The 72,089-nt window shown below is 31.6% G+C and overlaps 2 protein-coding genes across 5 annotated transcripts; both read left to right on the top strand.

Moving 5' to 3' along the window:
- The first annotated feature begins 27,709 nt into the window (after window positions 1-27,709).
- LOC112748989 (uncharacterized protein At4g15970) lies at window positions 27,710-36,610 on the top strand. Of its 4 annotated transcripts, none has more exons than XM_029292832.2 (6): window positions 27,710-27,850; window positions 29,739-29,969; window positions 31,435-31,803; window positions 33,365-33,846; window positions 34,288-34,369; window positions 36,361-36,610. In XM_029292832.2, the coding sequence occupies exons 2-5, from the start codon at window positions 29,772-29,774 to the stop codon at window positions 34,328-34,330; spliced, it is 1,092 nt and encodes a 363-aa protein (XP_029148665.2). In that variant the 5' UTR covers window positions 27,710-27,850; window positions 29,739-29,771; the 3' UTR covers window positions 34,331-34,369; window positions 36,361-36,610. The 4 variants fall into 4 exon arrangements, with proteins under 4 accessions (XP_029148665.2, XP_072072944.1, XP_072072946.1 ...); XM_072216843.1 differs by having other exon boundaries at window positions 34,250-34,369; XM_072216844.1 differs by having other exon boundaries at window positions 27,728-27,850; window positions 29,742-29,969; window positions 34,250-34,369.
- Window positions 36,611-50,993: 14,383 nt separating this feature from the next.
- LOC112748988 (uncharacterized protein At4g15970-like) lies at window positions 50,994-55,526 on the top strand. Its single transcript, XM_072218112.1, has 4 exons — window positions 50,994-51,039; window positions 52,851-52,864; window positions 53,511-53,879; window positions 55,014-55,526. The coding sequence occupies exons 1-4, from the start codon at window positions 50,994-50,996 to the stop codon at window positions 55,524-55,526; spliced, it is 942 nt and encodes a 313-aa protein (XP_072074213.1).
- The last annotated feature ends 16,563 nt before the right edge of the window (window positions 55,527-72,089 follow it).

Genomic DNA, 72,089 nt, shown 5'->3' with positions numbered 1-72,089 from the left:
ATAATAAAACAGAACTTTCACCATTCAAAATCATCAAATTCATAAAATCGGCATTTACGCCATAAATCACTTTCTCAAATCATTTCACTTTGAAATCAAGTTTCAACTCTTTTCAGCCTTGGCTTTAAAGATCTTATTTCTCAAATTATCTCAGGCTCATAAGCCACTTTTACTCAAGGAAAATTCCCTTTTTAAAACAAGCCACTCTCGGCTTCCTCTTTCCAAAACTTCCAAAACCATGGAAAGTTAAAGATCCCTTTTGAAACATTCAAAATCACCCATCCAACAATGGAATTTTTGTAACAAAAGTTTCTCGGCAGAGTCCCAAGTCCTTAGGGGAGAATAGCATAACTCATTTCGCCAAATTTATTTAAAATTATTAAAACCTTGGCTTTCCGATTTGAGTAATAAAATAAGATCTAAGCCAAACCGAGTCACGTAATCGTTTACTTCCTTCAAAGCCGTTTCCTTTACTTAGGCAAAACCAGCTTCAACCCCCATGACAAATTCTAAAGCGTTTCAACTGTTCAAAATTGTTTGTCTTGCAAAAGTTCAGAATTCAAAGAGTACTTAAAACCTTTCTCAAAACATTTCAAAATGAAACTTGTCAATAGACATTCAGGTTCTTTCAAAGTCATTGAAACTCCTCTAATTGAAACCCTCAAGTCAAATTCAAAGGCATTGCCCTTGTCACATTTAAAACAGCTTTAAAACATAAGTTTCATTCTAAATAACTTTCTCCTGAAAGAGATACAATGCCTTTCTTAAGAAGCAAGACTAAATCACAATTTTTCCTTTAATAATTCGTTTCAAAAGCATGAACCATCCTTTTTTTGATAATTCAAATAAAATAGTAGAAGTCTTTAACTCATCATTTTTCTAGACAACATTCAATAAAGACTCAGATTTTATAGAAATTTTGGCAGCACCTCCCCTAAAACTTGGACTTTGCCACCCGGTTCGGGTCCCAACTAAACCGTTCCAAAATCCTTTTCAACAGCCCAAAATCCAAAATCAGTTCAAGGCAAGCCAAATCCAACAGTTATCTCAATTCTATATTTCAAGGAAACCTTTTCAAGAATCAAATCTTTATCAGTCGAATAAACTCATTTCTAAAACTTCAAAGAAACGGTTCAGCAATAATCGTTTATCAAAAACCAGATCATTTAAAGCCAGCCAGGCTGAATTCAAGAGTGTATTCTATTTTACACATTCTCAAAAAAATCCATTCAACTCAAATCAAATTTCCAACGGATTAAACTCGATCTCAAAGCTTTTAAAGGAATCAATTTCAAAAGCATTTCGTTTCACAAAGCCACACAACTGTCGAGTCAAACAAACACCCATAATCATACAAAACAACCAAACAATACATAGGACTGATACAATCACCAAATACACATCCTCACATCAGTACCCATATGTAATAATTCCAATATACAAAAATATAGTTTTTGGAAAGCTCCCCTACCTCAAAACGCAATTCCATAACCCAAACGCCTCATCAAGTCCTTTCCGCCTCAACCCGAACTGACGGCAACCAAAACCTCAGCTCCCAGCCACTTTCGCAATAACCATGGCAACACTAATCGCAACATACAATAGTCAGGACTCGACCCCATGTTATCAAAACTCATATTCATTAACCGAACACAACAGAATACTAACGCGAGGCTTTCCGAAACATAAATACTTACTGAACTAGCAAAACGAAGTAGCTGCGATTCCGAGCAGGCCTGGCAACAGCTCCAGCGGCAGCCAGAAGCTCCGAAGGATCTACTATAAAAACCACGCAGCATTAAAACCCTCTCAAAATCCAAAAAGGTAAAAACCTGAATTCAAACCCTTACCGGCAGAGTGGAGCAGTAGCTCCGGCGGCGACCTCCCACAGCAACCACACCGTTTCCCGGCAACCAGAGGCACAGCGGGGTTTCTTGGCGGCAGAAACAGCGGTGGCTGGGCGTGATTATGCCTCCTCTCCTCTGTACGACCCGGCGGCTTCCCTCTCGCCGGCGCACAGCAGCGGCATTGCAACAAGGAGCACAGCGGTGGCACGTAGGCCAGCGACAACCCCCAGTAGTGACGCCGGTGGACCAATTACGACGGAGGCAGCAGCAACTCAAACCACGTCTCTCCAGTCTCCGATGTGAGCTCTCTCTCTTTCTTCCACCGATGGTGATGATGGCAAGGACAGAAGCGGCGGTGCGAACACCACAGCAGCGGCGGCGAGCTAGTCAGCGGCGCGAGAAGGACGGCGATGGCTGGACGGTGACGGATCTGACAAGGACGGAACCCTCGGCGGCGCAGGGAGCGACGGGGCTCGCGGCGGCAGAGCGCGATGGCTCCCTTTCTCCCTCGCGTCATCCCTGCTTCTTTCACCTGTGAGCTTGACAGTCGTGGCCATGGAAGCTCCTCGTGCGACGGTGGTGAGGGCAATGGTGGCGGGGATTAGGCAGCGGCCTCCTTCCCCATTCTGCTTCCATGGAACCCCTCCCCTCTACCCCTTTCTTTTTCTTCATTGGTTTCTCAAAGAACAATGTGTGTGAGGGTTCAGCATAGGGGCTGTGCAGCAAGGACAGTGAAGAAAGGGGTTTTGAGGCTGCGCAGCATGAAGGGGGATTGGGGGAAAGGGTATGCCAAAATTAGGGTAAGGGGCATTATAGTAACTTCACATAAAATTGGGAATAATATAGTAATTGAAACTCAAATTAAATCCAACACTAATTATATATAGAAAATACTATTTGCTCATCAATTTCACAAATTATTTTCAATAAATTGTTCAAATCAAATAATTATAAATCCTTTATTTTCTCAAAACAAGAGTATCAATATTCTAAAATATTAATTATTTAGTCAAAAATCATATAAAAATCCTTATTATTTCACAACTACCGACTTTATAATTCAAATATAGAAAATAATCCAATAATTGTAAAATTGGATAATAATCATAACTTATCTCAAATTCAATAAATCAAAACTTGCCTTAATTATCTTTAATAAAATAATTTCTGAAATTAAGGCTATAAATAATTATATGATTTGAAATTTGATCATAAAAAGACTTTTCAAAGGTTCTGGGTCTTACAGTTCAGTTCGATGATGTCCACAATTTTTCCATAATATGGAACACTACCAACAGCCACTCTGTTGTCACGCATGCTGGCATAACTTCTTGTATTGGATGAGACATAAACTCTACTATTTTGTGTTTTAGCCCGTCTTTCTTTGTGATAGTTCTAAATCTGTACCCATTGACGTTGTATGACCCAAACCATCTTGCCTGAAGCATGGGACCACATGCCAGCAACTTCATTTCTTTCGAATGTACGGTACTGTCCATTGGAACCTGGCACCATAAATTAGCGTTTGTTCGTATTAAAAATTGGAATTTACAAGAAATAATTCTAGGGCAGAAATAAGTTGGTCAGCTTAAAGTTCAACGAACTTCACGCTTGAACCGGCGAGGAAATTCTGCATGCACAACACGATCTATCTTAGAGTGCGACCTTGTTTGATCCCGTAATTTTCGCTTGGTTTCTGACCTAAATTTACTTTACGACATAACAAGAAATTATTCCAACGACTGAGTGTTTGAAATTGGTTATAGTCGTGCTTAATGATTACATGTGCATACTTAATAAATAGAGCGACGACCTCGCAATTGACTAGCACATGACGATGTGCCTGATCTCTTTCCATTGGGGTCAGTGCAAAATGTGAAACAGCTCCTGAAGTTTTTCCAATTTCAGGGAACATAGTACATCCTGTATTGTTTGTAACATCAACAGGTCGATCGTCAACTCGCGTTGGACGGTTGATTCTAGTCTCAGTATTATCCAAATATCTGGAGCAGAATGTCAAAATCTCCTCGGATAAATAGCCCTCCGCAATTGAGCCTTCAGCTTGTGCCCTGTTACGCACGTATTATTTCAATCGTCCCAAGTACCTTTTACATAAATACGACATAACGTTTAGTATATACGTAAGAAAATTGGAAAAAGAATTCTTAAATGCGTTTATTAGCACGCTAACCTTTCTATTGGATACATCCACCGATAATGTACCGAGCCACCAAGTTTTAGTTCATCAACGAGGTGCACCGTAAAATGAACCATGACAGTAAAGAAGGATGGAGGAAATATTATTTCCATCTGACACGGAGTTTGCACAACATGATTCTGAAGGGCACCAAGCTGCATAGGATTTATAGCTTTTCCACAGAGTTCTCGAAAAAATGAGGACAGATTCGCAATCACATTCGATACCGGACTTGGCAAAATCATTCTTCACCAAAATTGGAAGTAATTGTTCCATTAGAATGTGGCAGTCGTGACTCTTCAACCCATACAACTTGCGTTGCCGGATGTCAACACAACGAGCAATATTGCTCGAGTAACCATCTGGAAAGACCATGTTCTGTAGAGTCTTCAGAAGTACATCCTTCTGTGGATTCAACATTGTGAAGATTGCTGAAGGATATTTACCACCTTTGTCCGGCCACAATTCAGGCCTTATGCCCATGCTTTGTAAATCTTTGCGAGCTTTAAGAATATCTTTTGATTTGACGCTATCGTTTAAGATAGTGAAGACCACATTGTCACAAATGTTTTTCTCTATGTGCATCACGTCAAGGTTATGACGCAACATGTGATCCTTCCAGTACGGGAGATCAAAGAACACACTCCTCTTTTTCCAATACGAGTCATCTTGATCTGCATCTTCACCAATGCGTCTTCTTTTGGCTGTCAGAGTTGAGTTCTTCCCAAATGATACTTGCATGTTACACTGCTGCCTTAAGACATCTGTTCCAGAATACTTCTTCGGTAGATCCCTGCTTTCAGCTTGTCCGTCAAATCGACTACGGTCAAGTCTATACTTATGGCTCTGAGTCAAGAAGCGGCGATGTCCCATGTAACACCATTTTCGACTGAATGTTAGTCGCTGAGGCTTAGCGTCCACATTACAGTTCGGACATGCTAACCCACTGTACGTGTTCCATCCAGATAAATTTTCCAACCACGGAAAATCGCTAATAGTCCCACATTAGCGTCGCACGCATCTTGAAAGTGGTCCTCTTATTAGCATCATAAGTTTCAACACCATCCCACAATTGCTTCAACTCATCCACCAAGGGCTCCAAATATACATCTATGTCATTACCCGGCATTTTAGGACCGAAAATAATCATAGATAGGATAAAAGATGTTTGTTTCATGCAAAGCCATGGAGAAAGATTGTACGGAATAAGAATGACAGGCCAAATGGAATACTTCGTACTCATATTTCCGAAAGGATTAAATCTGTCACTAGCTAAAGCTAAACGAACATTGCGCGGATCATTGGAAAAACATGGATACTTTGCATCAAAATCTTTCCATGCTTCAGCGTCCCTTGGATGCCTCAAGTACCCATCATTATTATCAGACTCTTTATACCATACCATGTCAGTTGAGGTCTTGCTACACATGAATAACCGTTGCAGTCGTAGTATAAGAGGAAAGTAACGGAGAGTTTTTGCTGGGAGAGGCTTTCCGTTCTTCCTGACCGGTATTTTGAGTTTCGTAACGGAATCCTTTCGCGTTTTTTGCTTCCATCGTGAAGTCCCACACTGCTTGCATTTGGTCGCATCTTCATCATCACCTCGATACAACATGCAATCATTCGGGCATGCATCAACCTTTTTGCATTCAATCCCTAACTTTCGTATAGTTTTCTTCGCTTCATAGAAAGTGGATAGGAGTTTTGCTTGCTCAAATGCATCCCACAATAAGTCCAAGATCATCGACATAGCCTTGTCACTCACCCTGCACATACACTTAATGTGATAAAGTTTCACCAGAAAAGACAACTTTGAGTATTTCGAGCAGTCGGGATATAATTCCTCCACTCCATCCGCAAGAAGATCGGTAAAATTCTGTGCCTCGTGACTTGGACCATCGTACAAGTATGGCAACTCCAGATCATCGTCTTCTACAGGATCCCCTGTTGTGGTCTCCTCACCTCCAGGAGGCATTGTGAAGTTAAATGCCTCATTCACCATTTGAAGATATGGATTTTCCTCGGTTGTAACTTTCTCAAGTATCGGTGTGCAAGTAGATCTCTCCTCAGCTAGTTTTTCACCATGACGCAATCACAAAGTATATCCAGGGGGAAAAGGCTTTATCAACATGTGGTTGTACGCATCCTCTCTTGTTTGCATAAATTGAAACCTACATTGAGGGCATGGACACTTTATCATGTTATCCGAACGATGCATTCGCAAATGCAAAATCTAGGAACTTATTAAGTCCTCGTCTATATTCTATGCTATCTCGTGGCTTAAGAATCCAGGTTTTGTCCATATCTATTGTACACCAAAAAATGCACATAATTACAGGTATACAACGACAATGAAATATACGCCAATTTGGATATATTTTGTAGTACATTTTGAACTTATTCAAAATGTAAAAATGATATAATTTTAAACGATTTGGATAATATTGATTTGGTTTAAACTTTTCCACGTAATTTAATTTTATGCAAATGCTTGATTTTTACCAGTCTATTTTAAATTTATTTTTCAAATTATTTTGATCTAATATAATATAATTTTAATTAAATGGAATTTATATTCTAGTTAAACTTTAATTTTTTACTTTAATTAAGTCATTCGAATATTTAGTACATATATTTATATAATATTTTAAATTGCTAATACGTATATGTATATATATATTTATTTAAATTAGTCTCTCAAATTTTTATTAATAATAACATATTTTACTCAAGTTATGTAACATATAAATAATTATAATTTAAATGTTTAAAATTTAAATAAATATAATTTAAATTTTTTAAATTTTAAACCTAATTATTTGAATAATATATAATTTCATATATTTGTTAATAATTTTTTTTGGTGACTTAAGATGGATAAATTCAAAATAAAAGAAAAAAAAGCCTCAAGAGAAATTGCAAGCCGACAACATCATTAGAGACAATTATTTCGAAGTTTTGGCCATGTCAACAACCAATTAAGGTACTCAACTTTAATTTTAACTAAGTTCAAAAGTACTCCTTATCTTGGAGTATTATTTTAGAATCTTTTTAATATTTTAAGCATAAAACAAATAAAAGGGTAAATTACTGAAATAAAAATGACACACTATTACCACACCACTCATTCTGTGTTGGCATACATAGTAGAATTCGGTGCGTGCATAAATCGATGGTCTCTTTCAAAATGTTGATTAATAGAACTATTTTTGTTAAATACATTTTTAAAATATTTTAATAAAAGTTGATTACTAGTTTGTTCTTGAAAAAAAATTTCTTGAAAATTTTTTTCAATGAGATCGTATGTAAATTTTTCTCCTTTATGTGTTATATTCATTAGTTATATTAATCTTCTATTACAATACATTTTTTATTTATTTCACACAGTATTTATTTTACCTTATTTGACTTATCTTAATTCTTCTCTTTATTTTATTTTTTACTTAGACAATTATTTCTACTTTTCATATATAACTTTTTTATAATTCATCACATGCATGTTCCCCTTTAATTTAAGTAACTTTTATAGTTTATTTTACCATTGATGCTCTAGTTTGTGTTGTGTATTTATTTTTAATTTTTTAGTTATCTTTAAATATAATTATAAAAATATGATTTCATTTTGTCCAGTACTACCGCATTTAGTAGATAAATTACGAAATATTCGTATATTGTTACTTTGAATGTGTTTGAAGATTTTTATAATATTAATTATAATAATATTTTGTGTTTAAACTCTTTAAATAAAACAATTTTTTTTATTAATTATCCCGTACATTATACGGGAACATACACTAGTTTGGTACTAATATTAGGGTGATAGAAATTGATGTAAACAAACCATAAATTTTTTCAGGGATAAATTACAAATCATCAATACAATGACTACCAATTAGTACTCAGCGGAGAAACACATCAAAGACCTAAAAAGTTGAGCCAAAATATTTTAATTACGTCTTACAATTTTTATAATAAAGAATTAACAGGTATAATTAGAAACTGAATAAGCTGAACACTAATTTAATATGTCAAATAATATCGATATTCATTAATAAATGACAATTTCATAAAAATAAATAATTAGAACACACATCGAGAATAGTATTACGACAAACAAAAAAAGGAAAGTAATAACTCTAAAATACTCCAAATAATACAACAAGAACACATAAATAATTACGCACCATATGTTTATAGGTCAATGATGCCAAAAAAATAGTCTGAAATGTGTATCAAAAAGATGTAAACTAGTTAGTAAATATAAAATAATGTCCAAAAAATTTATAAAATTCATCAAAATTTTTCCAAACAGTTTTATCACAAAAATTAATTTAAGATGATTATATTATACACCAATAATATAAGATAATTAGGTGAATCGACTGAACCGGTCAGGTTTATCAAAAGACCGGTTCTCTAAAAAAAATAGAAAACCCCACCCCCCAAAACACCCAACTCTCTCTCCTATCTGTCTCACTCTCACATAGAAAACAAAATCCCTAGTTTGCTTAACCTAGGGGAGAAAAGACCGCCGCCAACATTAGCCCCCAGGCAACGCCCTACTAGCCACTGTCAGCTCCCCCAGTCGCCGTCACTCTTCTGTTCCTCACCGTATCTGCTCGTCGCGGGCCACTCACCGTCGCGGGCCACTCACCGTCGCGGGCACTCACCGTCGCTGCTCACTCACGTCGTGGGTCACTCAGCGGGTAAGTTCTGGGTTTCTACTTTCTGGCATTGTTTTCAACTTTTCATTTTTGGTTCTGGTCTTGTGTTCTTCAGACTTCATTTCTTCTATTCTTCTTGTTTTTTTAATTTTTTTAATTTTTTATTTTGTTTTTATATGATTAATCAAATGTGAATATATTTGTTATAGCTTGAATTTGAGAATAAATTTTATGTATGTTGAATTTGAGAATTCTACTTTCTTCAATTTTTTTATCTTTTGAATTCTGCAATGTTCAATTTTTTGATTCTGTCAGTACTACTGAGATTGAAATTTTAAATCATTAGTTAAATCTGCTCCTGTTGTGTATTATATTTTTTTTATTTTGGATTGATTCATTGTATGATTTATTGATTTTTATTAGTTAATCTAGTAAAAAATTACTGCTTTAGTTCATTGCTGAACCTTGTTAAGCTTGCTTTAGTTCTCAAGTTGCTTGTTGCTTAAATTTAAAGGGATTGTGAATTTGGATTTAAGCTGTTATTGAAGTTTCCTTCGTTTGGGTGTTCTTCAGTTTCCAAGTGAAACTTACCCTTTGGCAATTTAAGCATGGTCGTTCAATTTAGAGCACCCGAAAATGCTGATTGTTAGATATTTCTTTCTTTGTTGCTTTGTTTTCAATATTCCTATAAGTGTTGTGTTGTTGCTGTGTTTTAAATATTCTTTTGATTCTTTGTTGTGTTGTTGCTGTGTTATATTTTTTTTAATTGAATGTTTGTACTGATTAGCTCTTTGAGGACCTGCACACCGACTAGCATTATTGCAATAAAGCTTTCCATGTTAAAACTTTTTGGCAATAAAAACTTTGACACGATGCGATAAATTTAAATACATTTGGAGTTTTCTTATTGTGTAGGAGAGATTTTAGAAACCTATTTAAAAGATTAGGTGAAGCACTTAATAACTAACGAGTTTCGGGGGATAGAGTTTAAAGATTTAATTTGGAGCATAGCAATTACTCTTAAAGACGAAACCGGAGCTAATAGGATAAAACAAACAATATTGTCATATGAATGAAAAAAATTAGTTAAATAACTCTAGTACTAAGATTTTGAATTACTTGAAAAATTAAGTACAACAAAACCTTGATTTTAACAATTGGAAAGGAGATTAGTGTTTAACACTGAAAATGGTGGTACCTGGATGAATGTGTAGTTGAAAATTGATGAAACCCACAGACGACTGTTGTTGGCACCCAAAATTTAAAAAGAAGAAGAGTGGAGATAATGAGTTTACAATTATACTTAAGTGAAATCTGTTATTATATAGTCGACCAAACTCATTTAAAATATAAGATATTATCAAGTCTGTTTTGAAGATAAGTAAAAGAAAAAACGAATTTGCCTATATTCTCCGGATTTACAGTCTATTTTTGAACAGAAGGTTTTTTTTCAGTTACAAATAATTAAATAGAAGGATAAATTAATTAAATAAAAGGTTAAATTAAGTAGTAGGAGAAACGGGCTACTCAACTCAGATAACAAAAAAATTTAAATTTGAAATCAAATAAGCTAGTTAAGTAAAAGCCGAAAAATCTGATTGAGATGAAGTTGTTAGGATTTCAAAAAACCACCCAACGTTTTAGCAAAATTTGAAATCAAATAAGCTAGTTAAGTAAAAGCCGGAGATTCTGATTGAGATGAAGTTGTTAGGATTTCAAAATCCACCCAATATTTTAGCAGTCAGTGTCTCCCCTCTTTATAACCTACTCTGCGCCTCCTTCACCCCGAACCACTTTATAATTCTTATTTCAGATAGATTTTGCACGAATACTGAGCTTATTCCTCTGCACAATAATCATGTCCTTTTAATAATTGAGAAGAAGGCTCTTAAATTTAACCAAAGGGTTGAAGTGATTCTGAAACCGTGATTTTTGGTTCTATAATTTCTGCCCAGTCACTTAAGGTGAATAAATTTTCCATCATTGTTCCTTTTTCACTCTTATGTAATTAATTTATATTGTTTATATCTTTCTGCCATTCATGATTAGGTTGATGATGATTTCTCCCATGTAACAGATTTTCGTCTTTTGCATTAGCTCTTTTTCGTAATGTTTTTCTGTTGTTACTGCAACATAGTTCCAAACAACAAAGATAAGTACTGGGTCACGTTGTTATCATTTTTATACTCCAAATTGTGCCTTCAAAAATTTTTTATCTTCTTTTCACGGAGTTCCAGCACAAGCACTACAAGTAGGAGCCCTTGATTCTCTTCTTTCCACAGAGTTCCGACACAGTTCCAGCACACCGGCGCCTGCCGCCTGTATCAGCGTCCTCCATCCACCGCCGCTGCAGCACCCCTGTCCCCTTTCTTTTTGCCCTGTTCTAGTTCTATTCTTCCAGATTCTAGTCCATTTTCCTGTTTAATTTTACTAAGTTTGATTAATTTGGTTAATTATTTGATTTAGGAGCGAACATACTGGGCCCAACTTCTCAAAGTTCTTCATTCATCTTCGAATTAACTTGAGGCAAAAACTTCTATGGCCCAATTTCTCCTTCCCCATTTATTTATTTATTTATTTTTATCTATTAATGTCTTTTATCTATTTGTCTCTCTCTATTTTTTTGGTCTTACAGAACATACACACTCTCCCTCAGTCTAACCCAGAATTTGAACCCTTTTCAATTTTATATTGTATTGTTTGAACTCTGAATAAATGAGACCCAAAAAAAAATCTTATTATAAATGGACCAGTACTTTTCTATCTCTACTGAATAGGTTACATGAGAAGTTCATATTTTGGACCTATATATTGAAAATGGACTTATAGTTGTTGCTGTAATTAATGAGATTGTGTGATCCTATTTATCCACTATATGGTGTCTGATCTTGCTGCCACATGCTTACCGATTCAATTGGATTGTGCGTAAACATTGCTGTTTAGAATTATGTTCATCATAATATCATGCTATTCTTGAGTTTGAATTGCAGTTTGTTCGCTTATCTGATATATTGTTGACATATTGCTGCTGGGATTCTTGAGTTTGAGCTGCATTTTGATTAACTGATTTTGAAACTTAGTTCTTTCTCCAACCATTAATCTGCGTTGATTGTGATTGTATTTTTACCTTTAGGAACAAGATATGATTTTGTTATTGTTATTCATTCATCCATTGCCTCGAAGATTCTATTGTTCTTTGTGTTTCTTTTTTGCTCATTTTTTTTTGTTTACGTCCTTTGATGCTTTTTGTTTACCTCAAGATCTGAAATGTTGCTGTCCTTTTTTGTTTACGTTGATCTGATTTTTTTTTTAAATTCTATCCACATGAAAATTATAAGCTAATTAGAAGCTTTTTTGTTCTTTTTTTGGATTTGGTTGTTCCTTTGGTTTGGACAGGAGGGATAAAAAAATCAGACTTTGATTAAAACTGGATTTTTGGTTAAAAAATCTAGTTTTAAAATTGGATGTTAAAAATAAAACCAGATTTTAAATTTCAATATTTTAAAACCAGATTTAAATTCGGATTTTTAATTTAGATATTAAAAAATTGGATTTAACATCAGGTTAATAAATGACACCAAATTTAAATATTAAACCTGCTATGAAATAGGTTTTTGTTTCTTCAAACCCGTTTTAAACCGGTGTCTCTTTTTAATCCGGTTCCAGTTTGGTATCATGAACTATAAAATTGGTTCTAAAGTGGATCTTGTTTGGATTTTTGAAAATCCAAACCATGGCGACCCCTACCCAAATGTTATGATTCTGAATTTTTCTCCCTTTGGTTATTGATGATCTGCTTCTTTACATGCAAGATAGACCTGTTACGTACCATTCAGACGTTTGCAACATTTACAAAATTAATTAGTGATACCTGAAAAAGTTGTTGCTATAGAAAGGTTGAATAAGTATCATTTTTAATGAGTCTTACCCCCAATCTTTGGTTTACGGCCTCAACACTGGGCATGACTGGTTTAGGAAAAATTTAATACGATAGATATTTACATCTCAAATGTTTCTATTTAACAACTTCTCTAATGCTCGATTTGCTAAGGTTACATTAATTTCTCATTTTACTTAGACAAATGTTTGTTGGGGATGAAAAGTTGTTGCCATGTCATCTTTAACACCACAGAGTTTGTCTCCTTTATTAGCACCTTTGAAAGTTGATAACAGACTTTTCATGATTATTTAATTTCATTTATTTATTATTATTCAGCAACAAAATTGCTATATAATGTCTTAAATGTTGTTTGAAACTTGATTGATATAATTGGTATAGTCATTGTGCACTATTTGGTTTTCCATTGTCGTTCTATTGTTGGTTCTCTAATGACCTTGTGGTGTGTAAAGGAATAATCAAATGCCAAGGAAACCTTGGTACACCGTTAGTAATGCAGCCGGAATTGTAGCTGGCCCTAATAGTCAAACCCACGCTACTCCGGTGAGTTATTTAATGCACCAGTTATTTAAAATGTTCATTTGCCTTTTAGTGTATACACTTCTTCAATATAATTTGTGGGAAAATCGAATAAAATAAATTGATTTTCTAACTACTTTGTTTTTAGCAAACGGATGGAACGCATGATACGGAAGCAGATACTTCAAGTGCACAGCGACGTGCAAGAGCCCCTCCACCTCCGCATTCCGGCAACGGTGCTCGACAATCCCGTGTTAACGCGGTACCCTTTCGACCACCTCGCAATGAAACACGGCTGGCTTCGTCAAGTGACATTAGGGACGCTCGAGCTCCTGCGACAAATAGAAAGCATCCACCGGATTCACATGAAGGTGTAGATGACCATTCAGAAGATGAAGACTATGACCCGGAGACGGATGAGATCGAGTCATTCGATGACCATCTAGACAACATGTTTGCCGCACATGAAGTTGAACGTCAAGGCAATGCCAACAGCAAAAAAAGGACACTGATTATTGGGTTGTTGATGTCATAGGTATTCCTCCAGCGGGGAATTCTACAAAGAATAGGAAGTTGCTGGAGGAATTCAAGAAATCATTTGTTCCATAAGGTTTATGAGAAAGAACTAACTTTTGAGGAAAATATCAAGCGTAAGCCAGCAGGAATAGAGGTAAATCACTGGAAAAAGTTTCTTCAATATCGGTTGGACGATGACACGAAGGTAACAAATATGTAGTTGAAATTTCATTGTATGCGATTTTAAATGGTAATGAATTACTACTAAATATGCTGAATTTATTGTGATAGTGGAAAAACTACTACCCAAAAGTTCATCACCTTATCATTTTTTTTGTTTCCTGAAGTTGTACGCTCAAGGCTGATTTATAAAATCATTAACAGTGTAGTAATTTATCCCGATAACATTTATTTTTCTTCATTTTGTGTGTAGGAGAAGTGTAGAAAAAATGCCATTAATCGTTCAAAGCAACAATACACACATACCGGAGGTTCTAAAACGATGGCAAGAAAGAGACACGAAAAAGTAATTAATTTAACTTCAGTTCAAGAATATTTGGTGAGGTTTCTGGTAATACAGTGTTGTATTTAATACAAATGTGTGTTGATGATTGTTATAGGAGCAACGACAGGAAGGCCTATTGGGAGAGGAGAGGGATGGACCATGAGTCATAAAAAAAAGAATGGAAAGTATATGAATGAAGAAGCGCGTTTGGTTGGGGTAAATCATGTTCATTACTTTTTCAAATTTCCCTTTGCAATTACTATCATTAAATTTAGATTAGTGTAAATCCGGACCTCACATGTTTGCAGGAAGCAATTGAACTTATTGAGAGCCAAGACCCCTCTAGCAAGGAATTTTCACAGAATGATTCCCTTGCACAAGTGCTTGGAAAGGAGCACCCAGGAAGAGTTCGTGGACTCGGTATTGGTACATGTCCGAGTCGGTGTTTTCGTAACATTTCAGAGCAGTCGGACTACGGTGTACAGATTGAGGAGTATCAGATGGAGATTATGAAACTCAAGGCGAAGGCAGCAGAACTCAAGGCAGCAGCAGCAGAGGAAAAGGCTAAGAGACAGAGAATGGAGACAGAGGCAGCTGAAGGGAATGCAAAAATACAGACAATGAGAAATTTGTTGACATACGTAATCCAGCAACAAGGAGGTAATTTGCCACCTGAAATAGCTGCGGATTTGGATTCTTTGAGAAGTGCACCAACCTCATCCCATGCAAGATGATGTGTGGGCACTAATGATTTGACTTATCAGTGTTGGAATCGGAATACTCTTTTATTGTTTACTTTCATAAAGACTTTTGAGATATTTATTTGTAGTTTTTTATCTTGTTGACTTTATTTGTAGTTTACAGTAATGGATGCACTGGATGCAAATTATCATTATAATGATTCACCTTTGAAAAATTAATTATGTTTCGTTTCGTATGTTATTTTTGGATTGGCTGTTGGTTATTTTAATAAATTACCGCAATTGAGTGGATGAACATATAAAAAATAAAAGAGTTGTCATATTTTATTATAAATTCTGGGTTTTTTTTAAAAAAAAGTGTTACTCGACATGTGGCAGCGGTTTTAAATCCGCTGCTATATTCATAACATGATTAGTAAACATGATTAGTAAACGTATGCCATTTTGCAGTGGTTGACAACCGCTGCATTCTCCCTTAAATCATATTTTCACGATTTAGTAGTGGATGAAACCGCTGCAAAATAATGCCGCTGCAAAATACCATTTAGCAGCGGTTGTACCAGCGGTTACTAATAACCGCTTACTAATAACCGCTGCTAAGGGTTTAGCCGCACACTATCTTTCAGCGGATTTATCAACCGCTGTTATCCATTTGGCAGCGGTTAAAAATCACTGCTAATCCTGAATATAACCGCTGCTATTTGCCGGATTTGGTGTAGTGTTAGTTGCGTAAAAATTTAACACATCTAAAATAATACAGTCGCATACAAAATTCTTCTTGAAGACATCCGAAAATTAACCAAAAATAAAATTTATGATTCAAGAATGAAATGTCATATCTCATTTTATTATTAGTCGACATTTTTCATTATTTAGTTAAACATGTTTATTGTTTGGTATTTTAATATCTTATTTATTTCTAATTTTAGAAGAAGAGAGACTGTGAGAGAGAGCATTTATTCATTCTAATTTATTTAATTTTTTTATTGTTTGGTATTTTAATATCTTATTTATTAACACATCTAAAATTAAATGAACAACATAAATACATCCAAAATTAGATATTTGTACATTTAACTTATATTAACATTACGAACTCCAAATCAAATAGATGCGTGAAAAAAATAATCAACACACACACATCCATAAACTTAAAAAAAAAACATAAACACATCCAAAATTAAATGAATAACATAAATACATCTAAAATTAAATAAACAAAAAATCATAAACACATCTAAAATTAAATGAATAATATAAACACATTTAAAATTAAGTATTTGCACATCAAAAATACATTAATATTACAAACTAAATCCCTTTGTTACTTGCACCAACCTTCATCAAAGTTTCAATCTCTATGCTCTCAAATGGTTCAAGTTCATGCCTTTGATTCTTATTCATAATCTTCTCAAAGAAAAAAAATTCTAAGAATATTCACATTTTTATTTAAATTCACATTTGAACGTGAAAGGTGAGTGAGATTCATATTCTTTATCTTTGGTGTATATATATATACTAGCAAAAGATCCGTACAATGCACGGACAAAAAATATCTATTGCTAAAATTTATCTCTTCAAGCAACAACTCATAAAATAATATGGTATTATTTATTTAAAAAACCTTTATAATATATCATATATTAACAAATAATTAAATTACACATCCATCCTATTATATTTAATTAAAGAAATAGTAAAAAAATTTCAGTATCACTAAAATATGATAGCTTGAATACTTCTAAAAAAACAAACATTATTTCATCTATAAATAAAAATATTTTTTTAAGATGCACATATATTTTAATTTCAAGATGTACATGCAGTTTCATCCAAATTTCGTCACCCTATTACTAAAAGTATTTCTTCAACATGCACATCCATTTCGCTAATAGGGATCTGTGAGAGAGCATTGAATATATGAAGAAATGAGAAAATACATGATTTAAAAATATAACTATTTTGGCTTTTGATTTTATTTATCTGCTAATTAAATATAAAAAGAAAACGAACTAAAAATTTACAAAAATTTATTTTTTTTTCATCTACTACTACTTTTAATGTAAACCTTAACATAAAGGAAAAAGAAATAGATAAACGAAAGTATATTGCTTTACCCTTTTTTTCTTCTATGCTTTATTGAAAAATGCTATCAAAATTACATGTGGATGAATATTACATAGTTGTTCGAATGATTAAACTATAATATTTTTAGTATATACCACATAGAAAAAATAGATATTATTTAAAAATAGTTCCTAATATTCTTTTAAACCCAATATCGTCTGAATTTGTCCCAAAATATTAAATTCAACAAATCTGATGGCATTAAGTAAATAATACTATTGCACGATCACCACTACAACTAACAAAACCACCATGTTATCACGGTAAGTTTCTCTCTCTTCTAACCAATTGTATACTCTATTTATCCACCGTACCAATCTATACCCTTCCTTAATACTACAGATAATATTTTTCTTTCATGATCACACTCTAATATCCAACTATCAATACATTTAATGATCGAGAATTAATAAATCTTTGTTATTTATTCATCAAAACAACAACAATTGCAATATCAAGTGTTCAACCACAAAGAATTCAGAGGTAACAATGGTGGATCCACAGATATTTATGTTGGCCCAAAATAATCATTTCATCAAAAACAGCAAACTCGAATGCTATAGAACATGTAGAATTGTGAAGGTGGAAATGTTACACTTAACTTTGGTTTCATATGAAAAAGTAAAAAAATGAAAAACACAAAATTTGAGAAGTGTTATGTGTTTTAAAATCACAATATCATTGAACACCTTCAACCTAACTAACTTTTAGGAGAATGGTTAAACTGTTAGACCTCCTCCATCTGAATGTGGTGTAAAATCAATAACCCACTCTAATTAAGCATATAGAAGGTAATTATAATGATAGCTTTTCTTATCCAACCAAAGAACATGATGACGTTTTCTCAAATTAATTTCTTTTCAACCTAGTCTAGATTACCTAGCTATCTATTTAAAGTTTAGACAAGTAGCTAGTTATTACTTTAGGCTATCCTTTCAGTAACTCTGATATAACAAAGTCATTCCATGTCTTCTTTAAAAATTCTTTAAAATAATAACTCAAAATAACATTATTTGAACATCTTTCTCAATCTCTATAATTAATTCTTATATTTTTTGTGAGAAAATATTCAACACATACCATATAAATTCTTATCAATTATCATTTGCAACTGAATTCTTAACTTTCTCTTATCAATTATCATTTGCAACTGAATTCTCAACTTTCTCTTGAATAAGATTCGCAACACAGTATATATATAACTTTTCAAATATAAATCATTTGCCAAAACAAAATCTAACATATCACACTAAAGAGCTACTGTATTTTATTGATCTATATAGAGCTAAACTATAAAAATAAAGGGCTACATAATTAAATTTGAGACAACCAAAAACCTTCACATTACACACCAAAAAAGGGTGGATACTATTTACACTGCTCATATCTAATGCCCTATAAATTTTAATCAGTAGCTCTAGTTAAATGACATAAAAAATCATGTCACTTGACCCCTCACCAGATGCAAATTCATCCTCAAAAGCATCAACATCATCAGATTCATCAAATTCGAGCTTTAAGGACCTTGTCAACCTCTTCAAGGGAGGCTTTTCCTTTTTCTAATCTTGAGAACAACCTTGTGTAATGCCAACAACATATTCCTAATTTCAATAAATCTATTAAAATTTAAACCAAATTAAAAAAATTAATACAAATAGGTCTAAAAAATCAAATAATAAAAGTTAGCACATTGTATAAGCAAATAAACACATCATCAACTTGATCACACAAATTATCCGAGTGATCACTTTTATTTGACATCTCTCTCATGGCATTAGCAGATTTTCTTTAATGAGAATGACACTTTTATAACACGCACAATATAGTAACTTTAGTTAACACAAGATAAAAAAAATGAGGAGGGAGTAGTATATCTAGTAGTGTACAACCAAAAAACCTGAATCTTTGAAATAGTTAAAACTTTTTAATTTAGGTGGGAAAAGAAAGGAAATAACTAATAGATATTTAAAACTAAAACATTTAAAATACACAGTATACCCTAGATTAGTCTATACCTACTAACATCCAATATCTAATTCAAGATCTTTATAGCCACCACTATCAGATCAAAGAATACGAAGAACAAACTTGGAACTCTATACCCTACCTAATAGTAGGAGAAAAATATAGCAAAGAGATGTGAAAAATAGCACGTAAATCAAGATAGCTCCCTCTACACCCGAACCTAATAATGTCAGAAGGAAGAAGAAGAGCATGCAATGAACACATTTAGTATTAGTTTAAATATTATAATTTTAATAGGTGCATACAACATTTTTAATATTTAACGTAGGATAGAACGTAGACAATTTATAGAAAAGTAGATATAGACAATTTATTTAGAATATTATTACCCTAATACAGACTGATTTGTCAACTATTCTCTTCGATCTTTATAGCAGATTATTCTCATTAGCACATTCTAAACAATTATTCACTTAAGATCAGTAAAAAATATATTAGTAAACCTACTTAAAAGGAATTGGAGCAACCATAACAAAATCATAAAAGGCCAAACAATTATTTGTTTTCAATTATCATGAAAATGGTATATAGGTTAGAGAATCATTTAATGCTATTCATCTTTTAAAAACCAACTTAATGTTCAAAAATCAATTACTTAAACATATAATTTATTTTTTTACATCCTAAACCTCATTCAAATAATTAGTATATTAAGTGAGCAATCTTCTCTATAAATCCTAAGCTAGCAGCAATAGATATAAGCAATAAAGAGAATTGGAAGAGAAACAGCAATAGATATAAAGAAATAAAGAGAATTGGAAGAGAAGACAAAGAGAGAAAAGGAAAAAAGAGAACATAAAGCTAACAAAAATAACATGAGGTCAGTGTAAGAAAAAAAGTAAGAATCAAAACTAAAAAAGTCTATGCATAGATCTAGGGGATGGCAAGCTCAGGTAATCAGCATACGTTTTGTTTAAATATCATAATTTTAGTGGTCTTTCTATATAATTAGATTTTCAATGAAAAAATATATCATATTCTATTGAAGATACACACAAGCTAAAAAAATAGGGAAGGAAGGATATATCTAACAGTATACAACTAAGAAATTTGAATTTTTTAAATAGTTAAACTTTTTAATTTGGTAAGGAAAAGAAAGAAAGCAACTAATAGATATTTGAAACTAAACATTGAAAATACATCGTATAAACTCTAGAATAGTCTATACCTACTAACCTCCAATATCTAATCCAAGATCTTTATAGCCGCCACTATCAGATCGAAGAATGAGAAGAACAGACTTAGAACCTTATACCCTAACCTAATAGTAGGAGAGAAATATAGCAAAGAGGTGTGAAAAATAGCTCATAAATCAAGACAGCTCCCTCTAAATCCTAACCTAATAGTGTATACCTCAGAGAGATGTAACAAAAATTGCGCATGAGATAATAGAGAGTGAAGATGAAAAAAGATAGAAAAAAGAGAAGAGGAATATAAAAGGAAGAAAGAGAAATGAAAGACCAAAAGGAAGGAAGAGGAAGAGCATATAATGAGCACATCTAGTATTAGTTTAAATATTATAATTTTAATAGGCATATACAACATATTTTTAATATTTAATGCAGGATAGAGCATATTCCGAATGAAAAATATGTCAAGGTGATCTCTTTTAGAAAAGTAGATATAGATCATTTATTTATTACTCCAGTACAGACTGATTTGTCAACTATTCTCTTCTATCTTTATAGCAGATTATCCTTATTAGCACATTATAAACAATTAGAGAAATTATAGGGAGCCAATGGCCTAAGCGTACAATGTGTACAATGGAGATTTAGGAAGTATTAGAGATATGACCATTAGTGTTGCATTATCCTGTCAGGTTACGTTTTTAGGATGAGTGGTTTCATGATATGGTATTAAAGTTCTAGATCCAAAAGGTCAAGAGTTCGATCCTTGGTGAACCCCAAAATCAACTTAAGTTTTTGGGATGAGATGTTTATTATCCCTGGTATCGGGATGGTTATTCTGGATAGTATGGGTGATGTTCATTTTATTCATAGACCAAAGATTTAGTCCATTGTACACATTGTACGTTTAGGCCATTGGCTCCCTAGCAGTAGTCAAACAATTATTCACTTAAGATCAGTTAAAAATTATTAGTAAACCTACTTAAAAGGAATTGAAGCAACCGTAACAAAATCATGGAAGGTCAAAAAATAACACTAAATTCATATAGATCTAAAAGAAAAAGTAAAGCCACCTATAAAACAAATGAATAATAAGAATGACATGAACCCAAAATTACAGATTTAACACGTCACATATGACAAAATAGTAAATTTAATCCGAAATTTCTCATCAAATCAGTTTAGAATTCAAACAAATTAAACTTCTTTTTTTAACCCAAGCAGCAATATATTTTTATTTTTAAGAAAAAATTCTTAAGGAAACCAAAGTTAAAGTCAATTATACACAAGACAATGATACAGATCTGTCATAACATCAAATTTTTTTCTCAGGTTATGATAATGATACATATCCGAAAAGGTAAACTTACATTCAAATTTGTTAACACCTTTCAATCATCTCAATGAAGATTTCCTTGATATTTTCCTTCACAATCCTTCTATAAAGATACTGTTCTTGCAATCTTGCCCCGTCTTAAATCTGTCACTCCTCACCATCTGCGGCTAACAACAAACATTAAAAAAAATCATACGAACATCATGCTCAGAAATGAAAGAACAAACAGCAATAACAGATTCCAAAAAATCTCAAATTAAATAAACCCAAAACTCTTACATACCTACCCCATGATAGATGACAAAACAATAAATTTAATCCAAAATTTCTCATCAAATCAGTTCAGAATTCAAAAAAATTAAACTTCTTTTTTTTAAAAAAAAAAAATCAAGTAGCAATATATTTTTATTTTTAAGAAAAAAATTCCTAAGAAAACCAAAGCTAAAGTCAATTATACATAAGATAATAATACAGATTTGTCATGACATCAATTTTTTTTCTCAGGTTATGATAATAATACAGATCCAAAAAGATCACACAAAGTTAAAATCAAGACCTTTACCAAAGTAGAGGCCTTACCATCTCAGCCCTTCCAATCCTCGCAAAGAGTATCATCCAACAAACTAATGCATGAAACAAATAACAATTAAAAAAATCAAAAATAAAAAAAGAAACATTTCTATTAAACACCTAGCGAGTGCCATTATCAACATCTTTCAATCATCTCAATGAAGATTTCTGTGAGATATTCCTTCACAATCCTTCTATACAGATACTGTCCTTGCAATGTTGTCCGATCTTAAATTGGTCACTCCTCACCATCTGCAGCCAACAACAAACATTAAAAAAAATCATATGAACATCATGATTCCAAAAATACTTAACTTAAATGAACCCAAAACCCTTACATACCTACCCCAAGGCACAATCAGCCGCTCCTTGCACGGCACCTCCACTTCGAAGCCTGGAGCAATAGAAAAAACCCTAAAAAACACGATCTTGATTCATAATCTCCATGTACTAACAAATCAGACTTAAAAAAAATAGTTATTTCATAATTATTTGCAACAAAAAATCTGAGATCTTAATATGTGTTCAGGTGAGCAAGCATTTGCTCCAGGACTCACCGCAACCGAGAGCGTCAGAGACAGTCGGCAAGACAGAGAGAGAGAACACATCACTGAGAAGTCACTCTCACCGGCTCAAAGAGAGAAGCCACTACCCCTCGAGCCCTCTTCGTACCCATTATAATCCATATCCCCTGTTTGAGACCTCATTCTCCCACCATTTGACGTTGCGTCATTCCTGTTTGACTGTCGCTTGTCTACTCACTCCCTTATCACACGTCCCGTTGTCGTTCAGATCCACCGTTGCTTGTGCTCAATCGTGGGAAAGTGAATGCCGCCTCTCCAACATTTTTCGAAGAAGTTGGGTTTGGGTTGGGACAAAAGCAAAAAAGAGCAAGAGAGAGTCATGAAGATAGATTTTCAAACTTAGAGTTTGGAACAGAAATTGGGTTACATGGGATGATACGTTAGCATTTTAGGCTCTAAAGAGCTGAGGAGCCAACACGTGGATGAATAATATTAGTTTATACTATTAGAAGATATATATATATAGTGAACCTTTTAATATAGAACAAAAAGGTATCTGGGGATCCCTTCAAGCCGTTAAATTTCATTAGTTTTCACACAAAAAAAATCTTATACAAAATAATAAGAGAAAGAAGGTGGCACGGATGATGAAGCGATTACGAGGAGGAAGTCGGCACAGAGGACGAAGCGACAACAAGGAGGAGCGCGGGAACGAAGATGGGCGCGGCGCGGAAGAGGAAATGCACCGAGGATGATGTTACCTAAGCTGGAGTGCTAGTATCAATAGGTAATTAGATATTGGAGATTCTTCCCTACGAAAAGCATAGTCAAAGTCTGCACACCCTAAGTAAAAGAGAACGTTATCTTTTCACTTTTTATAATTGTCATCACTTAATAAATGAACTTCAGATATATTTTTAGATATTATTACTGTTGCAAATAATAAATCATGCCAACATTACTCAACTTTAAATAAACACATCAAAAATCATAATATATGATAATACATGTCAATACAAATCATATCAAAATAAATATGAATCATAGTGTTATTAAAATATATTTGTAGACAGATTTTAACACACATAATATTCACTATATATATTAACTAAAGAACTGAAACTAAAAAATAAGATACTATTTCTTAATACTTGTGGACTAATTAAAAAATAAAATATTATTTTTTATTTCAACTTAATTATATATAAATAATATAATTATTTTTTGTAAATAAATTTACTATATTATTCACAATAATTATAAATATATTATATTAATATTTATGTAATTTTTTAATATAATTATTATAAAAAATATTGTGGCTATTTTTTAATAAATTATCTATTAATCACAAATATAATAATATACAACGAAAAATTTTATATTACATATAAATATAATCATCATCACATAAATAAATATAGTGATATATAACATAATAAAATTGAATATGATAATATTTATTAATGAAAGAAAATTGATATATAACATAATACAATTTTCAAGAACATATAATAATATTTATTAATGAAAGAAAATTCAATGAAACCTAATTCATGTATAGCCGCTAACTTCGTGCTACTTCTTCCAGGTTCTTAAGGCTTCGTAAGTTTTTTTTTTTTCTTTTTTTTTTTTTAACGCTAGGGGTAAATATGAGTTGGGTGAAATTTAATTTGTCTTAATCTAAATCCAATTTTAAATATACATTAGATCTAACTCTAATTTGATTATATAGATCCGATAAAATTTAAATATTTTTAGGTCATAATTATATCGGATCTAAATAATCAAACTTTTAAAACTTTAATAATAATTTATAAAAAAAATTATTTATGATGTACTTATTTAATTTAAAAAAAAAAACTTGTTAACGAAAAGTAGTTGATATTTATATTTAAATTTAAATTTATCTATAAATTTTAATTTGATATTTTTTTATCTATTTTTTAATTCAATAAGTGTGAGTAAAAATAAAACAATAAATTTATAATTAATATAATATAATATTAGAATCAATTTAAAATATATATACTTTTTTTTAATTTTTTTAAGATGTACATGAGTCGGATGAAGTCGAATCACTTTGATCCGATCCGATCCTAAATAATCATCAGATCTATTTTTTAGATTTTTACCCGGTACTAAACTCAATAAAATTACATTGAATTAGCTCTTATAATATTCAAATTTAAATCGAAGCTTCGTATCAGACCGGGTCATATACACCGTTATTCAACGCAAAAAAAGATGAAGAACCAAAAGGAAGAATAAACACGCCAAGACCACAACCCCTCACCTTCTACCACAAAAACAAAGAGGCGATATTCAAGTCATAGTAGTATGAGAAAGTCCTTTAAAAATATTTACTTTTATTCTTTCTTCTCTTTATTTGAATTTTTTAATTAAATTTTAAAAACTATTCATATTAAATACTCACAATTCAAAAATAAGTATGAATATTCTCTGAATGATGTTAAGTAATTTTTAAAATTTAATAATAAACTTAAAATTTTCTTTTCGATTCAAAAACTGTTCATACTTCTTCAAATAATAACTAGGCCCGAGATAATTGTTTGTTCTGATATTACATGTTATCTATTTAGATTAATAGTTAAATTAGTTCTTAAAAAATAGATCATTCTTTTAATTTATTCTTAAAAAATTTTATCAATCAAATTCGTCCTTTAAATATTACAAATTAGTCATGTTTGTCTTTTCATCACTTCATTAATAATTTTCGCCAACAATTAATGATATGGAACGTTAATTGATAATAGCATACACGATATTTAGTATGTCCAATTGGACATTGATCATACATGGTTATGAAAATATATCATTTTTTTGTTGTGACTATGAAAATATATCAATTTAGTCTTACTTTTTAATTATATAAATCTTAATCCCAATATAATTTGAGACTAAATTGATAAATTTTCATAAATATATCTGATCAGCATTTAATTAGACATATTATGTATTAATTATGTTGTAAGTTAATGTCCTATATCATCAATCATTGATAAAAATTGTTGATGGAATAACAGAAAGACAAATATGATTAATTTGTAATATTTGAAGGACGAATTTCATTGATAAAATCTTTTAAGGACAAATTTTAAAGAGTGATCCATCTTTTATGGACTGATTTAACTATTAACCTTATCTATTTCATAAAACCAATAATCTACGTACTTTTTTCTAGTTATAGCCAATTATTCTTAATTCAAATTTAAAACTTCCTATTCTTGAACCATTAACTTAAAATAAAATCATTATATCTAATATGCTAGCCAGAATTAGTGACCCAAATTTTATTAATACTTGTATTTTTTCTATCAAAAAATTAATTAATTGTTAATACAGTTAACTAATATAAATTTTTTAATAATTATAATACCACGCACGTTAATTTTTATATTAATAAATTAGACTATAAATAAAATAAAAATTTTAACACGATATTGGCGTAGACAATCAAAATGAAGAACCTCAATGACGTTGGAAGGAGGTCAATTTCTAAGAAGGTACACACTTCTTTAAATTAAACCAAACCAGTACTTCTCACATTATCCTTCAAGGTTTCCAAGGTCCCCATGTTGAAAAGTAGTGATCAATAAAAATCAAACATAAAAAACAAATAGATTTGACTATTTTAGTTGCAACTGTGATTCCATGAAGAAGTGAAATGAATATAATTCATATAAATTTTAATTCAAATTTTAAAATACATTTAACTTATTAATTGATGAGTTTTAGTACGATGGATTTCACTGTGCGGCTATTTCTCAAATTCAACATTCATGAACAATAATATGCAATTAGATTTGTAAGGTTTTGTTTGTTTATACATATGAGATATTGAGATAGGAATATAAAAATATAAAATTGTGTTTAGTAGATGAATTATGAATAGAAATATTATGTTTAGAGATATTAAATTAATATATTTTATATTTATTTTGACAGAAAGAATATAAAGATATTAATAAAAAATAAACTTATTTTTTTATTTTTATTAATTTTTTATAATTATATTTTTTATTATATATTTTTTTAAATTTTTAAATAAAAAAATTTAATTAAATTTTTATAATTTATTTTAGTTTATCACTAAATAAAATACAAAAATAATAAATTTTGCATTTCTTATTCTCAATATCTTATTTTATCATATTTTTAGAACTAAACGCAGCCCAAACGAAGAATAATAATATTACGTCTTTGCTTTACCATGATAATAATTTCATTACCAATAATAGAAAAAAAAAGGTTTGGTTAACAAGGGCACCTATTAAGAAAATATAAAAGCAAAGTTTTTATTGATTTTTTTATATTTCAATATACTTTTAATGTGTATTAATTAAGTATTGAAAGTTAATATTCTAAATTAGGAGATTTTCATTAGATTTTGATTTATTTTATGTTTTATTCTTAATAAATTATTGTAACAATTTACAAAATATATAATTACCATAAATTGTTTTAATAAAAGAGAAGATTTAAAACATAGTAATATACATACAAAGGAAAAGTATAGTAATTCCCCTTATCTATTATTTTAAATTTGTAATTTTTAAAATTAAGTCTGCCATTCGCTTTCCTTTCTTTTATAACTCATTAGTCATGAACACATTCCTAGGTCGTAGCTTGAGCCTTAAAGTTTTATTTACAAAATGAGTGTAGTTGGAGTGCAATTAAGAAATATGAAAATATGATTTGATTAATTGAATTCATTAAATAATTTGATTTCATTTATAAGACAAGATTTAAATTGATATGACGATCGAGTATGTATTCTATTTGGAATATATCAAAGTTAAATTTAATTTGATTTAGCTTTAATATTTTACATATTTAAACCCCCTCCTATTTTTTGCATATTAATTGAAAATAGTAGTAATATGGATGGAAGGTTATTTATTTGATTCAAAAAATTATATAATTCCATCAATAATTTTTCAAACAAGAGGTGTTGGTCAAAAAAAAAAAAAAAAAAACAAAAAGAACGTGAGGCGCACAAATTAATAATATTAATTAATAGTATATACCACAGCTATACTACGTTCACTACACGCTAGGTGATTATTAATCTTGAAATCAAAAGATTAAACCCTCACGAAATGACAATTTATTCAGATCACATTTGCTTATAAGTAGGTTTCACTCTTACAAGGTTTTTTTATATCACACACCAAGAAAGTATGCCTTTCCACTACGAGTGACATTGGCAAAGGATCTAACAAAAACATACGTGGAAGTATCCATGTTCTCGTCTGCCAATTAGCGTTGTAAGCTCCTCTTTTTTTTTTTTTCTTTTCTTTTCTTTTTTTTCTGAATTTTTTTATAATAATTATTTTATGTGTTGTAATTTCCTTTTTTTTTTTTCTTTGGGATATCCCAAATACACTTTTGTAATCCGTTATAAACTTTTAGTCTAATCATAAGAGGGGAGAAAAACTTTGATAATGTCATAATGTCATGACAAAACCAATACAACCGAGCAAATAGAAAATAACTCAAAACACCTATCATAATTTCTTTAACTAATCTCTTCCATATATTGCTAAGATCAATAATATAACCTAACACCTATTACTATAATAACATTCTTTTTTTTACATTGAACTTATTCAAGAAGAACACCTCACCTAGCACAGGAAAATTTTCACCATATATTAAAATCCTTTTTCAATATTTTTTTTGTTGTTCACAGAATTTTTTAGTCAAGTCAAAAGGCCAATAAATTACTGTATGTACAAGACCAACATTTATTTAAACAGATGAGTAAACTGATCACTCGACCAACCCAAATTGTTTATCATTTTTCAATATTGATAACGAATAATTTGGTTTTTGATTCACCAAATGAGATCATATATGAACGTTACAATCTATAGGAGTACTGACAGATTCTTATATCAAACTCTATCTAACATTTCTTTTAATTTTAGCAGTTGGTCTAAAATAATTAATTGAGATTTTCATCGTATTAGACAGATATAATTTTAATTTATTTCCGAAATATAAGCATATCACACTTAAAAATTTTAATCAATTTCAAAATCATCAAATTTATAAAAATAAATTTGATCACTTTCTAAATATATTACAATACATTTCTAATGATATGGTGTGTATATAACTATATATAGATACCCCTTACTATCTCACCGTTACTCTACTACTTGGTTCAACCTTAATTATTATTTCCTCATTTAGTCATTTTTGGGACCGTATCCGATCTTTTCATTCCGTCAACTCTCCCAATTATTGCCACTATTTAATATATGTAAATCACCATTCAACGTGATTTTGATCCGTTCACTTTTCTGGCTTTTGTTTCTCCATTTTCCACCTTCCTATTTGTATTATAAACATGCATTATATATTCATATACTACTAATACTTAAGAGACAATCAATAACAGCGAAGATATAACTATTCCACCCTCATGTGAGATCTAACACTTTTTTCTTTTGATGTTTTTCAGCCCTCTTTATTCAAAATTCACGCGTCAACATACATACATACACGCATACATACATACATATATTTTTCTTTAAACAAAAAAAAACACACTGATCAATTTTAAAACTTTGCATTAATTTTTTTTGTTACCCACGGTATTTCTCAGACCGACAGGCCAAGGATTATTCCGTTGTGAATTTGAGCTCCATTTAAGGATTTATTACTGTCCAACTCATCATGTTAAAATTGAATAGAACTACTCGTTTAGACATGATTAATTGAAAATCGACTATCAAATTTATCCGATTTAAGATAAAAAAACATTTAGTAGCGAATTTGTCAAAAATCGAAAAAATTAGTCAAAAATCAATTAACCAATTGAAATTATATGTTTTTTCATTAGCAGTTAACTAATTTAAAATAATAAATAACAAAAAATTATTTTTTAAAAAAGTATATATATTATACATAAATATATTATTTTATTATATCCTATTTAACTTTAATTAAATTTTTAATTTTATTAATTCAATAACAGGTTCGGTTTTATTTCAAAACCTATTTTTAACTCTTCATTACTTCATCATGTTCATTATACACAAGCACGTGTGCATTTGGATTTCTATATTCTCAATATCAAATTAAATGGACTAATTAATTTCTACCTTTCTTCTTTTCTTTTCTTTTCTTTTCTTTTTATTTATTTAGCAGCCCACATTTTTGCTATCCAATAATTAAGAAATGGAGGTTTTTCACTCTATCAAAGACTTGGTTGCAACAAGAGGTAGTGGTTACAGTAATCTCCTAGTGCGAAGGCCCATGCAAATTACAGTGTTCTGTATTGGATTTGCTGTGTTGTTGATGTTCTTGATATGCAACTATCCTTCTCCCTTTAGAGTTTCTACTATCTCAAACTACTTCAACGGTGTCTCAACAAAGGCAAGTCTCTCTATGTCTCTATTTCTATCTCATTGTCTTTGAATTTATATTTGTATATTCGTTTTTATAAAAGTTTAACTCTTTTCAATATTTTTTTTTTTAAAAAAAAAAAACTAGGTTTACTTTTATTGGAAAGTCATTACTTTGATTTTCGTCCTTTAATTTGTTTTTTAGTGACAGCTTGAACGCAATTAGAAATGTAGTACACATAAAAGTTGTTTATAACAACATTGGAAGTCATTGACTTTTAGGTTTTCTAGGCATAGTTTCCAAATTGAAATCCAAATTGTGAATAAAAAATAAATCATATACTTTTTATTACTACTCATGAATAAAACAATAACGTGAATTATAATATTTTATTGATCAATTTCTAAAAAACATTTCAGTTTTTTTTTTTCAAGTATAGGAAATATTAAAAAACAACTATGTATCTAAGCAGCGGATATTATTACCTAAACCCTAAACCCTGAAATATGTATTTCATTTATTTGCTTTAAAATAAATCAGATTTTAGCTCATCTAGTTATAAATCACAATGACCACAAACAAGCTAAGTGAGACTGCACATATATTATTACGGTAAAAACTCAGGTGAAGTCAGACTTCACGTGAAGTTGATACCTGAGAGTCGTTAGATAAAAATTTAGTCAAATTAATCAAATAATTTAACGGTTTTCAAATATCAACTTCACTGAAGTCGACTGCACCTAAGTTTTCACCTATTATTACTTCTATATATTGCTTAACCCTTGTTATTACTTGTATTTCTAAGCTAGCTAAGGGTAACCCTAGTTCTTTCATTGACTATTTATACCTCCCACATGATTAAAGTTTTTTTCCCCAGAGATTATAGAATATCCAGATAAAAGTACTTTTTTTTTTTAATGTTTTTTAATATAAAATATTATTTTTGGCCCAAACGTATGGATTAAATATGAAAATTGTCTAGCTAATTTTTTTTGTTCATTTTTTCCTCGTGTTTGAAAATTAATTCAATGTTATCCTCACTTTTCTTCATTGAAAATACTAATAGATGATGTATATTTTCTCAAACTCTAATTCTTTCTGCAATTTAGTGTAGAAGAAAAACATGGTCTTATATGGTATAAGAACTTGATGTTGGTGTAGAGTGAAGTAGAAGAATATGCTATCCTAAAATTTTTAAATTTAATTTTTCTTTATTTATATATTTTTATTTTTTTAACTATATTTTAAATATATTCACAATAATAATATTATAAGATTTTGCCACTTGTAACAACATTTATTATATATTTCACCACCTTTATTAGTAATGTTTAATTGAGTTAATCGTAAATAGCATTGAATCACTTTTAAAATGTTCAAGATATAAATATATATGACGAAAAAAATATTAGAAAATGTTAATAGATTTGACTAATATTTTAGACAATATATAATATTGGGGTTTAATATTGTTGTCTCCTCTTTCATTTAGCAGGAGAAACATGAGTCGACGCTAGAGAGTATTCTAAGAAATGCATCGATGGAGAATAACACAGTTATCATCACAAATTTAAATGATGCATGGGCAGAACCGGGTTCAATATTTGATGTATTTCGAGAGAGTTTTCGAATTGGGAACGAGACACAACGTTTCTTAAATCATTTGGTGGTAATTAATTGGGACCAAAAGGCACAGGTACGTTGCCAAGCCGTACACCCACATTGTTATCAAATTGAATCAAAGAGCGAGAATGCCACATCAAAGGAAGCATTTTTTATGACCAAAGACTACCTCCACATTGTGTGGAAAAAAATTGAGTTTCTTGGCCTTGTTCTTGAACTGGGCTACAGCTTTATCTTCACGGTACATACACTTTTTTTTTTTTATCTCAAATCAATATCTTCTTCATTTGCAGTTGCACGCCACAATTATATTACTTTTTGTTTCTAATATTCTTAAAAAATTTTAAAAATATCCTTTAACGATTAATTCATTTTAATTTTATCCCTAAAATTTCTATAAATTTTAATTTTGACGGTGAACCATTAATCAATTTCTTTTTCAACTCTACCCATAAATATCAACAATCATTATCACTAGTTTTTCCCTCGATGATCACCATTGCCCCAATCCCGCCAGCTGTCATGAACACTGCCACGATTATCACCCTTCACACTTACCACTGCCCCAACTACCTTGCTACCATCACACCTCGTTCTCATACTCGTCGCAACACCATAAACCCTTTTCACTTCATCAGAAACTCAATCGATCACATCCACCACATTTCTGTTATCATTCCTTTTACTCACTGCCACCCCTTCCAAAATTTCTATCCATTCTTACAACCCACCATCACCAAGAACAACAACAACCACCACTCAACACAGATTTGAACAATAGAAACAAAAATCAACGACGACAAGCGAAATAGTGGAAAACATAAAGGTTGTTACTGCGAGTGATGAAGGAGGCAAAGGTGGTTGTGATAGCAACGAGGGTGGATATTGGTCATGACGAGAGAGGTAAAAAGGCCGAGGTGGTTGTAGCGACAGCGAATGATTGAGGAGGTAAATGCGATGGCAGGGCATGGTGTGAGGGAGAGGGGTTTGGAAAGAAGAAAGGAAGGGTTTTTCGAACAGAAATGATAATAATGAGGTGAGTGCTAGGTAAACAATGAAAATTTTGAACTAACATTAATAATTACTAATCAAATGAAAATACACTACATCTTAATTTAATGCTACTAATTAAATTTATTCTTTTAATCCTATTAAATCATATTGTTTATACATTGTTGAAAAATCTTGTTATCTATACTTTTTCTAATAATGAATATGTTTTAGGGATAAAATTGAAAGAAAGAGTTGATTAATTGTTGACTATCAAAAAATTATCTCTAAGGAATAAAATTCAAATTTACTAAAATTAAAATAAAAAATATAAATAAAATATGAGTATTTTTTAAAAATAATAATTTAATTAAAAATTAAAACAAAAAATAAAATATTTAAAAATAAAAATATGACATTTCAAATATTTTGGATAAAATTTTCTAAATATAACATTAAAAGACTAAATCAATACTTTACCTAAAGAACAATTGGAAGCAGCATTATAATGCTCGTGTTAAAAGAAAATATAATATTTATGGTTTTTTTTTTCTTTTCTACAAAAGAAAAAGGTTGTATGAAAATACCATCCTTATTTCCAAACTTGAGCATTGAATACACATACACCTTTACTAGGATTTAGACAGAGTCACTAAAAATTTGGAACAAAAGTTTTAACCGTGCTAAGAACTTCTAGTGACAAATTCGTTGGTTAATTTCCAATTGTTGGTAATTATTTTTATTGTCCCTAAAAAATGAACTAAATAAATGCCATGTATACTAAAACTGTTTTTTATTTGATTTATTTATAGGATACTGATGTAATGTGGCTAAGGAACCCCTTCAAACATTTTCAAGAAGATGCAGATTTCCAAACTTCTTGTGATTATTTCACTGGAAACTCGTCGGATCTGAATAATGCTCCAAACACAGGGTTCAGCTATGTAAAATCCAATGAAAAAACCATTTGGCTCTACAAGTTTTGGTTCAACTCTAGCAAACTTTACCCAAACTTGCATGATCAAGATGCGTTTAACATGATCAAGATTCACCCTAACATTTCCAGCATGAATTTGAAGATTAGGTTCTTAAGCACAACATATTTTGGTGGGTTTTGCCGGCCCAGTGACGACTTTAACCAAGTTTGTACAATGCATGCCAATTGTTGTGTTGGATTGGACAACAAAGTCAATGATCTTAAGATCTTGCTTCAGGATTGGAAAAATTACATGGCACTGCCTCAGATTGAGAAACAACAATCACATCGTTCTTGGACTGTTCCTCAACTTTGCAGGTAATGTAATTAACTTATGTTAACATCTGCCACAAAGATAGATAAGATTAATTCATGAATTTTTTTATAATACCATTAATTAAAGAAAAATATTATTTGCACACTACTAAAATCAATCACATTTAACTCATTTTTAATGTACATTTATATTAATAAATAATTTTAGTCTACATCTAACATAATTATTAATTAAGATATAAATAATTATTAATTAATTACATATATACTTATATACGTGATTAATTAGTCACCAAAATATACGTGATTCATTATATACTACTAATTAAGTTTAAAAAAAAGAATTTTTTTTTTGTAATTTTCTCAAAGAAAAATCGTTCCAAGGAGGATTTAATTTATTATGTTGTATTAATAGTCCTAATCCCCCATAATTTTATGCTTCCAGTTCTTGTCCACGTACTAACAATTTTGACATTATGAAAGGACTTCCTTCCAACGAATGCATCAGAGGCACAATAAACGTTGACCATGACGACTGACAACAATACATTATTTAACTATAAAGGTACGATAATAATCGTGCAATTACTTTTAATCTACATTTCTAAATGAATATTATTAGAGCCAAGTATTTAATAGCAAGGCAGAGAAGATAATAATTATTATAATAAAAATAAGTTAAGACCAAAGGTGTCTAAAGGATCGGAGGCTTAGTACTACTATTGTAGGAGCAATTTGTTTATATTTACTATTATTTGGTTAGATTTTTCAGAGGTTTTGAATTTCTATTAGGTTTCTGGCTTTCGTTGATGCATCTCTATGTAACCTCCCTCAACTCCCGTGGACGTGTTGTATTTAATTTAATAGCTAATTTTTAATATACATGTAACATGATACAATAAATGATTATAAAAATGATATTTTTCGTTAAAATTTATGATGTACAAAATTAAATTTATTATTTAAATATTCTTTTTTAATTTAAATAAAATATATTTTTTATTTCTGAAATTTGTTAAAAATTTTAAAAATATTTTTAAATTTTGATTTGTTTCAATTTTGTCCATCAAAAGATTTACATCAATTTTACTCTTATTCCTAATTTTTTGATAATTAATATATTTTTTTCAAATATACCCCTCCCTTATACTTATCATCATCATCATCACAATCTTCTGTCTCTCTTTTCATCCTCGCTGTCAGCTCCACCACCATCATCATTATTGAGCAATCACGATTAACCTCCTCCTTCATCGTCGCCGGCCAAACCCTTCATTCTCCTTCTTTCTCCTTTCTTCTCCGACTCTCCATCTCTACCACCACCATCTCCTTTGAGCCCCATTCTCGATGACCACTACCTTCTTTTTTCTTTTTCACGCAAACCCAGCACCATCGAAGCCATCGTTCTTCCTCCTTTTTTGTTAGTAAACTCAGCTTTCTATCTTTTTATTGCATGTGAGGTGGCCACATGAACAATGACAATTAGATTGGTCCCCTAAAAGAGCTTGTAGCTCCCTCATTATCCATGGCTCAATTCGTTGTAAAATGTCCCTTTTAACAGCATTTCTTGTTCCATTCTAAAAATTTACAGAGTGAAAGACTCATATTGAGTGTTTAAATAGAAATAGAATGATTGGCTACAAAATATTGTTGCAACTAAGTATTAAAAATGAAAAAGGAGAAAAAGAGAAGTATACCTCTATGAAAAGGAACATGTTGCATGGACCGCAGCCTTTGCATCCTCGCTCAAGACACCTTAGGGTTGCATAACCAGGATGCATCCTTTGATTGTATATGTTACAAAACCCAAATTCCCAAATCATATCAACCAATCTTCCAAAACACTCAATTGAATTGTTGTTTACATACCTAGCACGCCATTGAAGCTTCCTCTCAGCAATAACATCTGCATTCACAAGTCCAACACGCCCAAATGATCTTCTCCAGGGCAATGCCCTCCTTCGTCCATTATTCACCGCTACCCTCGTCCTACCAAACAAATAAGAAACTAAGTTTGCTAACAGAAAAGGAGGAAGAGCGATGACTTTGACAGTGCTGGGTTTGTGCGAAGAAGAAGAAAAAGGGTGGTGGTCATCGAGAATGGGGCTCAACGGAGATGGAGAGTCAGAGAAAAAAAGGAGAAAGAAGGAGAATGAGGGGTTTGCTCGGCGACGATGAAAAAGAAGGTTGACAGTGGTTGCTCAATAATGATGATGGTGGTGGAGATGACGGTGAGGATGAAAAGAGAGAAAGAAAGAGAGACAGAGAAGTGTGATGATGATGATGATGATGATGATAGGTATAAGGGAGGGGTATATTTGAAAAGAAAAATATTAGTTATCAAAAAATTAATAATAAAGATAAAATTGATGCAAATTAAAAATTTGAGGAACAAAATTGAAACAAATCAAAATTTAAGAATATTTTTAAAATTTTTAACAAACTTTAGAAATAAAAAGTATATTTTTCTTTTTTAATTTGTATAGGTTATGTATTTTTTGGAATGGTCATCAATTAACACCATTCAAGTGCTGATTTTGTTAACTCTATGAGTAGGTTTTGAAGGATGGAGCATTGTATCACTCAATCTTCAACTGATCACAGCAAAGGATTTAGGTTGTCATTCCAATCGTTTGGTTGAGTTTTTGAAGAAATTCCAAAAAACTAGAATCAGCGAAGATAGAAGAGAAAAAGGGAAGAGAGATGTTAGGAATTTGGAAGAAAGCAAAGACTTGACTTAATTTTATGAATATGGAATTATATGTATGGTTAGAGATTCAAAAGTTTAAAGATTAAATTTAGATAATTAGATATAATAAAATAATATTTTTTGTATTAAAATATATATTTTTTTAAAATTGATATCTTTTGTGATATTATTTTAGGACGATTATTCGATAAAAAATCAAATCAGTTCGATTGATTTACCTTTTTTGATTAACTGATGATTATCTAATCATTAGTTTTAACGTTTTATCATGTCTTCTAAATTAGTTTAGTTGCTGATTTTTCATTAACCTGGTTGTCCTAACCATGTCTGTTTATTCTCGAATTTAGAACTATGAATACAATGACAAATTGGCAAATATATACAGTGGTAAATAATTATTTTATTTATTTATTAAAAGAAATTCTTTAAAGAATATACAAAAAATTTATTTTGATGTCATTAAGTTATTAAAAAATATTTTTTTTACTAATTTTTTTATTTTTTAATGTACTTGATAAATTTTAATCATAAAAATAAAAAGTATTAAAAAAATAAAAGATATATGTTTTAAAAATTATAATTTACATCTTTTTAAAGATTTTTATTAATGAATAATTTAGATATACATAGAAATATTATATCAATAATATTTTTATAATTAAGTATAGATACAGAATTTAAAGAGTAATTTCGTGTATATTTATTATTAGGATAGAAAATTATGTCTTTTAATAATTTTTTTATTTTAAAAAAATATATTTTTAACAAAATAAATAAATAAATAAATAATAGATATTTTTATGTGAAATATTCAAAGATTAAAATACCTTTGCTTTTCTAAAAAATATTTTACAATTTTTTTTATTAGAAACTCATTGAAACAAATTCAAAAGTGATAATATAAAAAGTTATGACATACAATGAACTTTTCTAAATATAATAAATTGAAGAATTATTGACTTGATGTGCTGGAAAGGAAAAGAAAAAGAAAATTAAAGAAAAGAATCAAAAGATAATGTCAAAAGAAAATTGGGTCAAACCAATTTAATGATGATAATTAATAATCACATTAGGAAAATTTATCTTACCTTTTAATATAGTGAGAAGTAGACAGTTTTTATTTCATTATATACATACATACATTTTACAAATATATATGGAGAGAGAGAAACATACACACAACTGATGCTCCTTTGTTTGATCAATCTTTGGAACTGAGAACTACATACACATTTTGAGGCTTTTCCAGCGGTGTCTACACCAGGTTGTGAGAAAAGTTTCAATATCTTCCGCTTTAATTTCAGTTGTTGTTTTTGGGTACCTGTTACATCTCGTAGGCAGAAAAAAATAGAATTTTTTTACTTAATATTTGTAATTTTTTTAATAATAATATTTTTAGTATTTTACTTCGTATAAAATGTTAGGGACAAACCTCAAAATCTCCAGAGATAGTTTTAACATAAATTAATAATGTTAAAAATAAAATAAAATAAAATAAAACGTTAAAAATATTTAAAAAAAATCAACTATAAAAACAAAAAATATATTTTAAAAAAAATTATACCTCTCACTCTCCATTTTAATAAAAATGTTTATCTTTACTGATTTTTTTCTATTTATTTTTCTGGGTAATGCCTCTATTTTCCAGAAAAGTATTGATAATTTTTTGTTTCTTAAAATTTTCATATTACTTGAATTTCAGATTCAAGAGATGAAAATATCTGATAGTTTAATTTCGTATTTTTTTAATAAATTAAATAGGTAATAACATGAATTTATTGACCACTCCATGTTGACTATTCTTTTTTTATATACTAGTTGATTAATTAATGGGCACTTAATGTAAGATTAATCGAAATAATAAGTAATTTTTTAATTAGTAGTCTTGGTCTCTTGGGTTACATAAATAAAAAAAAAATTTATAATTTCTTCTTTTAATATTAAAAAAGTAGAAGAAAAAATATATTAAGTTGAATTATATAAGGGTGTATATTAGGTGTCTATGCTAAAAAATATTATCAAAATATAAAAAAACATCAACGTAAACATATATATAGTGGATATCCGGCCACTCCATTATCACTTCAATCCAAATTGTATTCTAAATCTTAATTCCAAACATAAATTCTAAATAAAAAAACAAAAGAGTTCACTTTAATCAATAATCGTGGGTCACCAAGACTGATCATATCTAAATTATTCTCCAAGCAAAATTAATTTGAATATTTCTTTGTATCAAAATTCATTGAAATTTGTACTTCTTAAAAGACCGAATGCACCATGTTAATACACACATAAGCAAATATGATATAATATTTTTCGTGAGCATACCATAGTATTCAACTTTTTTTTGGTTGGGTAAAGCGTGCAACTCTTAATTATGTCTAATTGAAAGTTCACAATGAGTCAATGACATTAATAAGGGCAAATGACCTTATTTATTTATTTATTTATTTTCAGCACCCAAGTTTTTGCTATCAAAGTAAGTAATGAAGAAGGCCTCTATTAACAACTTCACTGCAAGATATGGATACAACCACTTTCTTTGGCTAAGAAGATCCATGCACATGCTTTTTGTTGGATTGGTCTTGTTGTGGATGATTCTCTTATACTACTATGCTTCTACTCGTTACTTCATTCATGTGTCAACAAAGGTGTGCCTCTCTCGGTTATTTCGGTTATTCTGTTTTCTATATCTTGTTCTATATTCTAAGTCGCTTACTCTTAGTCATAAGTATACAAGCCTTGTTCTCTAATATATATTAGTGTCTTTCCATCTCCTCAAGATGTATAACCTTATTATCTCTTCATGGTATAAGAGCATTTTAGGTTATGTGAAGACTAGCCGAACAAATTTGAATAATGTAAGTTTAAAGTCTACAATTAACAGGCTCGTCAAGATCACTCAACATACAAAAATAACTTGCAATATTTTCTTTGGCATACTCAGATACACACATATGTTTGTAGCTTCATGACATTTTTAATGTATGAATAAGATAGTTATTTGTGTTGGGTATACGAAGATGGTAAGATGACAAAATCTTTTATTTGTGTAGTGGTTTCAAGGCACGATTAAATCGCTTTCTTTAGAGAGATATTTGTCCCCATACTTAGTTGCTATAGGGTTGATGACAATACTCTCCCATGATACAATGAAACCTAATAATTTCTTTATTAGCAATAGTTAGAAATTCTCAACTCTCTTGAACAAAGAAAATCTCTTAACAGTTGAGTAAATTGTACACTTAGTACTTATTTTTTTACTGAAATAGTGGACAAGGACTTATATTTATACATATTGCACGTAGCAATTATGATTATTTACGTCTACAAATAGTTGTGTCTTTTCTATTGTCAATAGATACAATGTTTTGAACATACACAATTCTTAAAGAGTTGTGTCCCTTTAGCCAATAGACACAATGTTTTGAACATATACAATCCTTAAAAGATTGTGTCCCTTCAACCAAATGGTACTAAACGGTTAATAACCGTTTATTAATATTAATAATATTAATAATAATATCAATAATATTAATAATACTAATTAATCAAATTTGTAAATACCCTTCAATCCCCCACTATTTACAAAACTTAAATGTCATACAAGTATATGCATAAAGAATGTGTCACTAAGATTAAACATTCTTTTAGTATAAATTTTAAAGTTCTAACGAAGTAATAGGTGTCTAATCGATTAAACCTATATTCCATATGCTAGTACCAAAAATCACACACATTACTTATACCCTCCAAGTTCAAGAGTTTATAATTTTAAGCATTTATATAGCCTTGTGCTCATCCTGGTTTCATGAATATTTACGAGAATAAAACCTCTAAAATTCTCGATTAGAGCGGTACCACTCTTATATTCATATAGGTGGAATCTTTTGATAGATAATATTATCATTTCATTAAGAGTTTAAAACTCACCCTCCTAATTTATTGTAAATAGCACTAAATCCTATACTTTAGTGCTCCAATTGCTAAATAACTTATTATTATCCATTAAATCTTGAAACTAGTGATCTACTAGAATAAGGTTGGGTTCCCATCATTCAGAAATAATAGGTTTTAATCTCATTTTAGCAGTAGTCTCTTTGATTTTATCCCTTGACAAACCTTTAGTCAAAGGGTCTGCTAAATTTTCTTGAGATCTTATATAAGTGATGGTAACTACACCATTATTTATTAGTTGCCTCACAAACTCATGTCTCAAACTTATATGTCTAGGCTTTCCATTATAAACCTTATTATATGCTCGAGACATGGTTGATTCACTATCACAGAAGATTGAAATGGCTGTCGTCTGCTATGGCCACAGCTTTATATCATATAACAAATTTCTTAACCATTATGCTTCTTTACCTGCTGCTGATAAAGCTACAAACTCAGCCTCCATAGTAGAATGTGTAATACATGTTTGTTTCTTTGAGACCCAACTTATTGCTCAACCACCTATGGTGAAAATTCATCCTGAAGTGGATTTGTTATCACTAAGATTTGTAATCCAACTTGCGTCGGAATAACCTTCTAAAACTGCGGGATAATCACTATAATGTAATCCAAAGTATATGGTTTTCTTGAGATAACCAAGAACTCTTGTTATAGATTTCCAATGTTGATTGCTAGGCTTTCCTGTAAACCTTGATAATTTGCACACCGCAAATGCTATATTAGGTCTAGTACAATGCATTGCATACATTAAACTTCCTATAGCACTAGCATATTCTAATTGTGCTATAGGTCTTCCTATGTTTTCTTCTAATTTAAAATTAGGATCATAGGGCGTATTGGATTCTTTAATTGTGAGATAATCAAACTTTTCTAATACCTTTTTGATATAATGAGATTGACTTAAAGTAAAGCCAACTTCATTCTTATGCACTTTTATGCCTAATATTGTATCAACTTCATTCAAATCCTTCATCTTGAATTTAGAAATTAGATACTCCTTCGTTATACGAATTCCTTCTAAATTTGTTCCGATGATTAACATATCATCAACATATAAACAAATAATTATTCCATAATTTTTAGTAAATTTTGAGTAAATATATTTATCCGCACTATTATATGAGAAGCCATTTTATAACACCACTGAATCAAACTTCTCATGCCATTGTTTAGGCGCTTGTTTTATCCCATACAAAGACTTAATTAATTTTCAAACTTTCTTTTCATTTCCGGGTAGCACATAGCCTTCCAGTTGCTCCATATAAATTTCTTCATTAAGATCTCCATTTAGAAAAGCTGTTTTAACATCAATTTGATGTATATGAAGCTTGTGAATGGATGCCAATGCTATAAGAGTCCTAATAGAAGTCATTCTTGCCACAGGTGCGTAGGTATTGAAATAGTCTAGACCTTCTTATTGTCTAAACCCCTTGGCCACTAACCTTGCTTTAAAGGTTTGTAATGAACCATCAGTATTATACTTTCTTCTAAATACCCACTTACATCCTATAAGCTTTGATTGTGGAGGCAAATCAACCAAGACCCAAGTATTGTTAGATAATATTGAGTCCATTTCATCATTTATTGCTTCTTTCCAAAAAGCAGAATCCCTTGAAGTCATAGCCTCTTTGAACGTTTGAGGATCACCCTCTATGTTCATCACAATAAGAATCTTGTTTGTTACAGAATTTCTAGTTCCTTCTACCAAAGAGGTGATAGCCTGAGAAGAAATAAAATCTGGACCCAAGTCCTTTTCTTTTCTTGCTCTCAAACTCTTCCTTGGTTCAATCAACTCTTTGTCGCTTAGACATTTATTGTTTTGATTATTTATTTTTTGTGAAATATTAGTATCATTTTGGGGATATTCTGAATTAGAAGTTGAATCATTGATAAATCTATTTTCAATAAATTCTACCTCTCTTGATTCAACAACTACATTAGACACTAAGTCTAATATTCTATATGCTTTAGAATTTTGAGCATATCCTATAAAAGTGCCTTTTGTGGCTCTTGGTCCTAATTTGGTTCTCTTTTGATCAGGAACTCGATAAAAGGCTAAACACCCCCACACCTTAAGATAATTTAAATTAGGTTTCCTTCCTTTCCAAATTTCATAAGAAGAAACCTTTCTATGTCTTGATGGTATTCTATTATGGATATGACATGATGTCAATAATGCTTCACCCCATAAATTATAAGGCAATTTTGCATTTAGTAACATTGAATTAACCATATTCACTAAGGTACGATTTTTCCTTTCCGCCAAACAATTTTGTTACGGAGTATATGGAGCGGAAGATTCATGCACAATACCATGTAATTCACAAAAGTTATCAAATTCATTAGAAAAATATTCTCCACCTCGATCACTACGAAGAACTTTTATTTTCTTATCATGCATATTTTCTACTTTCATTTTATATTTCTTAAATATTTCAAAAGCTTCATCTTTATTTCTAAGCAAATACACATAAGTAAATCTAGAACAATCATCAATAAAGGTTATAAAATATCTTTTTCCTCCTCTAGTAATATTGCCATTTAGTTCACAAATATCACTATGAATCAATTCTACTAAATGTGTATTTATTTCAACCTTAGGAAAAGGTTTCTTAGTAATTTTGGATTGTATGCAAATATCACATTTCTTATTAAAATCCTTGTTACTAAAATCAATATAGTTATTCTTTTGCATATATTCAATTGATTTGTAATTTAAGTGTGCTAATCTACTATGCCATAAATCACAAGAATCAACAACATACAAGAAAACATTCACTTTATTAATACTAAGTTTAAACATGTCTTCAGTACAATATCCTTTTCCTATGAATACATCATTCTTAAGTAAGATCACTTTATCGGATTCCATTAAAACTTTGAATCCTTTCTTACACAAGAGACTAACAGAAACTAAATTTTTTCTCAAATCTGGAACATGAAGTACATTTATTAAACTTAATTTCTTTCCAGATGTAAAATTCAATTCCACACTTTCTTGACCACAAACTTTAGCTGAGTTGTCATTTTCCATCAAGACTTCTCTATTGTTCACTTCTTCATATGCTTTGAATTGGTTGCGATCATTGCAAACGTGAATAGTAACCCCAGAATCTAACCACCACTCAAGTGATTTTTCTTGTGTTGCTATGTTGACTTCTGTAACCATGCCAATATGCATGTTTTGTACTTTTTCTGCAACCATAGAAATTAGATCCTTCTCTTCCACTAAGTTGGTCTTTGGTGCTTTTTTTTTTCAGAAGTCTACATTCTTTGATATAGTGTCCTTTCTTGTGACAATGATAACACTCTCTTTGTCTTTTCTTATCTTGCTTTGAATCTTTAGAGAACTTTCTTTTCTTCCTATTGGTGTAATTTTCACCAATATGATTCACTTTAAAACTTTGAGAAAGATACACAACATCACGTTTTCGAGTTTCCTCCTCTATACGTATATGCCTTAGTAATTTCTCAATTGTGAAGTCCTTAGTAGTTTCCAAGATGAAGGCAATTTTGAAATAATTGTTCCAACTTGTAATGATTCAGGAATCACCACTTGTAGATCACGAAGTCTACTTACAAGGATTTGTAATTCATGAATTTGATCCATGACAGGCATAGTATCATTCATAATAAATTCAAAATATTTCATCATGATAAACTTATATGTTCCTTGTCGTTCGGTATTGTACTTTTCTTCCAAAGACTTCCAAATCTCCAATGGTGATTGAATTGACATGTAGAGATCATAGAGTCGGTCGGATAAGGTGTTGAGGATATGACCTCGACATGCGAAAGTATCTTCATCACGTTTCTTCTTCAATTGAACGATCTTTTCTTTCTCTTCCGGTGTGACGTTTTCAGCGGCATCGGCAATTGGTGTAATCTTTGGATCAATCACATATGCAAGATTGAGAACCGAAAGAAGGAACATTATCTTATCCTTCCAACGGTTGAAGTTTGTTCCATCAAAGCGATCTAACTTGACAAACTCTTGATTCATGACCTTGAACGTGGTGTTTTGATCTTGTGCCATCTTCAACCAATATCTCTCTAAAATTATTGGGTATATGAATATGGTAAGATGACAAAGTCTTATATTTGTGTAGTGGTTTCAAGGCACGATTAGATCGCTTTCTTTAGAGAGATATTTGTCCCCACACTTAGTTGCTATAGGGTTGATGACAATATTCTCCCAAGATCAATGAAACCTAAGAATTTCTTAATTAGCAATAGTAAGAAATTCTCAACTCTCTTGAACAAAGAAAATCTCTTAATAGTTGAGTAAATTGTACACTTAGTACTTATTTTTTTTACTGAAATAGTGGACAAGAACTTATATTTATACATATTGCATGTATCAATTATGATTAGTTACGTATACAAATGGTTGTGTCTTTTCTATTGCCAATAGATACAATGTTTTGAATATACACAATTCTTAAAGAGTTGTGTCCCTTTAGCCAATAGACACAATATTTTGAACATACACAATTCTTAAAGAGTTGTGTCCCTTTAGCCAATAGACACAATGTTTTGAACATACACAATTCTTAAAAGATTGTGTCCATTTAACTAAATAGTACTAAACGGTTAATAATCATTTATTAATATTAATAATATTAATAATATTAATTAATTAAATTTGTAAATACCTTCCATTTGTTTGGTTCAAAGTAAACTCATATCTAACCTGGTCTCTTTTAAAACCAATCTTATAGATATTTTTGTTTGTTTGGAGCATCTTCTTGGTGAATTTGTAAAATAACTATATTTTTTATGTATTTGTAAGATATTTGATCCATGCTCTTTAGAAGAGCAATATTCTATCAATATTTTTTTCTCGTTTACTAAATCTCCAATATTTTAAAATAGAATATCAATATATTCTTATTTTTAATAAAATATTAAATTTTTTAAAAGTACAATGACTGATTTGTTATTATAAAATATTGGTGTGAGAGTATTTTGTTTCGTATTCAATTATGTAAGAAATTTTCTTAACCATATTTTAATAGGTATTGATCTTATTTGTGTTTTGATTTGAATTATAGTTAGAAATTTTTTGCCATTCCATAAGGACATGTTTACACTTTTTAAGTTTTTAGAACAGTTTAAACATTGGAGAACCCTCCATCTCTGTTCTCCATACCTTCCGAATTATATTTTCACTATTTTCTTATGACACAAAGATTTTTAAAAATGAAATCTGTGTTTTGCTTTGAAGGAACCAATATCTGAATTAAGTAGGAGAGGGCAATGATTAGAATCAGTATCACTCAAGTGAAAAATAAGTGCTCTAGAATAGTCTTCTCTTTATTGAACTAAAAGCCAACCTTCTATCTAGTTTCTATTGGGTTAGATTATTATTAAATTGTCTGTTACTTTAAGTAAATTTTCTTCCATCAACCCCAAATTTACTAGTCTTCCATTATTGATAAAATTAAAAAAATTCTGAATGAAAGTAGCAAATTTCATCCTTCCTCCTTTCTTATCATGGTAAGTAGTTACAGAGTTAAATCCACTAATAATTAAATAGTACTCACTTATATTAGTCATAATATTCAGAATTTGGTTAAATTGTGCTTCTTTTTGTCTCTCGTTAGTGTGCAAGTAGACGCTCATCAATCATCACATCCCATGTCTTTTGGCTTATAGAGTTCTACAATTTAAAATATACTAAATAGTCTTCATGTTACATAATCTATATTTTCTCCTCTTTTTTCCATACCATCATTAAACTTTCTGCCATCTCCCTTGAATCAACACAAGAAATTCTTAAAAACCTACACCTTCAAGCATCCTTCCATAGTCAAAACAGGTTTTTTTGTTTCACATAAAAATATTACCTCAAGAGAATGGGTCAAATACAACCCTTTAATATTGTAAACTGTCAGAAAATTTTCAAACTCTAACAGTTCTACATTATCTTCTTCATGGATCTTTCGATGCCATTTTTGGGTGGCACCCTTCCGTTTCTCATTCACCTAGGGGTGTCAAAAATTCTCAGGAGGTGGGGATCCCCGCGGGGACCGCCCCGAATAGGGCCCTAATGGTGAAAAATTTTTCTCGTGGGGATGGGGATGGGGAGCGAAATTTTCCTGAGATAGGCGCGGGGACCCGATCGGGGATCCCCGCCCATCCCCGATAATTCTCCGAATTTTTGACTTACTTAATAACCCTTACTTTATTTCTAATATAGGAGTTTTTTTAGTAATTTCACTCATTGAAAAACCCTAAATCTATTGTTCAAGATTTTATTTTATGGACTATGATTTGCTATGTTATATTTCTGGACTTATAATCTTGGATAAGACATGTTTGTGTGTTTGTAATAATATTTTGTAGTTTATTTTTTTATTTTTTTGATATTTTTTATTATAATTTCCATATGAATGTTAAACATAGGAAAATGGGGAATGGGGCCCGCGTCCCCACGGAGAACGCAGAGAACGGGAATGGGAACAATTATTCCCCCATGGCGGGGAACGTAGCGGGGACGGGAATTAATTTTGGGGGCGGGGACGGGGAGCAGGGAGGCATCCCCCGCCCCCGCCCCACCCCATTGACATCCCTACATTCACCATCATGTGATCATGGTAGTTTATTTTCGCCTTTGACTCCACTTTATTTCTTTCCAAACCTCGTTTAACCCCGATTAGTAGGCTGCTAGACTGAGATCTTCCATTTTTTTCAAATTCGATTTTTCTCATCATTCTTCTTATGATTCCAACTATTAAAACAGAGCCTCTTTTAGTACCCCTTTCTATCTGATTTTTTATATTTTATTAACTTCAATCTCTTTCAAAATAGCCACTGGTTCCTCTCTATCATACCTCATGGAACAACTTTAACCCTCCTTCTCCTTCATGCTCACCTGTTTCTTGTTCCTCAAACTGACAGATTTACAAAACCGTGTAAAAGCCAAGCGAGAGGTGGTTTTCTCATAGGTTGAGATGAGAAAAAATTTTGCTGGCTCATGTTAGCACTGTCACATCTATAGCCTTCCTCAATCATCCTACCTACTTGATCTGCTTTTAGTCAAGCACCAATTCAATCTTTCTTAATCTGATTTAATTTGCAGCAAAATTGTAACACGCTTACTTTTAACATCTCATGATCGTACTAAAAATTTAGGTATTACTTACTTCTAATCCTTTAATTTAATATTATAATTGTTTAATATTGAGTCTTCATAAATAAGAACCAAGTCTTTAATTATTAACGCAAAAAGTCTATATTTTAAAATCACAATCACATGTCATATTCACATAATAATAAATACATAGACTTATTTACAATTCTTCAGTCACAAATCCTACCCCTCTAATTACCAAACAATAAATGTCGAGGGAAAATTAAATTCTAGAACTAAACTAAATATAGAAATGAAAACACATATATACATTAAAGCTCTGTAGTCGGTCGTGGTTTCACGCTAAAGTTTCCTGAACCTGTCACTGAAAAAGAATTTCTGTAGGGGAGTAAGAACATCATCCTCGAAAAGATTCTCAGTAGAGGATTTAAGAATTGTTATAAGAGGATATTTAAAAGAAAACCGTTTTTCGATTGCACTGATTATCGCTCGTCTTATGAATCTTTTTAAAACCAATTGTTAATCATCCAAAATCTTTTCAAAGAAATAATATTTAATTTTTCAAAAATTCAAAACCCTTCTTTTCTTGCAAGAAAAATTCACAATTAGTTTTCTACCCTTCTTTTCTGTTATTAAGTCTATGCTGAACCAGCTTGATTTTTCATACTTTACTAACAACTCAATCAGAAACCAATCACAGTCTTCAGCCCATCTCATAATTAATCAACACAATCATCATCTCATTGCCAATAATCTCAAAAGTATCGCATCAGAACAAACATAGACAAAACAGACAAGGAAAGCACATGTATAGATGGCAGTTACAACATATAGCTTAGATAACAGTTAATAACAGTTTAACAATCAGGCAAACCAAAACAAATTCAAACTCAAGAAAAGCATACAAATGCATATGATGCATGCCTGTCATATGGCTTATAATATCATCTGTTGGTTATATAGTCAACCTCGACATGTCCTGGTAGCTAACCGTGCACAAAAACACCCTTCGCAGAGCAAGCACAGGGCTGAGCCACAACCCCCCCCTCTTTGCTACTACTACCCAGGTGGGTGTTTATAAGCTCAACCTGGAGCAAGCAGGACGAACCACAATCCTTGCTACTGTTCAGGTATCTCAAACATTGACCTGGAGTAAGTGGGACGAACAATAATCCTTGCTACTGCCCAAGTATCACAAACATACATTCATTCACAAATCATACTTTAAAATCAATCCCCGTCATCCTTTATTCAAATTCAATCATCATTATTATCAAATCTCAATCATATTTCTTTTCCCCAATAATTCAATTCAAAACATAATTCATTATTTCCTTAAAATAATTCAAGTAAAATAATATAATTCTTAAATACATAATTTTCTAAATACCATTTCAAATAAGTCCTAGATTTTATAGAAATTTTGACAGTACCTTTCCTAAAAATTGGACCTTGCCACCTTTTTCGGGTCCTATCCAAATATTCCTCAAATTCTTTTAAATCATTTCCAAATCATACCAATTCTAATATTTCAAATTAATTTCAATTCTCAGAAATCATTTTCGATAAATCAACAATCCAAATTCAATGTCTCAAACCCTTTTCAATAACTCGACTCATTTTCAATATCAAACTGTTTCCAAATCTCAAAAAGACAAATTCGACAACCGCCAATTTAATAAAAATCATTCAATAACCCAAAGTATTCAATCTTCTCAAATAACTAATAATTCAACAACAAACAATTAAAATCGTCCAAAGCAACTCAAATCAATCCATAAGACTTACGAAATCACAAATATATATATATATATATTGCATTAATATCGATTTATAACAATTCTCGAAAATAAAATGAGTTTAAAAAAAGTGCCCCTACCTCGTTCGCGACTCAATTACGCGACAAACTGCGTTTCTATTCTTATCTCGCAACAATGACATCAATACTGACCATCCCACAGCAGTCATAGCCTCGGACCACTAGGAAGAAAGAACAGGGACTGCAGCACCTCCAGCGGTGCTTCCTGATGACCATGCACGGCGGCTACAACCACGGCAACGGATGGAAGAACAGTGGCCATGGAAGCAGCAACAGCAGAGTCCCATCCCGTTTTCTCCCTCTCCGCGATCTCCTCTTCTCTCCTTGAAGCTCGACGGCGGCAACACCTTGAGGCTACGCCGACAGATCCGACGGCGGCAGAAGACACAGTGGCGGCGCGAAACAGCGATCCTTCCTGCGGCGGCTCTGGGAAAAACGGCGCGCCTTCCTTCTGTTCGTGAACCTCTATGGATGGCGGCTCGATGGCGACGTCTTCTTCTTGTCTCCATTGCAAGCTCTCCCGTTCATCTCTCACTCTCCCTCGGCTGGCCCATTCGACGGTGACGGCGACAATGACGTGGGTTCACAACGGCGACGCCTTTCCTTCTTCGATGCGGTTGGACGGCAACGCGACACGGCGCAGCAAGCGACGGCGAGGCAGAAGCCCCTCCACCTCCTCCTTTGCTCTCTCTCGGATTCCTCTCTCTATTTCCCTTTTCTCCTCTTCGCTCTCTCTCTCCCTTTGTTTCTTTCTTTCTTACTGTGTGCGTATGTTGGTGTTGTGTGTGTTTGGAGAAGAAAAGGAAAGGAGGCTGGCGGTGGTTAGGTTAGGATTTTGTGGGTGTGTTTTGAAATTAGGGTTAGGGTTATAGTAGGTTAGTAATTTCAAATAAAAATAGGGATAATAGAATAATTGAAAATCGATTTTAATTCAATAAAATTATATATAAAATATTATTTGTTCATCAATTATAAATTATTTTCGAATAAATACTCTAATCCAAGAATTAGAGATGAGATAATTGATTTTGTTTATTTATAAAAATTAAATGATTAAATTATTAAATTTTATAATTTAAATATATCTAATAATAAAATTAAATAAAAATTTTAGTTTAATTATCAAAATTTGATTTAATTAACTTTAATCAAATACTTTTTTAAAATTAATATCTTTAATGAATAAATAAATTAAAATTGACTCACAATAACAATTTAAAAAAATGATGGGTCTTACAAAAATCATCCATAAATTTCGTACAACTGTTCTAGTCATGTCCTTAGTGAGTGCAATAAGTGCAAAAAATTTCAACTCGTTTGTATCTCAAACTCACTTCTACAGATTTATTATTTAGAACATTCATTCACATGTGTTATCCCGCATTTTCCTCCCCCTTTTAATTAGAATTTTAAAACCTTTAATTCTTTTATCCTAACTCTAAAAAGGACAACATCAAGAATCCCACTGAACTTCTCACCCAGTTTCTTCTCTACCTCCAACGTTTTAAACTATTTTGGTCACAGAAAGTAATTTTAAAAGGCTTTTAAAACAAGCATCAAGTCCATGATTAGGTTGAGAATTTCTTTCTCCGCCCGAATTTACGATGGATGTTGAGAAGGGCTTCGTGAATAACAAGAGAAGAAATGAAGGTAAGCTTGAGAGAGAAGGAGAAAGAGATCGGTTTGAATAAAAGATTGCAGCACCCTAGAAATGCACGTAGTTAAGCCCTAGTAGAGCACATAGTAATAAAGTCCTAACCACTAATAGTTAATACCTTAAATAACATTAGCTCACAATATTTACTTTATTAATATTTTTATAATGAATACTATCATTTAAAATACCTTCAAATAACGACAAATCTTTTTTTTCTGTTTGGGTATGGTAGGAATAAGGCTCCTTTATAAATATGTTAAGTAATCCAACTACTAAGTGTATGTTTGGATTACAAAACTATAGTTTGTATAAAATTGATTTTGCAAACTTGATTTTGATGAAAAATAAGTTTGTGTTAAGTGATTTATGTTTGGCAATCTTTATATTAAAATAGATTATAGTAAAATAAATGTTGTTTGGATTATACTACTCAAAATCACTTTTAGATAAAAAATTACTAAAAGAGACATCAATTTAGATAATTTTTTTATATTATTCTATTATTTTACTTTAGATATTTGAATAGATCTTATTAAGAGACATGATAAAACACTAATAAAATACATAAAAAATAATAAAAAATATCATAAAAAATTTCATATATAAAAAAAATTCATATGAACTAGAAAACAATAAAAAATAATAATATACATAAAAAAGTAGAACACTAAAAAAATAATATAAAAAATATTTATCATATAAATAAAATAAATACAATAAAAAATAAAAATATGAAAGATAGTATTATACATTTTATAATGTTAAAAAAAGAAAATGTTTTATAATTTTTTTAGTACCGTTAGTACTCTTTAATTTAGTATCATTTTGTACTATAAACTTTTATTATTTATGACTATTTTGTTACTTATAATTAGTATATAATAAAGACGAAAATAAAGTACAGTCATAAGGACAATAAAAACGAAAAAAAATCATGCAAACATAGTATATAATAATTACGATCAACAACATATATTATATTAAAAAATTATAATAAAAAGTAAATAAAATTCATATGAATAAAATCAAATAAAAAAAATAAAAAAATTTATATACAACATAAATATAGTACAGTAAAAGATAGAAAAAATAATAAATTTTTTATTTGGGTGGTGATTGAAATAAATTTGTATGAAAAAAAAATTAGAACGAAAAACATACACAAAGAACTACAGTAAAAATTATATGGTTACTTGGATCTTTTTTATAAAAGAAAATAAAGGGTAAGATTGATAGAAAAGGAAAAAAATTCTCATCTAATTTCTTAATGGTAGCCAAACTTTCCCAATGTAAACGCAGAAACTAAAATTTTTTGCTTCAGGTAAACGTACGTTGAGATGTATAAGTACTTCTGGGTTGAGAGTTCCAAAAGATTGCCAAACATAAAAGTAGAACGTTCAAGACGCTCAAACGAGCTTCTCTGTTCCCTAACGTGAACCCCAAACACACCCTAACACAATATCTAGTCTAATTGTAGTTTATTATGAGATGCTTCTAATCAAACTCTTGTAATAAGTAGAATCTATCACTCTTTCTTTATCTTTTGTCAATAAGTTACATTTCTCTTCCATCAGAGTAGAAACTCATGATCATTTTGAATATTTCATTTGAAAATTTTTTAAAATGGTATTATTATATTTCTACTGATAAATAAAAAACTCTCCATCTTTTTGAATAATTTTAATACCGAAAAATTAAAATAAAATATCAATGTCATATCAGTCATTTTAAAATTATTATCATAGTTATTGAATTCTATAATTATCTTCAATTGTTACCCGTAAAGATCAAATCTTTAACATAGGCATAAATAATCAGGTATCATAGATCAATGAATGTGATGCAAAGAACATACTCAAATAGACATATTCTAAAACCATGCTCAATGAAATAAGAATAACCATACTTTTGATACTTGTTTTAACTCATAAAACTCTATTTAACCTGTATACTTTACTTCTTTTTCTTCAGAAATTTTATATCTTACAGGTTGCTTACCATGTATATACATCTTCTGTAAAATACTATTTAAAAATATTGACTTAACAATTAACATTCATTTGATGTGTTTTTATTTATTTTAAGTCAAAAATAAAATAATCACACAAATTTCTCAAATATCTCAGAGTAATCGATACCTTTTACTTACACTCCTTTGTCTTGAAACTATTGGGCTTGTACTTTTTCTTTACTCTAATCCATTTTACATCTGCAGGTAAATTTGTCATTTATCATGTGTCATTCTAATCGTTGCTACATCAACTTATGAGCTCTTACTCCTAATCCACCCTAATAACTATTATTCTTGTTTTTCTTTTATTCCTATTATACTAATGACTTACTTTTAATTTCTTTTATTCGTGTTTCTCACTTCCCATTTCATTTCGATACTATTGAGATGCTGATGAATTTCGATATTTGAACTCTTGATATTATTCTCCTCAAAATTTGAACTGTTTATCAGGAAAAGTATGAACCAAAGCTAGAAAGTATTCTAAGAAATGCATCCATGAAGGATAACACAGTTATCATCACAAGTTTGAATGAAGCATGGGCAAAACCAGGTTCAATATTTGATGTGTTTCGAGAGAGTTTTCGAGTTGGAAACGACACAAAAAATTTCTTAAATCATTTGGTGGTAATAAATTGGGATCAAAAGGCACAAGCACGTTGCCAAGCCATACACCCACATTGTTATCAGATTGAATCAAAGAACGAGAATGCCACATCAAAGGAAGCATTTTTTATGACCAAAGACTACCTCCACATTGTGTGGAGAAAAATTGAGTTTCTTGGCTTTGTTCTTCAAATGGGATACAACTTTGTCTTTACGGTACGTCAATTTTTGTTATCTCAAATAATCAATTTCTTTATCAAACATGACTTTGTACGTACTGTTTTTCATAATTGTGAATCTCTATTTGGTTATAAATATATATCCACTTTGATTATATGTAGTCATGGAGTTTGTTTATAATTGTGATTTTTTTTCATTATATTGTTTATGAAATTGATCATAAATTTGAGTTTACTTTGCATTATTCTTTCGGTAATATTATATTAATTAAAAATATAATAATTTATAATTAACTTATTTAACCTAACGTTCATAATTTTATTTATGTAATAATTATAATTATATTTTTATTATCTTAATATTATTCAATTATTTTAACGATAATTAAAAAATATAAAATAAAACAAGTAGTAACTAAAAAATATAAATAACATAATTTTTGTATTATTTAATTATGTTTGTTTATAAATATAAGATACTAAGATATAAATATAGCAATGCAAAATTATGTTATTGTTGGCAGATGAGATATAAACAGCAACATTATATTTAAAATATTAAATTAATATATTTTATATTTTTTTTAAAAAAAATATAAAAACATTGAATGCAGTCACCATTTATGTTTTTTTTTTAATTATTTCTCTTTTATTGTTATTGTCAATTTTTTATAATTATATTTTTTGTCATTCTATTTTTTTTTAAATTGTGTTAAGAAAAAAATTAGACCTTTTATTATTTTATTTTACTTTATTTAATTTAGTATCAAACAAAATATCAAAAAAAAAATCAATTTTATATTTATATTTTCTGTGTCTTATTTTAAATGTCATATCTCAGTTTGTTCTGATTTCAAAACCAAATATTTTGTATTCTTTTAGTGTTGTGGAGCTAGCCTGAATTTCTAATTTTCTATATATACACTAATAATAACTCATGATGACTGGCGTTTACGTAGGATTAAGAAAAAAAAAAAAGCATGAAAACTATTTTTAACTGTTTCCCATATTCTAATCTTTATTTTGAAATGTAGCAAGTTTTGAATTGTTTTGACATCTAACTTAATTAAGAAACTTAATCAGGTTGAAAATTACTTATACACACCTAACACTTAACACTACTACCGCCACAATTTCTTGAACTTTTTTTATGTTTTCCTTTAATTTGCAGGATACTGATATAATGTGGCTAAGGAACCCCTTCAAATATTTTCAAGAAGATGCAGATTTTCAAACTTCTTGTGATAATTTCAATGGCGACTCCTCCGACCTAGATAACGCTCCAAATACAGGGTTCAGCTATGTAAAATCCAATGAAAAAACCATTTGGCTCTACAAGATTTGGTTCAATTCTAGGAAGGATTTTCCCAACATGCATGATCAAGATGTGTTCAACGAGATCAAAAGACTCCCTCAAATCTCAAGCATGAACCTGAAAATTAGGTTTCTTAGCCCAGAATATTTTGGCGGATTTTGCGAGTACTTCAAGGATTTTAACAAGCTTTGTACGATGCATGCTAATTGTTGTGTTGGATTGAAGAACAAAATCCATGATCTTAGCAACTTTCTTGAGGATTGGAGCAAGTACCTGGCGTTGCCTCAAAACATGAAAGGCAAAAAGGCACATTATTATCATTCTTGGAGTGTGCCATCATCATGCAGGTTCTATCCTAGTACAGAGTAGAAATATAAAATTATATAGGTGATGGAATAGATTTTAATAAATTAAACACCGATGCTATAGAAATGTATTCTTGATAATAACAAAAAATAAAATTTTACACTATATAAAAAATGAATTTTGATTGACGTATAATCATTTCGTTAAGTGTGATCGTTAGAATTTTTGTATTATTTCTAAATTCGAAGATTATCTATAATATTATTAAAAAAATATATGAAAATGGAAGTATATCTAAATTCGTGAAGATGATTGAGAGAGTTTGAATATTTTTCAATCAAAATCTACTGAATTGTTATTTTAGATTGAATAACAACTTTCTAATAGAACAAGGATTGCAAGATTATTTTGGTACATTAGAAACCAAAATTTTGAAATTGTATTATATGTAGCTATTGGTTCTCGTTAAATTCTAAAGTCAGAAGTAAAATAGAATATTTTATTATTTTTATTTAAACTTAAATAAAAATGATAATGACTTATTCCATTTAATATTTATAATAATAAATGAGATTATATATAGTATGAAATAGCTAATGTAATTATAATCAATTATATGTATTGTAACACCTTTATTACTAAAATGTCACGCTTCCGGCTGTGCCACTCTGATAGCAAGAATATTACGATGACTTTTATATACTTAATAATAAAATAGGAGCCTTTTTAACTTCAAATCGTGTTGCTGTTTTTTTGAAAAACCAAAAGTTCTTTTTCTTTTTACAAACATGCATATATAAACAAATTCAATCACAATCTTTATATACATATATATACATAAACATATGAAATTTCTCATACAAGTAACTTACAAATATTATAAACGTACATATCATTACAACTCCTATCCCTTTTTACGAAAATATAATAACAAAGGAAAAGGGAAAAACTATAACTAATATATAAATATACAACACAATTAGAGGCACAGGAGAAATTCCATAAAAATTCTCATCCATCCTGAAAAGAGAAATCTATAGGGGGTGAGAACTTAACCAAACGGTCTCATTATAGGAGTTTTAGAATTGTTATAAGAAAATATATATAAAAGAAAACCGTTTTCAATCGTAGCGATCATCATTCGTCTTAGGAACCTTTTTTAAAAACCAACAGTTTATCATCCAAAATCCAAATTCATATTTTTCTCATAAAATCTTAAAAGTTACCTTAGCTGTTTGAATGATTATTCTGTTCCAAGTATATGTTCATTAATTCTATACTGAACCAGTTAGATTTTTCATACTTTGCTAAACCTCACACAAATCAATCATGGCTTTCGACCCATCACATAATCAATCAATACACAATCCACCAGAAGTCAATGTCCATATCAACATTTATCAACTAATCAAAATACGGCCTCCAGCCCAACTAGTCACGGCCTCCAGCCCAAAATAATCAAATTTCAGCCTCCAGCCCAAAACATAACCAAATCATGACCTTCGACCCAACATATAATGAAATCACAGTCTCAAAAGCATCAATTCTTTTACCAATACTTAGTCTCAAGACAGAATCAATCATAGGCACAAACAATACAAGGCAAACACAATTAGAGAGCAGTTACAGCAAGTAACACAATTAACAGTTAGATAGAATTCATCAGATAGGCAAACCAAAACACTTAAGTACACCCAAACAATAGCAAACAAATGCAGTATGATGCATGCATGTCCTACTGACCATGAGCTCACGTGTCGGTTAAACTGTCAGAACCCCATCCAAATTCGATTGGCATCTCCCAGATTAGTCTCTCAGTTGCGCATCCCCAAGAGGAATAATTCCGTGGGAGAGTGCCTTACCACCTTCTCTTGGAGGTATACTCAGGGAGAAATATTCCGTAGGAGAGTGCCCTACTACCTTCTCCTGGATGCCGAAAAATTTCGTGGGATAGTGCACTACCACCTTGCAACCAGAGAGAGACATGAGAGAAATATTCTGATGGAGAGTGTCTTACCACCTTTCTCACTTTCAGCATACACAATTTAAAGAGGATGTAGAGAAAATATTCTAAGGGCAAGTGTCCTACCACCTTTTCTATTCCTAACCAACAATCAAAAGAGGATGTGAGAGAAACATTTTGAGAGAGAGTATCCTACCACCTTCTCCACTCCCAACCAACAATCAAAAGAAGATGTGGAAAGAACATTCCGAGTAAGAGTGCTCTACCACCTTCCCCACTTACAACTAACAATCAAAAGAGAATGTGAAAAAACATTCCGAAGGAGAGTGCCCTACCACCTTCCCCACTTCCATACCGCAACCGCATCTCCAGGAAGAATAATTCTGAGGGAGAATGTCCTACCACCTTTTTCTGGAGACATTGCCACATCAATATGCAAACGGGATTCACCACCGTTCTTGCCATTACAATCATTCAGACCATAATCAGTCAACATTAATATCTTTAAATCAATTTCATATTCAATAGGTTCATCAACCACAAGCTTTCTTCAATAATCATTAAAATTTGATCCACAATCTTATTAAATGTCTCATTCTAATCTATTCCATATGCTCACATTCATATCAAAGTATAAAAACTAGTTATTGAACCTTAATTGGGGGTTACATGGATAAAAATGCCGGTAAGATAGGCCACAACAGTTAAAATCAGCATTTTCTGAAGAATAGGGCAGTCGTGCGTACGTATATTTTCAATTTGTTTTCAATTCGGGTTGCACAGTCGTGCGTATGCATGCCTCGTGTGTACCCAAAAATATCAAATCATGCATATGCATACATGGTGTGTACGCGCAAAATCCACCACATTTTAATTCTGTTTAAATTTTATGCGTACGCATGGGTTGTGCGTACGCATGACTCCACTTTTCTGCAATTTCTGCAGAATTTAGTTTTTAATGCCAGCTTTCAATCATACATAATTTTCTCTAAAAAAACTCTATTTTTCTTTGTTCTTAAGCCATTTTAAAGCTCTCATCATCACCTTTAATTTAAGACAAATTTTATCAAATTTCGAACTTCGAGCGCCAAGTTATAGCCCATCAAAATTGGTCAAAAACTCATTTTTACTAAAATCTCCAAAATGACATTTTTCATAAAATCTCCAATTTGCTCCATTCCACACCATCACAAACCACTTCTAGACACCAACAATACATATTCCTCAATACTCAATCACTTCTTACTCATTCAAGCCTAATCAACCCACTTTCAAACCATATAACTTAAATCATTAAAATATACATTTATAACAAGCACAACTCATCAATTATCAATCCAAACTCATTATTTCAACTACATGAAACTTACACACTTACCATAACTTACCAAATAGGGGATATCTCATCATATCACGGTCTTAGACCCAAACTCTCACATCAATAATTATAATAGGCAATTAAATCACACTATTATAATTATACACACACACACATCATATTTCAAGCTACTATCCAATTAATTAATCACCACAACAATCAAACATACGAATTCATGAGACTCACATGATCACCAAAAATATAATTTCCATATCAATATCGATTTATAACAATTCTTAGTAATGAAATGGTTTTAAGAAAAATCCCTACCTTGTTGCATTGACGGCAGTTGTTCAACACTTGGATTCCCTTCTCGATCATACCCAAGCCTCAATCAACGACATCAAGCCTCCATCAAGAGCTCCATAATCAACCCAAGCGCCAAAATTCACACCAAGATCAACCAAGCACCCAAGCTATCCCATACACCCTTTTTACATCAATTATCTTACCATTTCAAGCTAGGGTTTGCACATACAAGGGAGAATCAAAAGAAAAAAGAGTTTCCTAACCTTAATCCACGTATTCATGGGTCAAAATTCTGCTAGAACTCTAAGATTAAATTTTTTCTAAACATCAAAATCACAATATTTTAACCCAACATATACCAAAACGCGAATTCAGAAGAGAAATAGAAAATGGAGCAAGAATTTTGAAGTTTCTTACCATAATAGTTAGAGATAATTGAAGAGGAAGTTAAGATGAATGCGTAACCATAAACAGGTCATCAATCGGAGCTACGGTTTAGGAGATTTGTGATTTGAGGTGGTAAATGAATAGTCACAAAAGTCTCTCTCTCTCTCTCTCTCTCTCTCTCTCTCTCTCTCTCTCTCTCTCTCTCTCTCTCTCTCTCTCTCTCTCTCTCTCTCTCTCTCTCTCTCTCTCTCTCTATATATATATATATATATATATATATATATATATATATATATAATATGAGTGAATTTGGCAAGTGAGAGAGTTTATATAGGTCATGGGCTTGGGCCTTGGGCCTAATTGAAGGCCCGATTCAATTTTTAGCCCATTTGGCCTCACTCAAGGCCAAAACCTTTAAGATAACAGCTCGAATTTTTAAAATATTTTTTTGTCATTCATAAAATAAAGTTCAAAATCTCTAATAACTCATAATTAAATTTTCAAAAATCCAGAGTCTTACATGTATCACCTATAATCAATTATATATATATTGTGATAATAAGAGGTATGTTTTATATGGTTTCTTCTTCATTTTTTAAGCATTTCAAAGACCGGAGTAGTGAAGTTGAGTTCATTACTTTGTTATGCACAAAGTTTATATGCTTCACTTGGCGTGGTTGTTGAATTCTCAACTCGCGTAATCATATCTTTGACTGGACTAAAAAATTGTTGCCTCTCGAAAAGTAACTTAGTATATATTTTTCCAACAGAATGCTTCGATGATTGATAATTCGTCAAAAAATATGAGAAAAATCAATACAACATTTTAGGTTATAGGTCATGATTTTTTAGTCGCAGCGTATAAAAATCATAATCTAATAAAATTCTCCACGGTAAAAAATTTTTTGTTACAATTTTAAAAGTTAACATTTTTAATAAAATTATTTTAAGTTTTAAGTCACACTTTTTATTGTCATATTTAAAAACTATGACTTAAGAACACTTATAGTCATCATTTTTTTAAAAACCGTGACCTACAACGATCTACAGTTACAACGTGATTTAAAACAGTTTATGCTCACGATTTTAAAGCATGACCTAAAGGGTCCCTATAGTCATAGTTTTATAAAACCTGGAACTATGACCTGAGCTAAGTCTCAAAGTAACCTCTGCTGAAATTGACCGCTTGCATAAAAAAAGGACCCTAAGATCCCATTGCACCATAAATGTCCTTGCTATTGAAAAAAGTATACCACATTAGTCCTCACTCCCTTTCCATCGAGTTACTCTTCATGTCGTGAATGACGACCTATCATGTCCTTTCCATGCTGGACTAAATGAAATAACGTCACTTTAGTTTTGGCGCTAAATGCTTGAAGAAACTACGCCATTTAACCTTAACGATCATACATCTTATTTTGGGATAGATATTTTATGGTTTATTAAGGTTAAATGACGTCATTTCATCAAGCATTTAGTAACAAAACTAAAGCAGCTCTTTATGTCTAATCCAACATGGAAGAATAAGTGTCAGCATGACGAGTAACTCGACAGAAAGGAGTGGAGACCAACGTAGTACAATATTTTATATCTCAAAAATTTTTCTGGTGCAATTAGAATCATGGAGTCATTTTCAATGCAAGTGACCAATCTAAGAGATCACTTTAGAGTAGGGATGGCAATTTCCCCCGGCGAGGTGGGTATCCGTGGAGATTTACCCGCCGGGGGACAGGTTTGGGGATCATTTTCTCCCCGCGGGGGCGGGGGTGGGTATCCGTTTAATAAACGGGGTGGGGTAGGGAGAGAGGTACCCGCCCCGTGATACCCGCATAATACCTGTGTAGATGAAATTACATAAATATCCTTATATATATTATGATGGAAACAAAAAACTTAATCCTCAATTTCTCATGCCGCCTCTGCCTCACTCCCTCACTCTCTCATCAGTTCACTCTCACTCTCACATCCCAACCTAAATCGCGTCTCAGGTCTCACCCTCTTCGTCTTTCTTCCTCCACCTTCCTCCCTTGCCTCCGCTCACCTTCTTCCTCTTACTGAGTTGCTGGTGTCGCTCCGTGCTTGCGTCTTACAGCGTTGGCACCGCCTGCACCCGCGTCGTCACCTGCACCTGCGTCGCCGCCTCTACTTCGTGAAGATGAAGCTGCTCCAGCCTGCCTCTGCCATCACCAGCATATTCAGATCTGTTATCACCAGCTATGCTTATGCATCCATCTTCTTCAGATTTGCCAATTTGCCATCATCAATAGCCAATAAGCTGTTTGCATTCTTTTAATTATAGAATCATTCAAAAAGTTTTTATTTCTTTTCCAATAATCATCATCATCATCTATCATATATATGTAAATATTATTCTAATTTATACATATTGTTAATGTTTGATTTATATATCTTTTGTGTAGCTTTTATGAATATAATATATGAATATGTTTGATTTTATTATATTGTGAATTGTATTTTGCTGGAAAATGATTTCAAATGGATGAAAATTAGAAATGAATTTGGTTTAATTATGATGTAATTTAAATTATTTGATTGTTCTACATAATTGTATTATTTCTATTCATAGATTGGAACTGGATTAAAATTTTTATTAAAAAATCCGTAGATATCTGCGGAATCCCCGATCCCCGGCGGATACAGGGTCCCCGTTACCCGTCGTGGGGACGGGGCAGAGACAGGATGGATTATGGGTGGCGGGAGCGGGAGGTGGGGGCATGTTCCCGCTCCATGGAGACCCGTTGCCATTCCTACTTTAGAGTTTTACTCACTTAAAAAAATTTGGTCACGGTTTTAAAATATGACCTAAAATTATCTTTGGTCATGGTTTGATAAAACGGTAACCTAAAATGGTCTATAGTTAGAGTTTTGATGCATGACCTAAAAAAATTATAGTCACAGTTTTATAAAACAGTGACAAAAAAAATCTATAAATATAATTTTAAATGATGATTTAAAATAACTAATTATCACTATTTATAACCAAAATAGAAGTTTTGAAAATCAGACACGTTAATAATTTGGTCGAGGGACTCATTTAAAAATTCAATGGTCTAATCGGTTTAAATAAAATAAAATTAGTTAATGTAATTTTTTTATAAAAGAAATCTTATTTATTTAATTTTTTTCTCTGCATATAAAATTTCAAAAAAAAAAAAACACTAATAGCAAAAATAAAAAAAAGATTTAAGGAAAACAAAAGTGGGCTAATAATTTTATGAAAAAAATTTAAAATGATTAAAAAAATCGTAGTGGTTCAATTGGTTTATTGGTATATCCTCAATTTCACTCTTTTTTCCACAAGTTTTTTGCAACACAAATTTTGTATATATATAAATTCAGTAACGTTAGAAAGACAAAAATAAAATAACTAAAATTTATTTTATTTAATATTTATTAATTTATATAATAATTAATTAATATTAAATAAGATAAATTTTAATTATTTTTAATTAATTTTTTTTAATTACTAAATTTTTTTTTATAATTATAAAGAGAATCGGATAGAATAATGACTCCCGATTGATCTAGGCTAATCACTCGGTACTCAAAATAAAAAAAATTAAATTAAAAGTATAATTTAAACTTTAAAATGAATTAAATAATATTTATACACAATTGCTTAAATAATTAATTTAGTATTTAAACTTTTATGTATATATAATATTTTTACCAAAAATATGAATACTGACAGTATAAAAATACCAAAAAAAATATCAAAAATTTCTACGATAAAGAGTACAAAGATTACCAAATTAAAAATACTAAGAGAAAAAAATTAACTAAACTAACTAACAAAATCAAAATATCTAAACCATTAACTAAATTAATAAAGTCTAAACAACCAAACTAATTATTTACTTAAAATACAAGAGAAAAAAACTAATATGAAAATGCAAAGCATTATGTGGCGAGTGTCATTTAGTCTATTGATATTTCTGTCGCGTTCATATTGTTGGGGGCATGTGTATTTTAAGAACTCTAACTTAAACTATTATAAGGTATGAAAATAGTAAAAACTATTGAAATGAACACAAATCCAATTACGAGCACATTTCAGATACTAAGTCATCAATTTACACATTGTACATATCTCGGGTACTGAACTCAGATTCTATTTGCATGTATCTCGAGTACTTAGTACTTATTTAACTTTTTCTGATACAGATTATGTATTTATGTAATTACACTATATTTTATGTATTTTCGTAAATTTTATATTTATTTAATTTAAATAAAAAAATTCTATATTACCCCTGTTATGTTTTTTTAAAATAGATATTAATTTACTACCTAAATTAAAATTTCTTTTTAAAATAAAACAGATTTTATGTTGAAGATTAATACATAACTTTCGTTGACAAATAAATTAAACTGTAAAATTATTTTTAATAATAATATAAAACAAAAACACTGCTAATCCATGCATATTTGAAAAAATTGAAAGTTGAATATGATCTGAGTCCCAATTTCTTAAAATTGAATCGGAGATTAAACTAATCAGATAAAATTCTAATCAATATCAAACTGCAATAGAATTGATTTAGATGTATTTTATTTTTTCAAATCTAATCGGTTAATCTAAATTATCGAATAAATTTAATTTGTCAATAAATTAACAAATCAAGCAAATATTTCCTATATTTTATATATATTTATATGTTATTTTATGAACATCAAATATTTATCCTTATATATATAATGATAGATTTTTATGAAAATCACACAACTTACCTTTTTTCACATCTTCTACTGTGTATAATAAGCCTTTTGAACTCGTGTATTCTGATATTTGCATCTCCACTCCTAGAAATAAAATGGTGCAAGATATTATGTTCAATTCTTTGATGCCTTTTCTAAATTCACTTGACTATACTTAATCTCCTCTAGATCACAACTCAAATCAGTTTTTGAATATTTCTAAAGTATGGTTGAATTGAAATTCGATGCTAAAATCAAAATGTTCCAAAGTGATAATACAAAGGAATATATTAGTTTGTCTAAAGATTTTCAAGAGCAGGGTATTATCCACAGGTTTGTCTACTCTCATGTGCATCAACAAAATGGTGCTTCAGAAAGGAGGTATCAACATATTGTGGAGATGGGACTAACTCTCATGGCTAATGCTAGTGTACATCTGAAATATTGGGGTCAGACTTTTTTGACTGCTGCTTAACTTATCAACATTCTTCCAACACGAGTTCTTAACAATTGCTCTCCAATAAACCTGACTACCACAATTTGAGGGTCTTCAATTGTCTATGCTTTCCTCATCTTCGACCCTATAACAATCACAAGCTTGCGTTCACATCTGAACTAGCAGTGTTTCTTGGTTATGGTACATAGCTTAAAGGTTTTAGGTGTTTACTTCTCTCAGAAAAAATAATTATCACCAGACATTGTGTTTTTTATGAATTCACTTTCTCTTTTCAAACTGTGTCTTCAAATCTACCCTCATCCTCAACTACTGACCATCACCAACCACTTCCTCTTCCTACACACCATCAACTTCACGCTTATCATAACCCACCACCCATTAATTCTCCATCCCCTCACTCAAACACAACATTACATATTACTCCATCTCATTCTTCCACGACTACGTCAACCCAACCTCATTTAGACACTCACAAATTTCGGAACCACCACAACCAGTGAACACTCATCCCATGACCACACGATCCAAAGTTGGCATCTTCAAACCTAAGGTCTTCAACACATCTCTGGTCCCAAAGATAGCCAAACAAGCATTAGCCACACCTTATTGGAAACATGCCATGGACGAGGAATATGCTATTTTCATGCGCAAAACTACTTGGACTTCAGTCAAATATCCACCTGATAAGAATGTGAAAGGTTGTAAGCGGGTGTTTCAGGCTAAATTCAATGACGATGGCTCCCTCTAGAAGTACAAGGCGTGTCTGGTCATTCACGGTCTCCATGAATGACTTGGTTGTGACTTTAAAGAGACATTTAGCCCAGTGGTTAAACCTGCTTCCATTCGTATAGTGCTAATAACAGAATCCAATGGCTGGCACTAAGACAGGTCAATGTTAACAATGCCTTTCTCAATAGTGAACTTGAGAAAGAGGTGTACATGGTGCAGTCGAAGGGCTATGAATCTGGAGACAACTCTATGATTTGCAAGCTTCCCAAGGCCCTATATAGGCTAAAAGAAGCCCCAAAAGCCTGGTACACTAAGTTGCACAGTGTGTTTCGCTCTTTTGCATTGGATTCCAACCAACAAAATCACATGTTTTCTTATTTACCAGATTTGATGGTTCAGAAAAATTATTTGTTTTAGTCTATGTAGATGATATCATACTTACAGGGAGCTATCCAGATGAGAAGGTTCTCCATTTTTTTATCCTAGTTTATATAGGACAATTGTGGGTAGTTTTCAATATGTCACTGTAACAAGTCCACAAATTGCCTATGCAGTGAATCGAGTGTGTTAATTCCTTTATCGTCCATTGGACTCGCATTGGAAAGTAGTGAAGTGAATCCTTCACTACCTTAGTGCTACATCATCTCATGGTCTTCACATCTCACCTACATTTGATTTCAAGCTTACTTGCTACACAGATAGTTATTAGGGCAATGATCCGGATGACCAGAAGTCCACTGATGGCTACTGTATTTTTTATGGTTCAAATTTAGTGTCGTGGTTCTCAAGAAAGCAACATGTAGTGTCACGCTCCAGCACAGAAGGCGAAATATCGTGGGATCGTAATACTTACTCGAGAAACTACATGGCTTAAGAACTTGTTGAATGAGCTATGCATGCCTCTTCAGACTCCTCCTCTCATTTACTGTGACAACCTTAGCGTAGTTAAGCTAGCAGCGAATCCTATCCTTCACTCAAAATCGAAGCATTTTGAGATAGATTTGAGTTTTGTTCGAGATAGTGTAGCGAAAGACAAGATTGCGGTTCGTCATATCCTAGGCACGGTTAAAATGGTAGATATCTTTCCTAAACCAATTTCATCCAAGTTGTTCCATGATTTTAGTCGCAAACTCAGGATTAAGGAGTGTGAAGTCCTAAGTTTGAGGGAGCTAATAACAGTAAGAATTAGTTGGAGTTACTGAGTGTAATTAGAAACGGTTAGAGTTTGTTATAATTGTGATAGCTAGGACAAGTTAGTTAGACTAATCCTTGTCTATAAATAAAGTGTAATAAGTCTCTCTCTGGGATTGGTTCAATAATCACAAATCAGAATCTTCTACCCTCTTCTCAAATAGGATCTAAACTTGTCAAATGCATAAACTATAACCAATAACTCTTTTTCTGTAGTTGTGTAATTCTTTTGCGCATCATTTAATACACGACTAACATATTAAATGACGTGCATAAGCTTGTCTTGCCTCTACCCCCCAAGACAGCTCCTATAGCATAATCACTAGCATCACACATCAATTCAAATGGTAAATCCCAGTTAGGAGGAGCTATGATGGGAGCAGAGACAAGCCTAGCTTTCAAAGTCTCAAAGGCATGCAAATAGTCATCATCAAAACAAAAAGGAATATCTGCAACCAAAAGGTTGCTTAGAGGCTTAACAATCTTAGAAAAATCCTTTATAAATCTTCTATAAAATTCTGTATATTCTAAGAAACTCCGGATTGCCTTTGCATTAGTGGGTGGTGGTAATTTTTCAATTACCTCTACCTTAGCTTTGTCAACCTCTATTCCTTTAATTGAAATCCTATGCCTAAGAACAATACCTTCAATTACCATAAAATGACATTTTTTCCAATCCAAAAAAAGGTTTGTTCCTCGGCACCGTTTTAAGACCAAGGAAAGATGCTTCAGGCAAGAATCAAAAGAATTACCAAAAAACACAAAAATCATCCATAAATACCTCAATGAACTTTTCAACTATATCTGAGAATATAGAAAGCATACACCTCAAAAAAGTTGCTAGGGCATTACAGAATCCAAATGGCATCATCCAATAAGCAAATATCCCAAAGGGGAAAGTAAATTCCGTCTTCTCCTGATCTTTAGGGTTCACAGTAATCTGATTATAGCCAGAATATCCTTCAAGAAAATAGTAAAATGCATGGTCAGCTAACCTCTCAAGCATCTAATCAATGAAAGGTAATGGAAAGCAGTCTTTCCTTGTTGCAGAGTTGAGCCTCCTATAGTCAATGTACATACGTCACCTCGTGACGGTTCTTGTAGGAATCAACTCATTCTTCTCATTCTTCACCACTATGACACCTCCTTTATTGGGAACTGGTGCGAAATTTATAACCACAAACTAACCGGCAAGTGCATCGGGTCGTACCAAGTAATACCTCAGGTGAGTGAGGGTCGATCCCACGAGGATTGATGGACTAAGCAACAATGATTGATTAATTCACTTAGTTAGACAAACAGAAAAGAGTGTTTTGGTATTCAAAAGCATTAAATAGTAATTCAGAAATTAAAACAGCAAGCAGTAAATTAATGAGAATAATATTTGGAGAAACAGTTAAGGCTTCAGAGATATCTATTTTCCGGATTGACTTTTCTTACTAACTATTTTAATCATGCAAGATTTAATTCATGGCAAACTATATGTGACTAGACCCTAATTCCTTAGACCTTTCTAGTCTCCTCTAAAATTCATCAACCGCTAATTCCTTGGTCACTTAATTCCAATTAGAGGGTGAAGTTCAATTCTAGTTTATATGCCACAGAAATCCTAACTACCCAAATATAAGAGGATTATATGTCACGTATCCCGTTAAGTCCAGATAATTAGAAATTTAGGAGAAATTGTTTTCAAGCTGTTGTTCAAGTAAAGAGCTTTTCCAAGTTATACAAGAACTCAATTAGAAAGAGGGTCATACTTCCGTTCCACCCAAATTCATAAGATAAAGAACAAAAACAATTCTTGAAATATAAATCAGTACATGAATTAAAATAGAAAAATAATAGTATCAATCCATACAATAGATAGAGCTCCTAACCTTAACAGTGGAGGTTTAGTTGCTCATGGTTCAGAGAGAAAAAAAAGATTCTGGTAAACTGTAAATTGGGCTGAGGTGGAATGAAAAGTGGAATAATGTTCCCATCCAGAAGGGAAGTTTCTTTTCTCTTTTATATCTAATCCTAATTAATTTAAAATCTATTTTCTAAAACTAAAATAATATCTTTTCCTATTTTAAAATAAAATTAAAGTTTAAATCAAAATTAATTAAATAATCAGCATTTTCTGCGTTATCTGCACGTGGCGCATGTCACGCATACGCGTCAGTTACGCGTACGCGTCGATGGTCTTCTTCGCGTGTCACGCGTACGCGTCAGGTACACGCACGCATCGCTGTGCAACTTCGCTTTTCACGCGTACGCGTCAGGTACACGCACGCGTCGCCATGGAAAGCTCCAAATCACGCGCGCGCGTTAGGTACGCGCACGCGTCGTTCCTCGCTGGTCAGCTTCTTGGTTTCTTATGTTCCTTTCATTTGTGCAAGCTTCCTCTCCATCCTCTAAGCCATTCCTGCCCTATATAGCCTTCTTCTCTTTTTCTGCGGAAGCTCCATCAAATCCAGCTAACTGCTACCTAAAATAAACAGAATTGCACAAGACTCAAAGTAGCATCCATAGTGGCTAAAAGATAATTAATTCTTAATTAAACTCAACAAATTAATTACAAATATACTAGAAAAAGGTAGGAAAGATGCTCACGCATCAGGAACCACTTGAACGAGACTCACCTATGGACTGTCAGAAATATGATAAATGATTCTGATTTCTTAAAGCTTCATTACCTCTTTTTGGACCACCTCTTTCATGGTTGGATTGAGCCACATTTGTGGTTGCACAGCCGGTTTAGTATCCTCCTCAAGTAAGATCTTGTGCATACACTTAGCTGGACTAATCCTCTTCAAGTCACTAATGGTCCATCCAAGATCCATTTTATGGCTCTTGAGCACTTGTATCAAAGCTTCCTCTTCCTTGTGCCTTAGAGAGGAGCTAATAATCACTGGGTAAGACTCATAGTCACCTAGAAATGCATACGTCAAAGAGGAAGGCAAGGGCTTCAACTCAAGATTCGAAGGCCCTTCCTCTGTAGTAGGCGTGTGTGGCTCCTCCCCCTGAGGTGGTGAATTATCAATCTCAAGCAAATTATCATGAGAGGGGGATTCCAGAATACCATCTAATGTAACAAGATTCACAATTACTGTTGGGGGCAACAAGTCTCGCGCATCTTTACTGGTCACTGTGTCGTGCATCAGGGTACAATTGCAAGGAGATGGATGTCCCGCTTAATTTGTTGTTTGTTTGGGCGTGGGAGTGAATATCGTGGCATGTGCCCAATCCAACACATCAGCTTGCACCAGTTGATATACCATTTGCACAGAGGTAACCGTATATAATTTATCTGATTTTGACTCTATTTTATCTATATTTACTAAAAATACTGAATGTAAGTTGTGCTTTAATGTTATGTGGTGCAGGTGGAGTCATCATCCACGAAATAGAGCGTGGATATTGAAGAGCCCATCGTCTTTTAGGTAAGAAATAGACTACATGGATAAGGTCAGTATGGGTATTAATTTACGATATTAATAATATAATTTTCTAATAATATGTTGTAGTTTGTCTGGAGATAGTACGAAGGGCTCATCATACCTGCCGACCTACTTGCAGACCTTGAGGTGTGTGACAAAGTGGGGCAGTTGTTGTCATTCGAGTGTGTCGAATGGCACCCTGCGAACCGAGTCATGCGCCAATATGGGTATGTACAATCCCCCTTAAGCCTGCACAAGACGTTACAGTGGATTAGCATTGCGTTACTCTTTGCGGAGTGCAGTTCCATGACTAGAGAGGGATATATGTCGGATGGATATAGGAATGGGCGAATCGCCATGACAGTCAATTGCGATAGAGGCATCTACTTCCAATTGCTGACTTCAAACCGTCTGCTGATTACCAAAGTTTGGTACTTAGGTTTATTCGGGATGTGACTGAGGTTGTCGGATGTCATTCCTCAGCAACCACCTCAGCAGCCACCTCAGCAGCCACCACAATAGCCACCATAGCCAGCACCGCAGCCACTACAGTATTATGCTGTATTTTAGCCATTTCCTTATTACCACACACAACCACTATAGTCATCCCAACAATCACACCACAATTAGCAGAGCCACCATAACCAGCACCATAGCTCACCTCACATCCAACACCACATCTCACATCACAGCCAGCAGAGCCACCATAGCATGTATGGTATCAAGGTCCAAGATATGCATAAAAGGTAGAACGTCCATGGATTGACTGATTGCAGGTGAAACCACTACATTTTCTGTGAATGCCTCACCTCTGCCATCACCATCCTCGTTCACGTCACCGACTCCGTAGGTAGCTTCAAAATCCTATTCACTATCACTGTTTATTCCTCCATACATTTTAGCTCTGTCATCTTGTACGTTTGGGTCCTATTGAATCTCATCTGCAGCTACGTTCAAACTTAACGTAGAACTCAATTTTTGGGTATTGTAGCTAAGTTTGCTGGTGAATATGAAACATACACTAAATACTTGTTTCATCAATGATCGGCATAATTTCAAACTATATTAGGGCGCCGAATACGATAACCGGACTCTTGTAGAGAATATTAGGGGTGGCAAAACGGGTTGAACCCGTCGGGCCGACCCGCTAAAAAGGCAGGTCGGGCTAGGATTTGGAGCCCGTCAAATTAAAAAAATTTGCCAAATTGGCGGGTTTTGGCGGGGCGGGGCGGTCCGCCGGGCCGAAGCTTTTTATTTTTTTTTAAATTAAATAAAAGAATGATTACTATTATAAAATTAATAATTATAGAATTTTCAAACACTTTTTTTGTTTTTGTTTTTATTCTTCTTTTAGTTATTAATTTTATTTATTTTATTTTACAATTTCGTATATTTGTTCGAATTATGTGACTTATATTTTAAAATAAAGATAGTTCTATTGACAAATATTTTTTTGAACAATTTTATTGAAGTTAAAAATTAAAAAAAAGATAGTAAAAAATTTATATTATAATTTGACTATTTTTTATTTTTATTTGTATTTGATTTTTTAATTATTATTTTTTAGTTAATTTTAATGAATTTTATTTTTCAAAAAAAAAACAAGTCAAGCGGGCTAGCCCGCCGACCCGCCAATCCGCCATAAAGCGGGGCGGGCTAGCATTTTAAACCCATTTTAGTTGGCGGGGCGGGCCTATGCGGGGCAGATGGGTTGGAGCGGGCCGGCCCGCTTTGCCACCCCTAGAGAATATTATCCACCCTCTTTAAAATATCACTCTCTATGCTTTGACAGAGACCGTATTGTAGTTTCGCGAACGTCATGGAGTATGGAACCACAAACGAAAATAGATTCTCTCACATGAACCTCACTCCCTCATATGTATTTTGTATAGTCTCACTATTGTGGTAAACTACTATATTTGCAGTGCCCTCCATGACTCCATCACACCAACAATGTACTAAAATGGTAACGAGCTCAGTTTTTATAGGCATAGGATCTACCTCACAGGTTACATGTTGGAATCACAGCTAATCAGCAATCGACACGTGTACAACATGTACCATAGGTGTTGCTTCGATGCTCGTTACGTGTCCAACACGCAGGGCACATGTTGCCCCTGATCTTAACACA

The sequence above is a fragment of the Arachis hypogaea genome, chromosome 15 (genome assembly GCF_003086295.3).
Source record: "Arachis hypogaea cultivar Tifrunner chromosome 15, arahy.Tifrunner.gnm2.J5K5, whole genome shotgun sequence".
NCBI lineage: Eukaryota > Viridiplantae > Streptophyta > Magnoliopsida > Fabales > Fabaceae > Arachis > Arachis hypogaea.
Note: the sequence above shows the minus strand (reverse complement) of the source record. Positions and strands in the feature narration are given on the sequence as shown.

Bases quoted from the DNA above. Each gene is read 5' to 3' on its own strand.
- LOC112748989 (XM_072216843.1), top strand. From the start codon at position 29,772: ATGGAGGTTTTTCACTCTATCAAAGACTTGGTTGCAACAAGAGGTAGT. The intron at 29,970-31,434 runs GCAAGTCTCTCT...TTCATTTAGCAG, and splicing joins TCAACGGTGTCTCAACAAAG to GAGAAACATGAGTCGACGCT. The intron at 33,847-34,249 runs GTAATGTAATTA...TTATGCTTCCAG, and splicing joins ACTGTTCCTCAACTTTGCAG to TTCTTGTCCACGTACTAACA.
- LOC112748988 (XM_072218112.1), top strand. From the start codon at position 50,994: ATGGATGTTGAGAAGGGCTTCGTGAATAACAAGAGAAGAAATGAAG. The intron at 53,880-55,013 runs GTACGTCAATTT...TTTAATTTGCAG, and splicing joins GATACAACTTTGTCTTTACG to GATACTGATATAATGTGGCT.